The sequence below is a fragment of the Diadema setosum genome, chromosome 3, assembly GCF_964275005.1.
Source record: "Diadema setosum chromosome 3, eeDiaSeto1, whole genome shotgun sequence".
NCBI classification, from domain to species: domain Eukaryota; kingdom Metazoa; phylum Echinodermata; class Echinoidea; order Diadematoida; family Diadematidae; genus Diadema; species Diadema setosum.
The window spans coordinates 48231709-48292656 of NC_092687.1; the positions used below are offsets into that span (position 1 = coordinate 48231709).

General features: G+C 40.5%; 2 protein-coding genes across 2 annotated transcripts in view; both read right to left on the minus strand.

Annotated features, from left to right (window-relative positions):
- The window catches only part of LOC140226479 (polyunsaturated fatty acid 5-lipoxygenase-like), a 22282-nt gene extending 5480 nt beyond the window's left edge, over positions 1 to 16802 (minus strand). Inside the window, exons 1-8 of the mRNA XM_072306944.1 lie at positions 16196 to 16802; positions 15694 to 15738; positions 6934 to 7062; positions 5814 to 5911; positions 4566 to 4698; positions 3214 to 3309; positions 1778 to 1992; positions 1 to 174 (exon numbers count right to left, since the gene is read on the minus strand). The exon at positions 1 to 174 is cut by the window's left edge and continues 86 nt beyond it. Of these exons, the coding sequence (XP_072163045.1) occupies positions 1 to 174; positions 1778 to 1992; positions 3214 to 3309; positions 4566 to 4698; positions 5814 to 5911; positions 6934 to 7062; positions 15694 to 15738; positions 16196 to 16687 (1382 nt within the window). The 5' untranslated portion in view covers positions 16688 to 16802. The remainder of the gene's footprint in view (positions 175 to 1777; positions 1993 to 3213; positions 3310 to 4565; positions 4699 to 5813; positions 5912 to 6933; positions 7063 to 15693; positions 15739 to 16195) is intronic.
- Positions 16803 to 28073: 11271 nt separating this feature from the next.
- On the minus strand, positions 28074 to 59991 carry LOC140246946 (1,4-alpha-glucan-branching enzyme-like). Its single transcript, XM_072326262.1, has 14 exons — positions 59879 to 59991; positions 57599 to 57768; positions 57051 to 57166; positions 56010 to 56283; positions 54682 to 54772; positions 53653 to 53862; positions 50062 to 50177; positions 39139 to 39266; positions 38093 to 38191; positions 36627 to 36909; positions 33584 to 33768; positions 32629 to 32759; positions 29288 to 29405; positions 28074 to 28582 (listed from the first exon to the last, which is right to left on the minus strand). The coding sequence occupies exons 1-14, from the start codon at positions 59989 to 59991 to the stop codon at positions 28514 to 28516; spliced, it is 2103 nt and encodes a 700-aa protein (XP_072182363.1). The 3' UTR covers positions 28074 to 28513.
- Between the last annotated feature and the right edge of the window lie 957 nt (positions 59992 to 60948).

Genomic DNA, 60948 nt, shown 5'->3' on the forward strand with positions numbered 1-60948 from the left:
AGTACTTCCGGATCAGCCACTCCCCTGTCCTCAAGGTCAGCGAGGAGGGAGCCCTGCACGTCGAGCCGCCACTTCTGCCACATTCGTTTAATGATTTCGAACATACCGATACGTCCAATGGCCATGGTGGTGTCCACCCAGCCACCCTCAGCAACCAAAACGTTCACTGCACGACTGAAGGGTAAAATTAAAGAGTACAAGATTGCACCTACTTTTTATCAGCTTTACAACATTTCTCTCAACAACGTACAAGCTGGTTCACGAACTGCAAGACGTTAATCATTGATTTAACGAGTTGAGGTGACTCGTAATTGCGTCCTTTTGACAAATGGCACTGTAAAAACAAACATGTAAAACTATCGTTAGAACAAATAATACGTTTAGGCCTAGAATTTAACTTTTGCATTGCATCAGGACGTACAAGACAAAGTAAATGCAGAAGTCATTTGATTGTTTTTTGTGATGTTTGAAGGCTAACAGATAATCTATGTCTTTTTTTCATGAAATATTCCATTATCCCCTCACAAAGTGTCAAGATTGTATAATCAGGGCTTATTGTATGTAACACAATTCGTATTCGTTTTTGTTTTCATTCTGTTGTGATCACTAAGCCTATATCGCTGCATATTTTTCGAATGTCTAAATGTAACATGTTGACCAGCTTGCAAAAAGATTTATCCGTGAAAAAAAAACACGCTATATTAGGAGCCTACATGTAATTTTTTTCCATTGTCTGTTTTCTTATTTGTTTTGTTTTGTTTTGTCTTGTCTTGCAATGTGAAGAATTTCTGTTATGTCATTGTGTTAAAGTATCAGTATAGGGGCCTACCTCACTTATCTTTAGCCTATAAGAAATTTGACTCTATATTCTAGTTTGATAGTATTAACAGTTAATGCACTAATTGTTTTGTTGTTGTTATTGTTGTTGTTGTTTTGCTAACTAGAAATTCTTCTCGAGATATATCCCTGAATTAGACATTGTATTACAGTTATCACATCACATTTCACATAGCTTTGCAGTGTAACTGTTAGACGGTTTGATTTCTTGCAAGAGGGTGGATTTCTAGATCAATCGTTCTGCCCAATCTTGCGTGAATTTCGCGTTGTGTTGCCATTAGTTAGCTTGTTAGGTTGTGTATTGGCTGAAGGGCGTATCTAAGAAAACACTCAAGAATATAACAGGAAATGATAAAATAACACAAAGAAATATTCATTCAGCATAATCATCGAGCTGTTTTGCAGCGACTTGTGAAATACGTGTGTCTATTTGTATGTATGTAAATATAGATAAATAGAGAGAAAGATAGATAGGTTATAGATAGATGGACGGATGGACAGGTAGATAGATAGATGGATAGATAGATAGATAGATAGATAGTCGGATTAGATAGATAGCTGGACGGGTGGATAAATAGATGGATAGATGGGTGGATGGATAGATAGGCAGATATATGGATGGATGGACGGCTGGATAGAGAGATAGATAGATAGATGGATAGATAGATGGACAGACAAATGGATAGACATATATATATATATATATATATATATATATATATATATATATAATATGTGGATAGATAGATAGGTAGATAGATAGATGGATGGACGGCTGGATAGAGAGATAGATAGATAGATGGATAGATAGATGGACAGACAAATGGATAGACATATATATATATATATATATATATTATATATATAATATGTGGATAGATAGATAGGTAGATAGATAGATGTGTGATTGTATGTGTACTTGCGTTCAAATGGCACACACCTGTTGATAGCGAGGAGATAAAGGAAGTGAGGAGCGAGGAGACGGAAGACTGGATGTGATGGAGACAGACATCGATGCGTTGCTATGACGATGGATTCTCCTACCAAGTGAGTAAAACCCAGATGGACAGCCGACTCGTGGACCGAGGCATCAGCGTTGTTGAAGTAACACTTGGCCATGAGCCAGGTGTACTCCGGATCAGATGGGTAGAACACCTGTTGCATATAACATTGGTATCAATAACATGACTACCATCATCATCATCATCATCATCATCATCACAATCATCATCACCATCACCATCATCATCACCATCACCATCGTCATCACCATCATCATCATCACCATCACCATCATCATCATCACCATTATCATCGACCACATACTCGGGAGCCTTGACACTGGTCATCATTTGAACCTCTTCCTCAGCTGCTTAACGAGTAAATATTATTTGGATTGTTGCAGATATTACTCTTTAGCCTGCACGTACTAAAATTCATTACAAAATTTGGGACTATGAATGTCAGTAAGCGGAAAGCTGACGAGAGGCCGCACGTTAACATAAATAAGCAGTCAAAGCTTCAAACACGGTAGGACTTTTTTTTTTAATTATTTCTCGGAACACAAATGATGTAATAACCAACGTCTTGTGAGCATCCGGGTATCAAAACACGAATAAGAATCTCCAGAGCAGTGACCAAATTAAGATAGAATGACGGCAGGTGAAACTTAGATTAACATGAATCTATTAAAAATAGTAAGTTATCGTCTAAGGTGTCTCTAGGCAGGGAGGTCCCTGCTCTCAAGGTACCTGACTCCACCTCAGTATGTCAATACGACGACACCTTCATAGAAAATTCTCGATGTCGATAATGCAACCTTAATTTCACATTTTCTTTTGCGAAACTTAACTATATTAAGGGGATGGTTTAGTAACAGAGGATACCATTCTAAAAGGAATTCAAGGTTTATTTGATGAAAATCTGTTTTGGTATGGCTGAGGCACCCAAAAACAAAGTAAAACAAAGCAATCGTAACAAAAGGCGGGTCCCACCTTTCATTATGATTGCTCTTTTTTGGATATCTCAGCCATTTCAAAACCAACTTTCATCAAATAAAATAATGTTGAATTCTCTTACATGTTCTTTCATATTTCATAAAAAGGTTTCTCATTATTTCACCAAAAATGTTAGAAATCTGATGTTAGTTCTCAACCAAAACTGTACAATCCCTTTAACACATTTCAAATACATTCTGAAAAAAAAAATCGACAAAAGAGAGTACTATTCTAAAGAGTGCAACTACTAAGGGACATTAGGAGAAAGCATTGTCAACCAAAATCCACTTTTCCCACTTTGAATACCCACTGACCATTTGTGGGGAGTAGTATTGGTGATTGATATAATGTGATCCTCATTGATTCGGGATGAACGTACCGGATTGTCTGGGGCAGGGTCTTGGAAGAGCTGGATCGCTACAGGCATCAGGTGTTTGTCTTTATCAACGAAGAACAGGCCCATGGGAGCACAAATCTGAATTAAGAAGTGGTGGATGAGGTAGGTAGGTGTCATAATCGTTTATAACCACTCGTGCTTTATAATCATTACCCATTCATCTTGATTGCAATTACCCGTGTGGCTTTATAATACTTATTCATTTAATGTTATCACCATTACTCATCTGGCGTTATAGTCATTACCACCTTATGAGTTTACAATATTGTTGTCCCTTTTGCTTTGTACTCATCATTCCTCCAGGGGTGTTTCATAAAGCTGTTCTTAAAGTTACGAACGACTTAAGAATGACTGGAATACGTTCTGATGTGTTATACCTATCAGAATGTCAATAATGCAGCAGAAGAACTGATCACCACTCGTTCTTAAGTCGTTCGTAACTTTCAGAACATCTTTTTGAAACACTCCTGACTTACAATTATGAGCCATCATCACTCCTTTGGATTTATTAACACTACCCCCCTCCCCCCTTGCTTCACGGTGTCTTGTCTCGTTCTGTTTTAATGCGCTCTTCTTCACCATGCACCATCTCACTATTTATGAACTTGTTAAAAAGAATCTTACATCATCGTTAACGTAAGCTCGATAATTACTTTATTCAAGTTTAAAGGAATTTTCGCGTCGAGTTGTTTTTACTATGAATAAAATGTTTTGTTTTTTTTATTACGGCTACAACTAAAACATCTTTATAGGAACCTACAGTGCTTATTGACGTCAATATAGGACAAGTTGTCTATTATTTTGATTACAGTATCCTATACTTGAATCTTCTTTTTCATGCTATGACAATAATCATAATTATCCTAATTTTCATAATTTGGATCATTACAGAGAAAATAGGGAATTGTGTGTAGTTTTGACGAGTCGATCAGTTAGGATCTTTCTAAAGAAGTTCGTACACATCCAATGGGCCAATATTTTTGTGTTCTTGGCTGTGTAATACTGTATTATTCTGACGATGTGCATACGGCTTGATAGTACGGAAGATGTTCATCATCGTGGTAGCTAATCTTTTGTCTCACGAAGGGAGGTAAATATGAAAAAAAAAGGACAAGAGATTATCTTTATTCTTTCTGCATACGGCTTCTGTGGAATTTTCGCCATCCAAGATAAAGTCATCTCAGTGAATTATGGTAGGAAAAGAAATCAAACCAGTCAAGGGTGTAGCAACTAATATCGCAAATGGAATCTTCTTTTTATGATTTTTGTTATAAGCGATGTGGGTTTTTTTTCTCTCTCTCTCTTTATGAATCACATGAGGGCGCTGTGCTCACCGTCCGTCCGTCCGTACATGGGAGGTCCTTCAAGAAATCGTAGTTGGCGATGAAGAGTCGTCTACAGGCGATGGCTTCGTCTATGGTCCTGTTCTCGATGAGCGGCTCGATGTCCTTTTCGTTGACGGCAAAACTACATCGTGTGACAAGAAGGATTATTATGACTGGCCTGAGTTTGATAATTGTTCAAAAGTTTCTCGTTAAGCAATCCATCTGCACGTCACATCCTGTACATTCTTTTCTTTTACTTATTCATTCATTCATCTATCTTGGTCTATGTCAGACATAGAAATTTGATTTCCATTGATATTTTATTGTACCAAAATAATCATGACAATACATACACATATATCTCGCATTACAATTATTATATCTATGATAGGCACAATGAATAGAAACAATACCATATAAAGCTATTACACAGTCCTTTATAACCCTATGACAACGTATGATACAGCCCAAGCTACTCTGGTCCTTCCCAGACCCCAGAATTTTAAATTTACAAATGATGATGTGAGATGATGTCTCTTGTGTTTCATATCATATCATATCAATTCATATCAGGCCACCATTTACCTATGTGCAACATCTTCTCGACAAGCCTTCCTTTAACAGTTACCATTATACTTTCTATTAGGATGACTGTTATCAGAAACACTCATCTTTACAAAGATTTAGTTTCTTCCCATGAATGTTAGGAACAGTTTGATCAATTCACTATGTCTTGCTACACTGGTGTCTCCATTAATGAGACGTAAAATGGGACCGCCAGAAATCAAAGAATCTGATTGGTCGTTTCAAAGATAGTATATGAAATATCGTACATACAATCGTCGGAAGTTATACGCAGCGGAATTGGGATTAGGACAAAAGACTAGGAGAGTACCTTCTTAGTGTGTAGTTAAATAGAGCTTGACGCTTTTCTATTCTCTGTTGACAAATTCTTTTGATATTTCAATGGACAAAATAAAAGCAACAATGGCGCAATTGTCATAGTGTGGCATCAAAAAGGAAAAAAAAAAGTCCGATGTTGACAATGAATTGTGTGACTATAAACAGGGAGGACGTTCGTGCTAGGTGAATGCACTATCCAGCAACCTGTCTTGTTTACATTGGTTGACTTGAAAGCTTTATTGCTAATTTGTTTGATTGATTGTTATGGTTAATTCTCTTTCCAAACATTGAAGTAGACAAGTTAGAAATCTGAGTATCATAGTTTAGTATGGCAGAGGGAGGCAGTCTTGTTACTTGTCGGGAATCTCAGTGCACAGTCGAATCTGAGTTGGGTTACAGCCACTGAGCCGCTGGTTACCAAACTCCACATCAGATTTCCATTTGTCCAGCCCCTGGGGAGTTTGAGGGAAGGAAGATGGCGAGTAAGGTATCAATATCTTTTTGTGGGGACTGAGTATTGGTTGGTAAATATATCATAATTATTTATGTGATTAGTATAATGTTATCGGAGACGAAACGGGTGCACGTCACGAGACCGACACCCATGAGTCATACAGCCCACAAGTCATAGAGCCCACGAGTAATACAGCTCACGAGTCATACAGCCCATGAGTTCGACACTAAGCCAACAAGGCCCACGAGACCGAAACATTACGCGCCATGTTGTATCTGTCGAACTCGTGGGCTGTTTTTACCTAGTGTCGGACTCGTGGGCTTTATTTGCCTAGTGTCGAACTCATGGGCTGTATGACTCGTGAGCTGTATGACTCATGGACCTGTTTTCGATGTCGAACTCGTGGGCTGTAATGACTCGTGGGTGTCGGTCTAGTGGGATGACCTCGACGAAACAGCCTCTGTTCTATTTAGACGCACCGTGATACAGTGTCGTTATTTTCTACTTTACGTGGTATTACTTGCTACCTGCTGAATGACAATGAACTTTACAGCCTTGTCTGCGTTTCAATGGTACATAATAGTACCTAATTACATGTACAATTATAATTACATTTATGTACATCCCTTAGCTCCCGATGTTGGCAAAATAAGGAAAAGAATGTAATCTACAAAATTAATCACATGCAAACATTGTACGGTTAACGTGTATCTCTAATATCTGAAGAATACACGACCATAAATGAATGAAATCTGTATCAAAAGTATCATTCGGGTAACTGGGTAATTCTCTTTTTCCCATTTGAGTTTTTTTTTTTCTTCAGCAAATTACCTACAGTGTACATGGAATAATCTCATATTTTTTGTCACGAGGAAGAGGAAGAGGAGAAGGAGGAAGCAGAGAAGGAGCAGAAAGAAGAAGAGGGCCAAAAGATGAAGAAGGATAAAAAGATAGAGGGACGGCGGAGAAAGAAGAAGAAGAGAAGGGGGTGAGCAGAAAATATAATAAAATGCTACTTACGGCTGGTACAGGCAAGAGAGGAGGCCGGTAGATAGATTCTATGTCTTTAAGAGACTCCCACTTGTCCGTGGTGATACCAATGGTATTGGTCGCCAGCATCACCTTTACTGCATTACCCGCCAGGTCCCACTAGGATAGTGAGAGAAATCATTCCTGAGAGCTTCGGTCTTGATTTAATTTTCATTCCCATCTCTGTTTCAGCTGTTTGAGCTTCATTGATCAACTATGTCAATTGTGTGTCGAGAAGTCTAGCATATCAATGCAACACAGCAGAGGGAAATGTCAATCTACTCATCTTACCTGAAATTGACGTGAACACGAATCCACCTGTTGCCATTTTTCTAAATGACGTCTTCAGCCGTTGCCATGGCAACGAACTTTTTTCTCTAAAAGAACATGTATTCTTCGTTAAACATCATAAAAACATGCTGAAATTTCCAAAATATATCAGTATAAACATATTTCTTTAGTAAGATTAAAAATCAAAATTTCAGAATGTCACGGTTACCTCATAGCAATGACGGTTGCCATGGTAACAACTGTTTTAAAAAGAATATGACGATATTTTCATGAAAAGCATGAAAAAATGTGTTCTTCTTTAAATATCATAAAAACATGATGTGAACGCCAAAATATATCACTATAAACATACTTCTTGAATTGAATAAAAAAATCAAATTTTCTTTATGATATGATTGTCACTTGCTTCCTTTTGCCAGATTTTTCATGTTTGCTACAAATCTATAATACTTTGGCAAAAGGAAGCAAGTTACATAATAATGAGTTTCTATGGGAATATAAGAATTCTTCGAATTGTCATAAATGCATCACCATATGACTTGCATGAATACCGACATTATTTCTCATCACAAATCTATATGTTGAAGGGCCTTCCAAAAAAACAAATTTTCTTCATTTGTAGCATTTGTACTCGATGTCACTTGTTTCCCTTTGCAAAGTAGGGCAGCACAGTCTGCTCTGTCATACTTAGTCATCATGACACAAAGTGAATGGATGCTGTTTGTGTTTCTGTGGACTTTTACGTTAAGAGAACACGTCTTGCATCTCGTACTAAATAAACCAGAACGGAAATATGACAGAATAAATCTTGGTGAAGATTCTTTGGCAGAAAACTTCAAGATATCTTAGGCCGGGCTTGTAATGAGCAAAGCACAAAGTAATACGCACAGTCAATGACAGTAAACTCATGACGCATAGAGTTGCTTCCAACTACAGGGAGTCGAATGTTTGACTGCCTTCTTTGTTTTGTTTTGGGGTTGTTTTTTTTTTTTCTAATGAAAACTTTGTTGTTCGTCGGAAGTGATGCACAGACCAAAGTTCATGTTTTCGTAATTGTTGGTTTTGTTTGTTCATTTTCCATCTGTGAAGATGGCTGGATAGCCCATATTCAGCTATGTTAAGCTGGTCTTCCATGGGGTCCAGTTGGATGTGAGGTGGGACCACTTCACCGGGTTAAACACCCTGCTCTTTGCGATGAATGGATGAAGCGGGTTCTTTTACGTGCATGAGTTGTTACTCTCTCTTACCATGGACCTACAGTCCATGCTCATACACGGGACCTCCCTTTATGTCATATCCGAGGGACAGAGTGTTTTGCCACTTGCTAGAGGGGACGGTATGCTTACACATAACATTGCTCAGCCCAGACTCGGGTTCGAACCCGGGCCGCGTGATTGTGAGGCAGACGCGCTACCGACTGAGCCAACTCACCTCCCTATCATAATGATAGTCCATGGTTCGCTAGAGCCATTCAAATGGCATTTGAGCTATGGAACAGATGAGTGGTTTACAAGTATCACCGTGCAGCGCACGATGTGTGCGTATACTGTTTGTAATGTAATACTACATGTATCTATCATGATATCAAGACAGACAGAAATTCAGACACGGGGGACAATTTTTGTGCAGATGATTGTATGTAACAATCACGTTATTGCAGTCCTCACACCAGTATGTAAGAGAAAAGAAAATTACGATATTGTAGAGAATGATGTTTCATTATTTGTAGATTCGAATGCAATTAGTTTTCAGCTGGTAAATTGTAGGACAACGGACACAATGAAAAAATAGTATTGTTATACAGTCAATTATCTTTCTGACGGATCGACAATTCGACCACTTTGAGAGAATGTCATGTCACAGTTCTACTCTGAAATAAGATGTAGAATCGGCACTGATACACGACTGTCAAATTTAATCCTATACCATAACTATATCATAGACATAATATTCGGTTCAGGCGGGACATGGGGCGTGGAGGGGGGGGGGGGGGAGGGAGCGGGCTTCAGTATCCGAACAATAGTTCATTTTTGCACTGACATGTAAAAATGCACCTTACCCACTGCTTCACCTCGTGAGTCTTATTTTGGAAGCTCTTCATATTGTATATGTCCGATATAGTTCATAGTGTTTTAAAACTGAATAGGTCTATACGACAATACGGTTATATAGGGCCACAATGCTAAAATCAGCCTGCTCGCGAGATGACCGGTCGGAGAGTTGTTAACCAATTATTTTTGTCAGGAACCGAAAGGACACCACTGATTTCTGGGGCATCGCTGTGTCGCTTGCTGAAGTTTTAACGCAGAATTAAAATTTCGAAGGCGACCGCCCAGTTTTCACTCCGTCTGTAAATACGCTCGGTGTCCGAACGGCAACCGCCCAGGCACCGACCTATCAAGCGGTCGCCGTCAAGCGATTTTGGGAAACAAAATAATGAAAATTAAAATATGACAAAAGCGCAGAAGAGAACCAAGGGGCTAGGTGAGAAAGAGGAGTCAGAGCTCTACGGAAGAGGCAGGGGAAGGACGGAGGCAAGGAAACCCACCAACTTCTCAGCAGTTTAATTCTGTCTGCCCACTCAGAAGAGGACTCGGCTAGCAACATGGGGGACATGGAAGACAGGGACAACCACTTTGGGGAAAGAGAGATAAACGCGAAAGGGCGGGGTCGTTATGCAGACATAGTAATGTATGTTTTGTTAAATTTCCTTTTACATAGGCCTCTTGAATGAGAAAGTAATGAATGAGAAGAAATGGGGATAATGAAAAACGATGAAATTATTATACAATGAGAAATAGAAAATACTAATAGCAAAAATATAGTAGCAGTTAAGCAGAGATATAGAACATTTCAAATATGGGAGTAATTACGGATTTGGTTTTCTTCATCTTGGGTTCCCGTCCATTTCTATTTGACTTCCTAATTTCCACTTGTTATTGATTTTTATCTTTGGTTCGAATTCACATAGCTGAGAGGTTGACAGTTCGTAATCTAATTCTCGTTCGCCTCGTTGTCATGTTCGAGACGCTGGTAAAAATAGCTTTTTGTGTTCTCCTTTATATACACAGTGACGCATGAAGGCGAACACATTGTGGCTAGTATGGTTCATTCAGCCACGGACGGATATATAACAATTAGGTAAGGCTGCAAAATGATGGCATCATACACTTTATATGAATTCAAAGGCTCTTCGGCGGGTGTAAATTTATGCTATGGAGCCCATGGCCCAAACCTGTTAAAGAAAGTTCTATGGGTGTACATATTAAAAGATATTACAAAACTGACAAAATATATGGTTGGGAAAGGGGTTGCCAGACCGCTTGTTTGCAAGCACAAAACCTTGTTTGTTGTTCAGGAGTCTGTGCTAAGACTACACTGTCCCATAGTCCCTGTACTGTGAGTGTCGATCTCCTGACAGTCATGACAGGGACTAGGGAGGTGGAACTGCATTGACAGTCACTAGTTAGTGCATGTGGCAGTCTTATGTAGTAGGCATATGACGTGTTGTGCGATAAGATGAATCGACGACACGTAACCTTACAAGCCAACCATGGCATACCACCGCCATTTGTACTATTCCGGATGTTTGTGAGTTTGAATAAAATCACCCACTGTAACGCGCACTATTGAATAGTTCATTTAGTGGTGGTTCTATTACTGGAGGTATAAAACTAATGCATAACATGCTGCAAACAATAGATCAGTAAGGAAGTCAATTTCGAATTAAAGTGAAATTAGGTAACTTTAGATTTGCGACGCTGACGTTTAAGACGACAACTGCGTTGGCCGTTCTCTTCTCTTCCTGCGTCGTGTTGCTGTTGGTTTTAAATTACGCAAGGGCGCTGCCTATCAACGGCGTAAATCCGTGCTGAGGAGTGGGGGGGGGGGGGGATGATCGGCGATGATCACCATCACCATGATTAGAAGCCCATAACTGGACCGGCGCAGCCTTGGGAGGGGTGGGGTGGAGAAGCTTGGTGCCCCCACCCCCCCCCCCTCAACACGCACACACACACACACAGTGGCGTACCATGGGTCAAGACATTAGGGGGGCACCTCGTGGAAAAGTAATTTTGAGGGTGTGTATGCTTATGCGTGCTTGCGTGTGTATGTGTGTGTGAGCGTATGTGCGTGCGCTCAGTCTGCAAACTTAATGGGGACTACAGTACATAACGATATGTCATACATTCTACAGCGCAGTCATTGAGCAACATTTGTAAGTTTTTTAGAATGACGGCGTGAAACAACAAATTATTTGGAACAACATCAGGAGAATTGCATAAAAATTGAATGCGAGCGAGCGTTGAAAATTTTGACATTTCACAGTACAAAAACTGCCGTTTGTAGCTATATTTTTTCGCTTTCGAAAGGGGTTGCGCACCGGGCTCAAGCAGCAACATCAGGAGATTGGCATAACGATTAAATGCGAGCGAGCTTGAAAATTTTGACATTTTACAGTCCAAAAACTGCCGTTTGTAGCTATAATTATTTTTTCGCTTTGGATATTAAGGAGGGGAGGGAAGCATCGGGCGCAACTGCTGGCAATTACTGGCAGCAACAGCAGAAGACGCATAACGATTAACTGCGAGCGAGGGGAGCGAGCGAGCTTGAAATTTTGACATTTTACAGTCCCAAAACTGCCGTTTGTAGCTTTATTTTGGAAATTAAGGGGGGCGCAACGAGCGTAACTGCTGCCAGTTACTGGCAGCAACATCAGGAGAATAGCATAACGATTGCGGCGAGCGAGCGAAGCGAACGAGCTTGAAATTTTGACATTCTAAAACCACAAAACTGCCGTTTGTCGCTATACTTATTCGCCTTGGAAATTAAGGGGGGGGGGGCGCACCGGACCCAACTACTGGCGATTACTGGCAGCAACATCGGGAGAATAGCATAGCGATTGAATGCGAGCGAGCGGAGCGAGCGAGCTTGAAATTTTGACATTTTACAGTCCCAAAACTGCCGTTTGTAGCTATATCTTTTGCTTTGGAAATTAAGGGGGCGCAACGAGCGTAACTGCTGCCAGTTACTGGCAGGAAGGAGAATAGCATAACGATTAAATGCGAGCGAAGCGAAGCGAACGAGCTTGAAAATTTGGACATTCTAAAACCACAAAACTGCCGTTTGGTATAGCTATACTTATTCGCTTTGGAAAGTAAAGGGGGGCGCACCGGTCCCAACTGCTGGCGATTGCTGGCAGCAACATCAGGAGAATAGCATAGCGATTAAATGAGAGCGAGCTTGAAAATTTTGACATTTTATTTTTACAGTCCCAAAACTGCCGTTTGTAGCTATATTTTTCATCGCTTTGGATATTAAGAGGGGGGCGCACCGGGCGCAACTGCTGGCAATCACTGGCATCAACATCAGGAGAATAGCATAACGATTAAATGCGAGCGAGCGAAGCGAGCGATCTTGAAAATTTTGACATTTTACAGTCGCAAAACTACCGTTTGTAGCTTTATTTTTTCGCCTTGGAAATTAAAGGGGGGGGGGGGCGCACCGGGCGCAACTGCTGGCAGTTACCGGCAGCAACATCAGGAGAATGGCATAACGATTAAATACGAGCGAGCAAAGCGAGCGAGCTTGAAAATTTAGACAATTTAAAGTCCAAAATCTACCGTTTGTAGCTATACATTTTCGCTTTGGAAATTAAGGGGGCGCACCGGGTGCAACTGTGGGCAAAAACTTTCAGCAACATCGGGAGAATAGCATTGCGATTAAATGCGAGCGAGCGAGCTTGGAAATTTTGACATTTTACGGTCCAAAAACACCATTTGTAGCTATTTTTTCGCTTTGGAAATTAAGAGGGGCGCAACGGGCGCAACTGCTGGCATTTACTGGCAGCAACATCAGGTTGTTTTTTTTTTTTTTTGGGGGGGGGGGAACCCTCCGTTGGTATCTATAGATATCTCCACCCACGGAACTTTTGCATTTTTTTCTAAACTGAAGTAACAGACCTGGTGCACACTTTAGATGAAACATTTTAAAATATGTTAATCTAAAGTGTATTAAGTAGAAAGGACTGAACAGGGAGGGTATAGGAGGCATGGGGTAGGCCTAACCCCTCTTACACGAGGGAGATTTTGTATTATTTTGCAGAATTGAAATTCAGCAATCTTTGGATGAAATATTTAGACAGTTTTCTATCAAAAAAGTAAGAACATTTCCACATCTCGGGAGTTACGAGGAGCAAAATGATATGTTTGTCCCCAATACTTTTATGGGGTACCATCCCCCCCCCCCCCATCGACGCCTCTGCATATGAGGGAGCTTTTGTAAGTGAAAGATCTGCTGCACGCTCTTTGATAAAATACTAGGAAATACGTCAATCTCAAAAGTGTTCAAAATCTATCGAAAGGGATCCAGTAGCGGAGCTTTTGCATGCTTATGATTGCAATTCAACGAAATCTGGTGCATAGTTCTGGCGGTATTTGGACAATTTTCCACAAAGAAAGTTCGAGATTTGTCCTTATCTCGGGAATTGCTTGGGGGACAAAATAAAAATGACTTTTCTGCCCCAACACTTCCGCAGGGGTGGGGCAAATGCCTCTTTGCCTCCCCCCTCCCCGAGATAGATTCGACGCCCCTGATCATCCGCCCTGGGTATGCCCACAGATGTATCAGAGTCGTCATCGTTTCAGGAATAATTCAGGAAATGGACGGGGGTTCAATTGTGGCGGTATGGTTTTAGTTATTGTTTGTTTGTTTGTTTTCGTACATAATTTGCAGATGGTCCCGAGTTGCTCGCGTCATAGCATGTTTACATGATGTAAGCCTGTGCTATTTGACGTTGTCAACGTCTGGACCATAAAATGTCGATAATACTTTCTTCGCGAGCGAGCGAAGCGAGCGAGCGCTTGAGAAACGTTATGTATACATTATCCTACAAGATGGAATACTGTTCAGCTCTGTTACCTCTCTGAAGGCGGGCCTTTCAATAAAAATATGTCAATATTGATAAAAGCACATTTCTGCTTCCTCCATTTTTTCCTCAAATTTCAGGGGGGGGGGATGATTGTACAGGCCATCCCCCCCTCCTCCATTTCAGGGGGGATATATCCCCCCATCCCCCCCCCCCCCCGGGATTTACGCCCATGCTGCCTATACAAAGTGAAATGACGCCCCATAAATGATCATTACCTCAAGTAGCTCTCTGCGTCGTGACTTGAGCGGACGCAAATTAATAGCCAGACACGACCGCGCCAACTCAAACGACGCGAGGTCGATTTTTATAACCAAATGTGCACACGCACATTTCTTTTCCTCTAAACGTCGCGAAAATCTTACGGTTTCTGTTATTACCTTGAAGTGGAGGACATGTCTCTGACAGGAGATCAAAATGAATCATTAATGAAGAAGTTTGGACTGGATAGAAAACCACACAGATTATCAAAGCTTGCATTCTTTAAATACGTCAAAATTGGTCTGATCGAAAGAAATGGTGATAATGTAATATATCATATCAATTTGTTGAGTTTATCATTAAGATTATGCATCTCTTTTTTTTTTTTTTCTTATAAGTGGTTAACTCTGTATTAAACATCAATGCTGTGTAAAAGCAGCTGACGGCGCATTCTGCATAACAGGGTTACAATGTGCTTCGGTAACATCTCAGTGGGGGAGATTTTGTCTCCGCAGCCGCTAACAAAGACAGTCGCTTTGACTCATACGACTCCGATTTAAACGCCAAATTTAGCTTGTGTTCTCACAACGAAAGTGAATCCAAGAAGACGTCCGAGACGTCTCAAAACAAGGTGACAACTTATTCGCCTGTAAGTCCTTGGGACGTAGCGGGGACGTCTCCGAAACGTCTTCTCTGTCGCGGAAATGTCTCTGTGATGTCTCCACATCGTCACCGATAGGCTGCCAAGTGTCCCCATAAGGTTGCGGAGACGTCTCGAAGATTTCCAGCAACAATATTAAAGAGGAGGCGTCATTGAGACGTCACAGAGACGTGTCAAAGTCTCCAGGAGACGTCGAGGAGACGCGACCAGCGAAGCTCGAGTCGCCAACAGGTCGTACACCTTGTCGCTATAAAGTCCAGGAGACATTCGTGGTCATCGATTCGACCGTGATGTTGATAATGTTTATGATTCAATGGCACATCAATTAATTCGAGAATACTAAAGTGCTAAAAGTTTTGATTGTGAACATTTGGGGAAACGTCATCTGTCTTTTATAGACACTTCAGTTAAAAAAAAAAAATGAAGGATTGTAACAGCTAGTGTGACAAATGAAAAGCATTATTATTGTGATTTATGTGAGACATCGTGCGTTCAGAATAATCATTTTGAATAGACATGTCCTGTATTTATTGTATCGTGTAAAGGTAAAAAGAGATTGTGGGTCGGGCAATTGTATAACACATGCCTTCGAAACTGTCTGAGTTGGGAAGCCGAATCTCGATGATAATTTAATGACAAAATTTGATGAGATGAAAGAGAAGATACTCACCATGTGATCGTTGGAGAAGGATTCATCAGATGGTAGATTCCTACACTGAAATCAAACAAGACATCAACGAAAACAGGTTTTATTCATTGTTTGTTTTCCCATTGCAAATTAAGAATACATATACGCACAGATTGTCTTATAAACTTTAGACCTAATTTGCCTAAGAAAAATAAGTAAATAAACATTTTAGATATAAAACAGCATACTACATGGTATCGCTTGGATAAAATTCTAGTTGTAAACCTGATAAACGAACTTTCAGTAGTAGTCAAGTCCACCATTAGAATGATATCTAACAAGTTGGTGATAACAGACTAATCCCATTACAATATTTCTACGATCCCTTCAAAAAGTAATTTGCTGAATCTCTGTCAATTTTCATTTCTGAACAATACGTTTCATTTGACAGAGATTCGGCAAGTGAATTTATGAGGATAGATGGCACCAATTTGTTCTTCCTGCTTTTACCATATAATATAACGACAAATTTATGCAAATTTACCATTAACATGGTAGTTTGTTGGTGCTTAAGGACATTGTAAAGTTTGTCTTTCCTCTGCAACTCTCTCTGTCTCTGGAAGAAGGTCTTATCTTCCTGAGGTAGGACCATGTCGAACTCACAAAGTCGCAGTTTTGTGTCCGCTGGTACCCACCGATGGACGGGGAACTTGTGGACCACCTTGGTACTCAAAGCCTTGACTTCGATGTACTCACAGTACCACTTGTCGAACAATCCCCGTTCATCGAGCCAAATCTCGATGAAGGCGAGGGGTCCGAAGTTTTTGTCGTCAATACAGATATCGAAGTCGTCTAATTTTCCCATCTCAAAGTCGTTGCGGAAGGCCTTGTCGAGTTTGAAATCACGAGTTCGAAGACCATCCGCGTTGTAGAAGGCGAGATAGACGTCGGCATCCGTTCCCATGCCAACTCGATCACCAGTCTTGACGAAGACTCTGTAGTGAAGTCCTCGCTGACCATGTACCGCGTTACCCATGATCGTCCACGGTATCACCGTCTGTACCCTGTCTAGAAATACGCTCGATTGAGGACAGCCGAACACCTGGGAGCTCCGGTAATTGGGGTATATATTGTTGCGAGTACGTGGCTGTGAGATTATATACGCAAGTCGATCTGTGGGAAGTGTTAAATATGAAATCTTTTCAAAGAATACTGACGTCCACTCAACCGTGCGTGCATGGTTCAATGCCAATGGCATGCCCCTGCTTTTGTGTGTGTGTGTGTGTGTGTTTGTGCGTTGGTGGTGAAGTACTGGTTGCTAACAGAGGAATATCTTATTGTGTGTGTGTGTGTGTGTGTGTGTGTGTGTGTTTGTGCGTTGGTGGTGAAGTACTGGTTGCTAACAAAGGAATATCTTATTCGTATCACGGGGGGAAATCATCGACAACTGACGAGGAACGACAGAAAGAAACATGTAAAGAAAGTAGGAAAAAGACGCGTTGCATACAGTATTGTCTTAAACAAAAACATAACAGTGTTACAAAAGGAGGATAAACAAGGCCTGCAAGTTCTTTAAGGGTCTGAACTGAAAGTCACCTCAGTTATAGAGCACTGAGACGGAAAAACTCGATCAGCGACTAAAAAACAAACAAACTAGAAATGTCGCTATTGCGACTGATATGCCTCCGCCATCGAATGCATGGTTCTCCTAATAGGTCTATAGTACAATGTCTTGACAATGTGTGATGACAGTTTCACATAACTGGCAAAATATTCAAATGATAGGTTTGCCACAAATGTGGTTAATGTTCACTTTCCTTGAACTAGGTTCAATTGGATAAATGATTACAATGTCAGAGTGCAGGTATTTGGGGAATTGAATATTTTTACTTGACTTTTGTCCCTTTTATTAGTGTATGCATTGAATAATTTTCAAGGTATGGAGAAAAAGAGTAATTTTAGTAGGGCCTATCAAATAGTAAAATATTATCATCTAAACCTGACCTTTGACCTTTGACCTCAAAGTTCCAAAGAGAATCACTGTTAGGTAGAACTTGCATAAATATGTAAGTTTCATGATGATACCTTGAGTTACTTTCGAGATATGGAGGAAAAAGTGCAATCTAGCACTTTCACGTGACCTTTGACCTTTTGACCTTTGACCTTTTGGCAAGCAACTTCCCACAGAATATATATTGGGTAATACATACATATATCAAGTTTCAAAAAAAAATCCTTTAGGCATTGCATAGATATGAGGGAAGTAGTGGCATTTTGAGGAGTTGGACTTGGCCTTTGACCTTTGACCCATGACGCCAACTTCCCTAGATAATCACTGCCCGTCGGTACATGCATATTTTCTAAGTTCCACGAAGATACCTTGAAACATTTGCGAAATATGGAGAAAAACATGAAATTTCAACCTTTTGACTTGACCTTTGACCCTTGGCCATTGACGTCGTGACCCGGAACTCTCTCTGGAGAATCTTTATTTGGTAGTTCATATATACACTAAGTTTCAAGAAAATACCTTCAAGCATTGCATGGATATGGGGGAAAAAGTGAAATTTTGATCATTTGACCTTGACCTTTTGATCTTTGACCTTGATCATGTGCACCTTAAAGTTGATAGGCACAACTTCACCCACTCATACATATACATGCCAAGTTTCATTAAGATACCTCAAACTTTTTCTTAGTTACGCTGTCCACAAAATTGATTACGGACGGACGGAAGCTACGCCGAGGTCTGTTGGCTGTCTTTGATTCTACAAAGAAGCAAAGGACTTAAATGTAAAGAAAATGTCCTGCAGAGCCTCTTGTGATGCCAAGACTGACATGTTGAAAATACAACATCCCCCTCCCAGCAAAATGCGGGTCTGAAGTTTATGAATGCGACTGTAAAGGCGTTTTGTGTCTGACCTACCAATGGTCAGCTGGTGTTGACCAGAGTTTGGATGCCGTGTCTATGACAAGACCAATGTCCCTTTTCTGGTCTGTTCGTTAATCATGTAATCGTTAATATTATCTATCAATTAATTTATCTACACATCTATGTATCTAATTACTCATTTGACTGATTAATTCTTTCATTCATTTATTCATTCAGTCTTTCATATAGCCATTCATTCATTCATGTATTCATTCATACAATCATTCATTAATTCATTCATTCTTTCATTCATTCACTAATCCATTCATTCATTCATTCGTTCGTTCGTTCATTCATTCTTTCGTACAGTCATTCACGTGCTTATTCTTCTTCTTTTTTCCGTGTATCTACTCTCCTCTTGGCTTCTACATGAATTACGTTACTGACTGAAGAAAATAACCAATCTGATACTGCTGACGCATAAAGGAAATAAAAAAGGAAATAAAAAGATGATAAGAAATAAACTAGTGGTTTACATACAGTAATAAGAACAATGATGCTATCAGGGATATTAGCTACCAGTTGATGTCAAGAATGTCATCGCCAATAAGTCTTCCCTCAGACTTTCTGGACCTAAAATGTAATGTCTCCTGGACCCCGTTTCATATAACTTGTTATCAGAGACAAGTTGTCATAGTTGTTGCAAGCTACTGAAATCCTTGCATCTGATTGACTGAGAGTAAATTTGTCATAGAAACATGGCAGTTGTTACCGATAACAAGTTTTATGAAACGAGGCCCTGATATGATGCTATATCCATGACAACATCCGTAGAAGTTTTCCTCTAACGTTTGGCACAAGACTATAACGATCTAGGTGAACCTCCATCATAATTTTGATCAACTGCACCTAATTCATTGGTAGTACTGCACTGATGCACCTTACCTATACATGATCACATTATGCATGTATAGTTGTCTGATCCTTACAATTATGTTAGAAGTGAAGGACGTGCAGGCAAAACCACAACATTATGCATGTATAGTTGTCTGATCCTTACAATTATGTTAGAAGTGAAGGACGTACAGGCAAAACCACAACAGCAAATTGGAGGGGAGGAGTGTGATATCAGTGCGACCATGCGACCCCCGCATAACTCATAAGGCCCCCATCTCACTAGGAAGGCGACCATGGCGATCTGTGACGATTTAACATATCGTGGCGCGATCGCCGTCCGTCTCCATTTTTGGCCTCCGAGGCGATTACACTACGGTTTCTCTACGCTCAACCTGCGCTGTAGGCGATAGTACAACGATATGCTACGACGCTGTCTGTCAAACCGACATGGCTTTGCAGAATATAGTTTTACTCTCACATCTTAGCATTCTACAACACACCAATTAGAACCTGATGTGAAATTCCACTATTAGTTAAGTCCTCCATTCAGTTAAAATGGTAAAATGTGTATATAATATTAAAGAACCGGCTTACGAGCAACTACAAATCGTATCCTACCACGAGACAATTTTATGAAGATATATTTGAAAAAATTACAACTTAATTTACTTTCCTTGACTTGCAGTGGTATATGACAAACAAACAATTTAATAAACAGAGTAGATTCGCACTGAGTGTACGTGGAAAAATGAATTTTACACGCTTTTCTCCATGTCCACCTTGCTGCTCTGTTCATTACTTTCTTTCGTTCATTGTTGGTTCCTGCTGTAAAAGTGGTAATTTTCATGGGCGATGGGGGCCGCTGTCGATGCGCTTGAGTTACGCCTAACGCGTTGCTACCCCGTCAGAGTTACGAATGTGGCGCTTTTAATGTGCTCGTGAGGCGATTGTGATACGCTCTAAAACCACGGCGACCTCGCTACGGAAGTTTTGGACATGTTCAAAACTTCAGTAGCGAGGTCGCCGACCATGGCGATGGTGGCGACCCTCCGCGCTTCTGAACCGCTCAAGATACGATGGAGAAGATTTAAAGCGATGAAGCCACTATCACCTGCGCTTTGTCGATTTTTGATGATCGTAGAGGAATCGCCGCGCGTCTAGTGAGATGGGGGTATAAATAGATGAAATCTTTAAAGGTTTCCATGGCGGCAGAAAGTTGGATGGTACAAGGATTCACGGCGCACCACGTATTCTTTCTATATACTATTTGGGTATGTGTTTGGTCCTGGAAAGGGCCTACCTAGTCCCGACGTTTTGGCAAGCATGTGCTCGCTGTTCTCACGGGAATGTGAGGACATTATTTTCCTTGAGAACGCCGAGAACATGTTTGCAGAACATGCTTCTCATTCCCTTGAGATAGATGATACATAACACAGGACAGGGAAGGGAAAGAAGAGGGGGAGGGTCGAGGAGGAAGGAGGGGAGGGGGGGGGGATGAGGACAACTTCCTGGACAAAAGTTGAGAAAAATACCATGAAGATCACGTATCTTTATTCTATCTTATACAGTGTATTTATCCATATTCCGTGGGACAGGGATACACATTGTGTTCGTAAACTCCGCACAATCCAATCCACTTGATAACTTCAATAGAAAAGTACCCTTGACCTCTGAACATAACCTTCATGGGATTGAGGGTCTCTGTTATGTTCGGGGGAATAGGAGACCTCATGCGGAAGGAATAAACACACCATGGTCACTACAAAATCCACAAGATTGGCTTGGAAAAAGCGCCGCGGAATGACCCCCAATAGTGAGAAGAATAAACGAGAATAACCTCTATTCATCACGTGAACAATTATATTTACTTGCAGTTGATAACTCCCCCCCCCCTTTGAATTTCTTCGCACAATAATTCCCATTTCAATTGAAATTTCGTGGGTACTGGAAATACAGTGCATGTACAACAGGATGATGCTAACTTTGAAATCACCGAGGTGGGTCAGACTCGATTCCATCCCATTCAAATTGTACGAGGAATTTTGCGGTTTGTACGCAAGACTGGTGATTTTCAAAAAAAAAAAAAAATGAAAAAAATGAGGCCCTCCCGTCGACACGTATTGTTTGCGTTTTGTTCCGCATCCCAAAACTCTGCTTTATGTACATGTAAGTTCTTTTACTTTGCAGGTTATATACTTTTCTCTCTTTTTTTTGGCATAGATTTTAGGTCTTTCGATTATAATTGTAGAGCTTGCTTACAACTGGAAAGTTTCGTCTCACCTCCTTGCTCAGAACCTCTGTAAATATAATAGTCTGCCAAATAATTTCTTTGGTCCCCATTTTGTGAGACAACAAGCATCGTGGATATCTCCGTTTGAATGAAAAGATGGTAGATAACAACCCGGACAACGCACCCTCTTTTGTTGTGACGTATCAGATGGCAATACAAAATGTACTTTTTTCCACTCTGCCTGCGAGGCATTTTGTTACATTCAATACACCAGCATTATAACCAATACAGCAACATCACGTTAACAAAGTCAAACAAACCTGACTGTGTTGACTCATGTTAATGACGTCACAAAGCATACAAGGATGTGCACCTTCACAGGACACCACCACGTACTCAGTAACAAAACCTTCAGGCAACGAGGCATTTGCAAGAGCAAAACAGATTACTTTGCTCAAAGTTTATTTCATCTTCTTTCAACATGACTTTAATCATCTCTTCTAAAAATATAACAATGCATCTTTTTCAGCATCATAAATCAAACATGTTTATATCTTTACTTAAAGATTTGTTATTTGAAGGAGATAAAATACGAACCACATTCTACCCGTTATACACCTACAGCATCACACCCCCAGAGTTATATCCCCACTGCTGGCTGTATACAGTGTAATGTCCAGCAGACAAAAAGCTTATCAACCATCAGAATGATATCTCTTTCAGAGTTAACTCTGATACACAGCTCTTTAAACAACCATTGCCAAACCCACTGCACAGAGAATGGTGCGGTAGAGCATGAATCCATTATGCACGGGTCATTAGAAGTACACAGCACACAATAACACGCTATGAATGGGACGATGGCTTTGGCACTCCACTGTAATAACGCTTCATGTGTCTCAATAAATTTGGCAGCAACCTATAAACGAGTGTATAAAGAGACTTCAAGAATGAAGTCATATCAATTCAACTGGCACTCTACTACATTCTCATGGTAACACAATCATGATTAATAAACATTAAAACGTTTGTTGTTGGTATGCTTGAACATAGCAAACAACATGTTTGTTTAACTTTTTATACCAGTAAATCAATTTTGGCATTTCTTACTTGGCAGCTTCCCTGTAGGTGGATGTACTTGGCATATGTTCTACAAGACTTAGCATTAAATTATATGCATACAGATATTAAGAGATATGATGAAATCCGACCAAGATATCATCTCACAGGCTAAAGTTAGAGAGGTAAATTTGAGTCTTGCCAGTGATATATCCTTCTAGCTTATATGCTGTCATTACAACTATTACAATATTCTACACTGACGAACGGCAACCTCACAAACCCTTGTTTGATAATGGATATACCAGAAAATTTGTCCAAGCAAGAACATGACTTCAAATCTTCATATCAAGTGGGCTGCATTCACAGGTATTTTTAGCAACTGAACAGAAAAAAGTCTTGGACCAAAAATACATGATAAAGCCTCTTTTTTGGCTCCGTATAATGAATTTTATACTGGTGGTGAATTAAGTACTGTTTATCTTCTATAATCTTTATCATCAGAGAATCCTATAAAACAATATATCACAAGGAAAAGATGAACACAGTAAGGGAAGAAAACATAGGGTAGCTCATAAGGGAGAAATATCTTTTGGCTAGCGAGTAAAAGATCTTGTAGCTAGCTAGAGTGAGTGAAAAGCATCATGAAGCTAGAGAGAGAAAAAGTAAAATATTTAGTTAAAGAGAAGTAGTAAAACATCTTACAGCTACAAGGAGAAATAGCAAAATATCTTGAAGCAAGAAAGGATTACACTTGTAGAATGGTATCATCTGGGTTAGGACAGATATAGTTAAGACTATCTGTAGCTAGAAGGATATTAAAATAATCTAATACAATGTAGATATAGAAAGATAGTAAAACATGTTGCAGCTACAGACATGTCATAAAATATCTTGTAGCTAGAGAAGTAGTAAAATATCTTGTAGCTATGGAGATAATTATTAAAACATTTTGCGGCTAGAGAGGGAGTATTCTTGTACAAACGTAACTATAAAGATAGTGAACTACCTCTCAATAGCTATAAGGATAACTATCTTGACAGCTAGAGAGATAGTAACATAATCTTGAAGACAGAGAGTTGGAAAAGGAGCTTGTTTTAGTAGCTACAGAAAGAGGGAACACAAAGAAACAAGATGAAATGGAGAGAAAGAATAGCTTCTCAGAAACTCCTACAGCAGTGCTTCCACTTGATTAGATAAAAGATTCAAACCAGGGGATAGTTCCACTATCAACTAAACTTCATTTTATCTCCATATATTGATTAAAACATTCAGTAAGAATGTATTTCATTTATTTTGAAATGTCGTATACAATTTTACACAAGGAGGCTATTCAATATCAAAGTAACAAAATAAATTTGTCAAAGTCAATAGTATTCTAAATTTGAATTCCATGATAGATGTGGCATAATGAACAACATATTAAAAATGGAATTATTCTCCCCTTATAAGAAATAATATTTCAGTATATGAATCTAATACAAAATATACATTTTGATCTCATTTTAATGACCAAGTTTAAAATAGAGTGAAATGAAAAAAAAAAAAAAAACTCACAGAGTGAAAAAAAAAAATGCCCAAAATTAAGAGTTAATACCGAACTGTACACATAATTTCCTCACTGTAGGGGACAAAATTAACACATGGTAGTCTTCCTGCAAGGACACCATTGTTGTTTTTCTCTTTTTAACGCAGTCAGTAAACATCATCGTTTATAAATGCACACAATAGTATTTGATTTTGTACAAGGGATCACATTCTTTCCAGGAGAAAAAAAAAGAAAAGAAAGAAGAATGCATCTGTTTCCAGGCAAAGCCACTTTTTTCTTTCTTTTTTTGCTTTAGAAAAGATGAAGGGTGATTGATTAATATCACTTCATTTTTGGTAGCTGGGAAAGGGTGAATAGTCAGGAAAGAGACAAGTGCAAACATAGTGTACTATGATGGTGTTAATATGCTTTGACCTATCTAGTTTTAGAAATCATATTTCTGTGGTTAAAGTCTGTGTCATGTCATCATAATCTTTATCATATATTGAGCCAGCATTTCATAAGGAAGAAGAAAAGCTTCTTCCATTTTTGAGTGTTATTTTGGTCTGATACAACACCAGCATTCAGAATTCAAAAGCCACAATTCTAAAATCACTTAGTATAAAACTAATACTCAAATTGGCAACCCATTTTACAAAGACACTATATTTGAACTGAGTTTCTGTAACTTTATTCAGCGGTTTTAAATATTCAATGAATTTCATCAGTTCCATCAGCTTATAATGATTAAGTGCAAGAGTGTGGAGTATGTATACGCCCTGTCCTATTGTTTTGTGAGCACATGACCACATGGATTAGCAGTTGGAACATATTAACCCGCTGAGGACAGGCTGATTCACTACAATGCACATTTCCCATAGACACTTGTCCAAGTATACACATGATTTGTATTCAATGGGTCAAGCACAAGGTCTGCTATATAACAATTTCCAAACACACAAAGCTGATTTAAATACAAATTCAGGTGAAATATATGTCACAGTTAACACATGAAATATTAGGCAGAAAATAAAGCAAGATGTGTCTGATCACATAATATAATCATGGTGCAGAACTGGGCTGAATTTCACCTACTACAGTTCAGCCTTCCATGTGGCCCATTACATAATACACATCTAAACTTACGGCACAACATTCCATACTTCTTCTATGGCTAGAGGGAAATAATTTATTTTGATAACAGGTCTCGTATCATTTTATAAAAATAAAACTGTAAAATGCGTCAAACACATGATTAATCCACTGAAGCATAATTTTATATGTGACCCTGCACCACAAAACAAACAAAAAGTCACCAGACATGGATTTTTAGTTAAGGGCAGATTCTAAAAGAGCAGTCTCTAAGTTTTAAAATGATGTATAACTCGATTCAAATGGACTCCCTTAAAGTGAAAACAAAGTTCTGGTAAGGGCTTGAGAACCGTCTGGCTCCATTTCATATTTGCTTGCAATATATCGAAAGAGTCTACAAAGAAACTTACCTGGCTGACGCTGTTTGCCGGAATGATGAGTCGTTTTGGAGTATTTTGAGCAAAATAATAAAAGTCGGTAGACCGACTTTTATTCCAGAAAGCTCCAGACTAACTCGGTCTCAGGGAAAACTCGACCCTATTTCAGACAATTTACACACAGTTCGTGATCGCCATGTTCATCAATACTCTATAATACTACGGGTACCAAACGAGGCCTTGATGAGCAGACAGGAAAGTGCGTGCTAATCCTGTACAAAACAATGGACAGCGCGCGGTCCTCAAGCCATACGCACATCACCTCAGTTGCTGAGACGCGCTGTCTTTGAAGTTTTTGTTGTTGTTTATCAAGCGTCTTTGATTGTTTTTAGAGGTGCTTGAGAGGCGCACACTAATTTTGCATGCGCGCCAAAGAGGTTTTTGATGCGCGCGTTGTAACAACTCGGACCATTACTGCGAGTATCCAGAACGCTACAATGTAGTTTATACAGGCCGCTCCCATATTATATATGCATAGTACAACCAATACAATCCAGAGGGACAACCATTACAACTCATCCCGCCGTCAAGCAAAGCGAGGCCGAGTTATCCCCGAGTCCGAGTCAAGCCTGACCCCGTTCGGGTAAGTTCTGAGACTGAACGTTTTTGGTTAATATTTCCCATTTTCGTCGTTACCCATCGAATATCTTGTTATTACAGCGTTATTCCGCACATTTCCTAGGCATATGTTCACATTTTGGAGCAAAATTTGACAACTTTTGCAGGCGTACCAGAACTTTGTTTGGGCTTTAACCTATCTAGATACTGGAAAGAAAGCACACACTCTGGAAAAGTGTGAACTGAGAAAAGAGGCTCTGAAGTAATGAGTCTAATCAAGCGTTTAATCTTTTCCAAGCAATGCTACCTGTGCCATGAATGGGACAAAAAACAGGGTGTTAACCACCAGAGCGATGACAATGAAGGGATTACCAGATTAAGCTTAAATTAGGCATGCTTTATCAAAACATTCTGTCCATGATTAATGACAACTTTCAAAGCAGCAGAAGTTATTAGAGTTGAAAGTGAAGAGTGTGTACAGGATTTTTAAGAAAGTAAAAGTATACTCTATTAGAAACATCTAATCACACTGTTCTACAATAAAGTGTTTGAGAAAAACTGCTAAAAACACAGTTTCCTGTTTGTTTTATGATCCCAAACTTTAACATAATGTAGAAGAAGACTTTCTCATTCCAAAAATATGAAAAACTCAAGATTGGCTAGGTTGACCCATTTCACATAATATTTTCAGTCCTCACACAAATTCACTGTGCGCGACTTTATGTTCGTTTTGTGATGCACGGTCACATATGTGACTCGCTACAACAAAAGGATCCGAAAGTCGGGGGAGGACAATTTTCTGAGAACAACATTACAAGTGTACATTATTCCCTTGCTCTTCCACTTTAATTTCATATATAACATGACTCGTGAAAGTACTCTGTTGCGGAGATATCGAAGATTTTATTTGCGCATGTCGAGGGGTTCAGGAAATCAACGTTTCGAGAAGATCGCCTTCAAAGTATTCCTTCCGACGCTATCATGATCACAGGCAAGACAGTCTTCACCGCTTGACAATAGAAGGTATGCTCTTAGCAACCTCCACAATGTTCATTCAGGCTTAGCGCCAGCAATCTACGCACGACCAATCAGTAACCAAGATGCCACGCACTGACCAATAAGATCACTCCCTCGTTGCTAGGGGCGGAGTCTAGCTGCGGCGCTAAATTCATATCTTCGGACACGTTTCTGTTCCGTTGAACATGTTGAAAGTCGGAAAATCACGGCCCAGAAAAACGCTATTTTCTTGCCTTTCCTTTGACCACTTAGCTTCGAAATTTCTGCAGATGACAGATGATACATTAGACTACAAAATTATGCAAAAAACAGGAAACCGATAGTTTTGCCCGATTTTGATGATCCGACTTCAAACTCGGTTTTCTCGGCTCAGCCGTCAGCGACTTTAGGATCCTTTTGTTGTAGTAGGTCACATATGTTATGCCTTTCTTTGCAGCTTTATGGTAGAGGTATAGAGTATATAAGTTACTTAATGTTTGTGCATGGAACAGTTCACAAATATTTCTCCCATAAAATACTTCCTCTGAAATTCCCACTGTTATTCTTATTACATTGCGCACACAGAGCTTATGGGACATCTGTGATAAGAGAACAGCTGTGCGTAACTATTTATGCACAAAACAATAGACAAAAACAAAACAATCACAATGCCTACTCTTACTACATTGTGCACACAGTGGTAATAAGAAGTTATGATATATGAATAGATACACTCAAGATTAGTTTTCTTTATATGTATTCCTGAATTGAACTTGGTCATTAGAGATAAAATAAGAGTTCTCAAGATTTTTGGATCATGTCTGGTTCACAACCAATAAGACTGACATCAAAATGTTGATTAAAATTCATACTCATTGCTACAATGCCTTGATGACTACAGGACAAAGTCTATGGATGACTGAGAATATTATGGACAGTGAATTAAGAGGCAATCTATCAACACAGTAACACAGTCAAAATATTGGTGACAATCTTGAAAGTTGTTCCATGCATTTCTTCTAATTCCATGATCTGCACTCAACAGAATCTGACTGAGAAAATTTCAGCGAAAAAATTCATTGTGTTGTTGTCCATAAATATCGTGATTACCAAGGTTGACTATAGACAATTCTATCCCAGCAGTCCAGCCTGCTACTATCTCACCATTCAACACTAGAGGGCAGCAGACAATCTCACACTCCCAGCCTGACGATGTCTTCTTCCAGTGCCAAGACAAGAGCTACACGGCTTGGGATGTACACCTGTGGGTTAACAAGGGTGTAGTCTCATTTCAGACCAGCACAAGAATATCTTACTATCAGAACTCTGCGAGTGTCAATTTGCTTTCTCATTATAACATTCCACTGTTTTTTGTAGACATGCAAAAATATTCACTTAAATAATCCCAGGATATTATTAGCATATAAAGCCCTCACTTATCGTGGACCTGGCATATGTATTTCACTTTCTCTAATTGTGTGTTCAGTGTTTGCAATTATATTTATATATTTCACATTACTAGCCAATACATCCCACATATTGGTTTGCAATTTCGCTGTGAAATTATGTACACAGAAAAAGTTGCAAAAACTGATAAATAAAATTAAATATAACCTGTAGGCCTATAATACAATAACACTTGTTTATTTATTCTCCGTTTCACATAAAAAACTAAACAAAACACTACATAAATCATGCATGAATTACAGAAAGATTACAAAATAGATGGATTGCCCATTTCAGATTAATTAACAAAATATCATGATTCTGTTCTTCCATGGGGTCCGAGAATAAAGTCATGACAGAAAGGGAGCTACAGTATCATGTCTACCTACAATGTACAGTCAAATGAAACATTCCTTGAGGAAAATACAGGCTGGCTTCAAGCTATCATCATTTGGGAGTTCTTCATCCTTAGTACCTAGACAGACTTCACAAGGTACACTTGAGTGTAAGTTGAACCTTACCTGTAGTGAATGTTCCCTGTTTGCAAAGCCTTGGTCTGACGTGAAATAATCCGTTGATTGGTCCAGTCTATTGTGGCCCCCAAACTCCTCTGAGTCTGAATTCAAGACTAGCTTGTATCTGGTGATGATTGTTAAAGGAATGAAACGTCCTTTCCACTCAAAGATATCATTCTTAATGGCTCTATTACTACAAACCCCTATAAAGAGTAAGTCAGTAACAAGAATATTTTGTGAGAAAAAAAGAAAGTTAGACATCAGGGATCTACTGAAATTGAAGTCCATCTTTTTTTTTCCCAGTTCTTTTTCCCTCTCATCAGAACTGTAAGTCATCACTGTTTAGGTGAAAAAGAATCCGAATGTACGTCTGAGTTTCTAAGCACTGTAATACGAAATGAACAGTACACTGAAAGTCCCATTTTAATCTAGCAATCAAACAGACTGTTCACGGACGTCAACAGTTTTCCCAGGCTAATGATATCACTTTCAGTCATATGCAAATTAGACAAAGTGTTGATGTCATGACCTGTAACTTGGTCTCCTTCTTACATGCATACTAATCTACACGTAATTCTCTTCTGTGATATACACTCAAGAAGAACTTACTTCACATTTAATTGTTCCGGAGTTCAAGTGACTAAACATTAATGCTTTATCATGGTAAAAATTTAAGTTGTTGAATTGATGGAGACTAGAATTGTTTATATAGGACTGCTCTCACAGCCTTGGTCTCGATCATCTTGGTGATTTTGATTAATCCTGCATCTTCCATGAATCCAATGAAACTTCAGAAGTTAATTTCTCTTCTTCTTTTTTTTTTTTGGTCCAAATGTAATGAATCTTTTACTATTTGGTGTGCACAATTTTACTCTTCCAATCAAAGTCCATTCAAAACAGGGAAGAGAATCTGAAATCGGTTCTGAACTTTTGATTTCGATAAAAAATATGTGACCTGCTACAACATAAGGATCCAAAAGTCGGGGGAGGACAATTTTCTGAAAATGACATCACGTTATTCCTCAACTCTTCTACTTTAATTCCATATAACACAACTCATAAAAAAGTACTCGGTTGCGGAGATATCGATGATTTTATTAGCACAGGTGAAGTGGTTGAGGAAATCAGAGATACAAGAAAAACGCCTTCAAAGCTTTCCTTCCGACGCTATCATGATCAAGGGGAGGTGAGACAGTTTTCACCACTTGACAATAGAAGGCAGGCTCCTAGCGACCTCCGCAATGTTCATTCAAGATTAGCACCAGCGGTCTGCGCACAATCAATCAGTAATCAGGATGCCACACACTGACCAATAAGATCACTCCCTCATTGCTAGGGGCGGAGTCACGTTGCGGTGCTAAATCCAAATCTTCGGACACGTTTCCGTTAGGCGAAAAGTCAAAAAATCGTGGCCCAGAAAAACACTAATTTCTTGCCTTTTGTTTGATCATTTAGCTTCGAAATTTCGGCAGATGATAGACAAAACATTAGACTACAAAATTATGCAAAAAATAGAAATCCGATTGTTTTGACCAATTTTGATCATGTGACTTCAAACTTGATTTTTCTCGGCTCAGCCGTCAGCGACTTTAAGATCCTTTTGTTGTAGCCGGTCACATATACATCTGGAGTTTTCAGTTGTCAATGCTGCAGCATGCATCAGGAAAATATGGGTCATCTTGCTGATGAAGCTGTAGTGTTGACGGCTGAAAATTCCAAAGGTAAATATTTTGTATTGTGATCAAAAGTTCAACATTAATTTTACATAAAGTTCCAATGCAGCTAAGCTTCTACTCTAGCATAGAGATTCAATTATCATGGACATTCATTTAAATGAATCATCAATAAATACAGCCGGAGAAATAAAAAAATCAATCCCATCTAAAGCTGAATCATTTATTGCATCCCAGTATGCTGGTTAATGCTGCCAAACCATGAATATTACAGCAGTCACCAAGGTCATAAAGGTCAGAGTTGTCAAAGGTTACAAAGGTCAGAAAGGCCAGAAATGATTATCTTTGGAATGACTGAAACATCCAAAAACAAAGTAAAAAAAAAAACGATCGTAATAAAAGGTGGGTCCCACACTCAATTAGAATCGCTGTTTTGGATATCTCAGCCATTTCAAAACCAATCTTCATCAAATAGATGTTGAATTCCTCATGGAATTACAAGCTCTTTCATATTTCATTAAAAGTTCCTCATTATCTCACGAAAAAAATGTTTGAAACCTGAAATTAGGTCTCAACCAAAACTATACGATCCCTTTAACCCTATTCTAACTGGGCTATTTGAGACCAAGTTTTTACTGGGGGGGGGGGGGGGTCAATTTGACCCCCCCTTCAGATCTCGGCCGCTGATCGCGCGATCGCCGCAAAATTTTGCCTGAACATAGAGCCGGATGTCAACTACAAGATTACATGGTTTTACAATAGAAAAATGTTGATTTCATATTTTTTAATAAATTAATTATGCAAATTAATGCATGAAATCATATTTTCACCTATAACTCCATCAAAAAGACTGAAGGATTATTAAATTTTTGTGTCAGAGTTCCTCAAGACACATCAAACAATTTTCTTGTAAAAAAATAGCGCAATCAAAATCATTTTCTTTTGTTTTTTATTGTTTTGTTAATTTCTTATGTATTTTATTGTTTTTTCGATCTTTTGTTTTCTATCGTTTTTTTGCCAAAATTTGTTGGAGGCACTTTTTCAAACTTATCTACATTAGAATTGATTCATTTCAATGGTTAAAAGTTGAAATAATCTAATTTATATCAATTAAACAAAAAAACACAGTTTGCATTGGATTTGCACACGAAATCATGAATTTGAGCGGTTTTGGGGTTGACATGCATATGCAAAACATTGCATAACTTCAGAACGGTGTACCCGGACGTCGCAAATTTGGTCTCAAAATATGCGGGAGACTTCAATGAAAAAAGTCATGAAACGACGCGGCAAAATCTTTGCGCGTTGCGGAATCATGGCGCGAAACGTCGAGGGGGGGGGTCAATTTGACCCCCCCCCCCAGTTAGAATAGGGTTAAGGTCACAAAAGTCGGAAAAGTCTCAAAGGTCACATAAGTCACAAAAGTCAAAGAGGTCTCAATGGTTTAAGGGTCTCAAAGGTCACAAAGGTCAAAAACATCTGAAAGGTCAGAGGTCATAAAGTCTCAAGCTTACAAATGTCACAGATTGTCACAGATATCTCAAGGTCTCAAGGTCTCAAATATCACAAGGGTCAAAAGTGTCACAAGGTCAAATATGTTTCAAAGGTCAGAGAGGTCAAAGCAGTCAAAAGGGTCACAAAGGTCTTTAAAGTCACAGAGGTGACAAAGGATACTTTCCAGGCAAACCCACGCCCACCCGGTAGTCAGGGAAACTCTTGGTGTAATGGAAGTTGAAGAGGAAGAGAAGTCTGGCTCTCTCAAAGACTACCACCTTGTCATCCTCGTGTTTACAGCTGATGTAGGCCTGGACAGAAACACAACACACATTAACGATTTACATGGATGATAATTATCATAGGGGGCCCAATGATCATAATACTGATAGTAATAGTGGTAATCGTAATAATGATAATAATAATGATAATAATAATGATAATAACAATGACAGTTATTATACTACAACTAACACTTCTTCTTGTTCTTCTCAAAACAATAATAATAATAATAATAATAATAATAATAATAATAATAATAAAAATGATAACGATAATAACGATAATTTCTTATACAGTTATCTCTTGAGAAATGTTCAAAGCATAAGAAAATTCTTGAAGAATGTGTACTTTCTTTCTATTATTTAGAGAGGTTAGTGAATTCCATTATTATTGAGGGTTACATAATTTTGAAGCTTCAAGTCTGCTCTTTCAAAATCTGCCCTTACCTCAAATGGCAACTTTTTAAAAGTTTTGTCATGCAGGGTTATATGTGTATGTGATATTCTTTGCTAATATGTTTCAGTTGCACACGCATCCTGTGATACGTATGTTTTTGGCATACTTCTAACATATTTGCTGTTTATTTCCTTGTAATATCCAATGTTTGAGTAATATCCATTGAGGACTAAATCATTCATCAGTGGTCAATCATCATCAGTGGTCAATCATCATCAGTGGTCAATCATCAGTGGTCAATCATCATCAGTGGTCAGTCATCATCAGTGGTCAATACTACCATATCAAGACAAGAGGGAGTTATAAAGACAATACCTGCTTTATATAAAAGCCTCAGGCACATAAGGAGTAGAGGTAGAAACAGAAAAAGCTGTAGAGGTCCGAGTTGGAGACTCACCTGAGGACTCGACAACCAGTGGAACTTGTCATCCAGACTGTTCATAGCTCGGTCAAAGTTGTTCAGGAATCGATACCTCAAGAGATTGTCATCAGCAAGATGCCACTGTCTCCTGGCATAGTGGTAGCTGTTGTTATTTCCTGGCCGAGGAAAGTCCAGCCACTCAGGGTGACCAAACTCATTCCCTATTAAAAATATCAGCGATACAATTTAGGCTGCATTTACACCATGTTCCTGGCAGTTAGGGCAGCCCCATTTGCCCAAAACGTAGTGCGCCGTGGGTAGATGAGACATTCTCCTGTTTTCCCCTCTTCTCATTCTAGTCTTGTTCATTCCAGTCCGTACCCTAGTGAACATATAGAGCTATCAAACGCTGTTCTCATGGCATCTGGTCAGGCTAGACTATCAATGTTTTCAGTTGCGTCCCGCTACAGACAGCCTCCCAGTTTTGTTACGGCCTATTATGTGCCGCTCCATTTCGTTACGTTCACCCTATTTTATCACTGCATACCAGATTCCTGATTAGCACCTGGACTGCCAGAAAAATTTGTTTACAATCTAAAAATCTGACATGGCATCCATGGCAATCATGGCCTGTCGCGTTTGCCTATCCCGTCTCACCGCGTTGTTTCAAGTTCATCCTTTTTTGTCCATGGTGGCCTGAAATGGGGTTGCAGTGATTGCCGGGAACATGGTTTTAACGCGGCTTAACATGAGAGCAGCCTTCTACATCTGAGAAATATCAGGGCCGAATTTACAAAGGTGGTTTAGATTTAGAACATGGTCTATGCAAATCTTTTTTGTGTAAATGTGACTTACATACTGCGTACGGCAACAGACGTCCACAAACAAACACATGTGATATGCGCATGTCAAAGGTACACCTATTTCATGTTTATTTCAGACCACAGTCTAAGCTTAACCCTAAAAATTTTGCATGCGAGAGACCCACGTCATAATCTACAAGATTGTGTCATAAGATTTTTTGAAACAATCAATTTCTAATTTTAATTAATTAATCAAATTAAGCTCAAGATCATATTTTAGCCTAATTAAAGCATTGAGAGTCTAATTTTTGATCTGTAAATCTGTTTTAAGCATATTCAACAATTGTACATCACAAAAACTTCCAAAACTCATTTCAATTCTTATGTATTTTTATTGTTTTCAAAATTTCGTATGTATTTTTTTGTTTTTCAACTTTTGTTTTTTCTTTTTTTTATTGGAAATTGTCACTGACCACTTTTCTACCATAATTAACATAAAATTAATCGACGAAAGTGATTAATTGTAAAGATAATCAGGTTTCTATGACTTTCATGACAGAGCACTGTTTTCCATAGGAAATATACACAAAATCACAAAATTGTGCCCTTTTTGGGGCGACATTCCGTTACAAAAATGGGTGTGGCTTCGCAAAAGTATGCGCGGACGTTGCAAATTTGGTCTCAAAAGTTGCGCGAGACTTGAACAGACTACTAGTAAGTCAAGAAGCCTCGCGACGAGGCCTTCTCGTGCTACAGAATTACGTGTATAGCGCGAAACATTGAGGGGGATTCTGCCCCTCCCCCCCCCCCCCCCAGCCCTTTTAGGGTTAAACTACATTTGTGACTTTGGGCCAGCATATTCAAAGACAGTGGTCTGAAGTTATCACTTATTGAGGACGAGCTATTTTTTTTTTTTCAATGACACCCATTTCCAATAGGCACCTGTTGCCTCTAACATTCAATGTACAGTAGTGTAAACGAAATATCTAGCATGCATTTTAATTCTGCGAATCTCAGCTCTCGCCAAATTTGCTAAATTAAAATGCAAGGAAACATTCCTTATGAAGTGGGCTAGACAGTGGGCTAGACAGTGATGGGCAAAATAAACTTGCGCAAACAAAAACTGACCTTACTTTTGAATCATATTGGCAACAACAATTCATGTACTGTAAGTACATGAATTGTTGTTGCCAATATGTGACCCGCTACAACAAAATGATCCTAAAGTCGGGTGCGGTCGATTATTTGAAAATTGCATGACAAAATTCCCTAATCTTTCTGCTTTAAATTGATATATAACACGTCTTATGAAAATAATCGGGTGCGGAGATATCGATGTTTAAAAGAGAGCATGTCGAGACGTATGGGAAATCACTGTTTCGAGAAAAGCGCCCTAAAAGTTTTCTTTGCGACGCAATCGCGATCAAAGGGCACGTAGTCAGTTTTCACCTCCGGAAGGTAAACCCTAGCAACCCCGGAAATGCTCATTCAAGCACAGCGTCGGCGGTCTCCTCACCGACCAATCAGTGACCAGGATGCCAGGAGAAGCGGCTGGGCATAGCGCACCCCGCCTGCACGCACCAGTCGACTTAGCAGTGTGCGAGCTTCACGCTTCGGTTAGCGGCAAGCAGCAAACTGACCAATGAGATCACTCCGGTCGTTGTTAGGGGCGGAGCCTGTATGTGGCGCTCAATCCAAATTTTCGAACCGGTTTCTGCTTGGTTGAAACGCCAAAAACATGGCCCAGAAAAACGCTATTTTTTGGACTTTCCTGTCATCATTTTGCTTCAAAATTTCAACAGATGATAGAAGACATGTCAGACTCAAATAATATGTCAAAATCAGAAAATCGTACATTTTGACCAATTATGATGCTCTGACTTCAAACTCGATTTTCACGGCTTCGACCGTGCGCGACTTTAGGACCTTTTTGTTGTAGCGGGTCACATATGATTCAAAAGTAAGGTCAGTTTTTGTTTGCGCAAGTTAATTTTGCCCATCACTGTCTAGCCCACTTCATGAAGTTTGAAGCAAGAAATATTGCTGGAGGTTCTCATGAGAGACAGAGTACTGTAAAAGTTGAAATTTTCACCTATTTCACGCAAACCAGAAACTAGTGTGAAAATATAAGCATGCGAATATTTTTGCTTGCCTTATGTTCCAGATGCTGATGTCTTACTTCAACGGAATTAAAAACACACAAAACCCTTTTTACTTGACCAAGTGCAAAAAATTAGTCGCATGAAACTATCTACTTTTACAGTAATTCCACTCACCCATAAAGTTTAGCCATGCTTCCCCTCCTAGGGCATGAGTGATGAGTCGAATACATTTATGTAGAGCAATGCCTCTATCGATGATGTCTGTCTGTGGAGTAAGAACCGACATGTTGGTATACATCTCTTTGTCCATTAGCCAGAAAGCGATGGTCTTATCTCCAACTAAAGCTTGGTCATGACTCTCAGCATAGGCTATCGTCCTCTCGCTATGGCGACGGTTGATGAGGGTCCAGACGATGTTTCCTATGTTCCAGTCTTCATCTTTGTACTCCTTGAGTAACTACACGAGCAGCGAGAATGAGAGGAGAGATGTGATAACACTCAATGACCTACCGTGTTGAATGGAATGTGATAACACTCGATGACCTACCGTGTTGAATGGAATGTGATAACACTCGATGACCTACCGTGTTGAATGGAATGTGATAACACTCGATGACCTACCGTGTTGAATGGAATGTGATAACACTCGATGACCTACCGTGTTGAATGGAATGTGATAACACTCGATGACCTACCGTGTTGAATGGAATGTGATAACACTCAATGATCTACCGTGTTGAATGGAATGTGATAACACTCAATGACCTACCGTGTTGAATGGAATGTGATAACACTCAATGACCTACTGTGTTGAATGTAATTATGAGCTTAAATAGAGCTTTGTCATCATATATAATCATTGATTTAAGAATAAGATTTGAAAATTTGAGAAAGTCTGTTATTTTATCTTGACTAGATGCTCAGTGAGCATGTTTTCTCTTCATCAAAATTACAGTCAGTTTTGTCAATGATAAAATCACTGAACTGGATCAAATTTTGCGAATTTAGTACTCTCAAAAACTCACTTGCAATATTGTCAGTACTTATTTCTGGTTTTACACATGATTTCACAATAAAAATTCTCTTTGAAGGTCCTTGGTTGCTTTGTCATATTTTTACCTTGAGTAAGGGGGAGAAATAATTTTCGGGAATTTGAGCCTTTTTCTTTCTAACATTCAATGCATACAGTGTAGACCAAAAAGAATTGTCCTCTGGTCTCTTACAACAATATCAAACAAAAACTTATCTACACAAATAAATGACTCGTTATCTCAGTAAAAGTGCCTATGATTTGATAATTGCCGCACTTTTCATGTATGTTTAACCCGTTGAGGACGAGTCCCCAGTATACTCGGGCAGGTGTCTATGGGAAATGCGTGTTGTAGCAAAATCAAACCGTCCTCAACGGGTTAAGAAATAGTTATTGTAGAGTAATATATTGTGTTTGTTAAATAGTAATTTTTGTTGTTATATTTTGTATTGTAGAATAATTTGTTTGTTTCTAAGGCACACTGAAATTCTTTTCATGTCTGAAATGCGCTACATAAGAAATTGTTTATTTTATTATATTATCATTATTATTATTATTATTATTATTATTATATGCACATGGTCACCAGTAGAGGGCAGTCTTGACAAACCTTGATCCACTTGTCAGGAATAGCCATACCAAGCCTGAAGTCAAATCCATTTCCTCCTTCTTCCACTGGCCTACAGAGGGCTGGCATCCCAGACACTTCCTACACACAGGCACAGACAGACCTCAGGGTGAGAGTGCATTGACCTTTCCTATACATCAATTTACGGGCATTTCGCAAACCTCTTGTCATATCTTTTTTTCTTTTTTTCCCCTTTTTTTTTCCCGACAAATTTGCTCTCGGCCAATCAGATTCAAGGATTGCAGTAGCTTATAATAGTTTGCGAGAAAGAAAAATATATATATGTACATATAATCTATGTGACAAATGCTTCCTGAAATGCCCCCACTTTTCCAACACTGTAACCAAAATCAGCCATAGTGTCTAACTTGAGGGACCTCCAAAATATTAAAGGAGGAAGAGATGCTTGTGTGGGATTCAATGAGGCAGGTGCATTCCTATGTCCATGCCTGAATCAAAACTTACATGGCCCTCCAGTTATGGTTAAAATAGACATTACTTTACCAAACAAGACCTAAATCAAACAGGTTGATACTAACTGGTGCTTCTGATAACAGTATCAGCTTTACAGAGAGTAAATATTTCAGATGAGCATTTGGTTTATGGTCTCCACTGAGCTCAGAGTTATTGGAGGCAGTCTCCAAGCCATACAACTTGGCAGGAATGATTGTCTTTGGCTCAAATGTATGCAGAGTATTATACCATCGGTATATATAAGGTTTGGACGGGTTTGAGCATTTGAGCAGAATCCCTATATGCTTAGTTGGCACGCCGTCAACTGAGTCGGACATGTGAATGTGGCACATAAAGAGTTTAACCAGTAGGCAAATATTTTCAAGGCAAAGCCTGCAATATATTTGATGTAAGAGCAGAATTTGAATCTAGGATGAGCAAGCCAAACCCACTAAGCACAGGACCACTTTAACCCATTGAAGACTTGTCCCCCCGAGTATACTCAGACAGGTATCTATGGGAAATGCATGTTATAGAGAAAGCAGCCTGTCCCCAAAGGGTTAACCTCTACTTACCTCTGCTATAGTGACAATGCCTGGGTAGAAAGAGTGTAGCATGTGATTGGCTAGAGTCAGGTAGGTGAGGGCCTCAGTGTCTACTGCCAGCCCAAAGTAATCACTGTAGTCTCCACTAAAACCAGTACCTACAGGAAACATTGATGAAACAAGAGAGAGATAGATAGATGGTAAGATAAATAGATTGACACCACCAGGTAGATACATAGATGAATGGATAGACAGAATGATTATCTGATAGACAGATGTATACAGTAGATTGATGTTTTAACAGATATATAGACAGATGAATTGATAAATAGATTTTAGATATACAGTTCAGCCAGAGATCAAGTTCCCACCTTATCGCGAGCAAATGATCGTGTTTACTTGCAAGCACCGGATCGCAATAAGTCGCGATCAGAATGTTAGTCAATGCTCGTTACGAATGCAATTCGGCATACAATCAATTGATTGCGACTTATCGCGTATGCGATCACCGATCGTCCGTGATCGCGATCTAGGGGGAACTTGATCGCTGGCTGAACTGTACATTCACATTAATTGATTGATCAATTGATTGACTAATTGACTGAAAGACTGATTGACAAATATATAGATAGGTAGACATATGGTAGTCAGAATGAATGAATTGTTATCAATTTATGAAAAAGACTGCATAAAAAAAAAGACATGAAGAATTTGTATCGATTTTTAATCAATCTGTGGTCGTATTCAAAGGTAAAAATCATTGGGAGTCTTTCTATGTATATGTAAGGGGGGTGTTAGTGTATGTGTGTAGAATAAAGTCACTTGTCAGGATGGCTTATTCTTACCCCGAATACATAATTTCATCCAAATGGATATATCTCTCAGAAACATTAAACAAACCAAATATGTGGGCGTCAAAGCAGTGACAAAGACAATGTGGTACACATTGGATTACATTAATCACCTTGTTGGTGTTGAGATTTATTCAAAGTCAGGCATCAGAGCAACCAGTTTGATCTCTTTTAACCATGAAAAATAAAAAGAGTTATTACACATATACAAATGACCGAGATAAGAATTTACTCACATATAAGTCCACTCTGATATTCAATGAAGGGGATTGGGTCATGCACTACCATTCAATTTTCGCGCAAAATGCTCACAAATACAGTTCTCGCGTTCGACTTAACATGCTAACTGATGGCGAATCTCGTTGGAGCGCTCAGTTCATGAAGTGAAGAGGAGCCGCGAATGATGACTTGAAGACATCTCTGCGTTGAGTTGACTCACACATACAGTTGGGGGGGGGGGGGTCCATGTCCAAATGAAAGTTACTTCGGGATTGCTGCACATTCCGAAAGCTGCATGTCTGGTCCTCAAGACACTAAGTAGTCATTTGACTCTTCCTTAGGTCGACCAACATATAACAGACCGTTTCGAATGTCCAGTAAAGCGTCGATAAAATATCATTCGAAACATCTATACAGTTGGGGGGGGGGGGGTCCTTGTCCAAATGAAAGTTACTTCGGGATTGCTGCACATTCTAAAAGCTGCATGTCTGGTCCTCAAAACATTAAGTGGTCATTTGACTCCTCCTTAGATCGACCAACATAATTATAACAGACCGTTTCGAATGTACAACAAAGCGTCCATAAAATATCATTCGAAACATCTTAACAACTTTGAACTGATGTACAATAGACATGACTTAGTTATGTCAGGACGGAATTTGGTGCATAGATGCAAAAGGTTGAGTTTCTCCAGTGAAGCATTTAAGTATAACAGCTCGGTTTCGGAGAGACTGGAACACGTCCTTCCACTTCACAGGGCTTGGGGAGGAGAGTAGGGAGGTGGGAATCCACCTCCCTGGGGAGGGAGACTGACCAGTATCAACTCCAATATATACTATATATACTTTCCTGTTCCTACTATCCCATAATACTTATCTCTAGTATCGTACCCAAGCTTTCCTGACTAACCCTTCTCAAAGAAACTTTATACAAAAACTTTATACAAAAACTGACCATGAATGCTAAGGGAGAGAGAGAGAGAGAGACAAAGAGGCAGAGGGAGAGATAGGGGAGAGAGAGAGGGAGGTTGAGAAAGAAACTTAATACAAAGAATTCTACATGCATGCTGTACTCTGGTTCTTTGTACGGCATCACAAGGTGGCAAACTTCAAAGTAACATAGAACAATACCAGCCACTTTTATGTGGTTTTCTATCTCTAAGTCACTGTCCAGTCATTGCCACTGTCCAGTCATTGCCACTAAATCCACTATTCAAGTAGGGTGGCAGTACCTGTACCTCTTTTGTTTCATAAACTCATTCAACCTTTAGGTTGCGTGGTGGCACTATATAATAAACTGTGTACCAAGCAGCTATTGTATCGTGGTAATGAATAGATTCCAGCTTTCTGGTTCTACAAACTCTATGTACACTAAAATGGGCAAGTTGCTCCATAAACTTATATTACATGTCTTGGTATGAAAGCTACTATATTCCAGCTTTCCGCCAGTACTATCTATACAGTAAAGTGGGCATGTTACTCCACCACTTTACATACCTCCCTGCTTTAAAGGAATCATGACTTCCACGTCATGATGATAATGCATACCATGCATCTTCTTTACATTGCTATTTACATATATACAAAATGTACACAATACACAGAATATATTATTTACAATATTCATTTCAATACAGTGAGAGAGAGGAGGGTTACCAAAAACCTATCCCATCACAGTCAGATGGGTCAATTTGAAAAGACATCATGTATACAGGTAATGATGTACATATGAATTAAATCCAAAGTTACTCTCTCCTCCTTTTGCATTTAGAATTCAACAAACAAATCAGTGTTGTTGCATCTTTCACACTGAATGTGTAATGCGTGTAGCATGTAAACCACAACTATAGTTTTCATCATTTATGTTAATCATGATAGTCGGTATACAATCATATCTCCTGCTATCTACCTCATCAGTATACACTTGTATATTCCGGTATCAAAATACTAATATGTTAGTACTTCGTGCCATCCTTAAAGATGACAGTAATAAACTCTATTCTTGTGAGTTCGAAAACTTCAAACGTACACATAACAATTTAAGCACAATAATATACATGGTATTACAACCTCAACTTTAACTTGGCTAGGCTTTTAGACCAAGCTTCAGTTGTGTCACTCTCAAAACATCCTTCTTTCTGCGCTCTTGCGACACCAGAGGCAAGCCACTCCACACCTAAAACAATGGGTCTTTCCTCTGTTTCTACAATGTAGTCAGAAGCTGTATATCGCATGGGTGGTACCCCTAAAGTAGACCTGCCTGATCTCCGTACTTCTGGCTGTGGGCTTTGCTCTAATGGCGGCAAGAGTTGGGAAGAGGGTACTTCTATAGACCTATCAGGGGACTGTGGCATTGGGGGAGAGGGTGGATGCAAGGCAGCGTCTGCATTTTGGGTTAGACCACTAGATGATGGAGGCTGCCAGACCGCCAGAAGAGGGGGATTGGGTAGTGTGTTATCCGCGGGAACAGGGTGATGAGGGTGATGTGGGGGACGTGGTGTGTCTTTCCGATTTGGAGCCATTTCACTTGTTTCATCCTGCTCCTCCGTCAGAAATTGGCATGGCTTTATCTCGTTTCGATGTACCGTCCGCTCCGGACCTGAACCAGTTTCTGGCACTATTTTGTACACAGGCTGATCTGGATTTGGCCTCCCTATGATGATAAATGGGCTCTGTCTCCACTTGTCGTTGATCTTTTTCGGCCGTTTGGGATCATGGTTTTTCAGCAGAACTCGCTCTCCCACGAGCAATGGGCTATCCCTCACCTTCTTGTTGTACTGCTGCTGCCTGACTTCTGCCGTCTTCGACAGATGCTCTCTTGCGAGTTTGTGGGCAGCTAGTAGCTCCTTATGGTGAGCATCTACCCAGTCTGATACATCACCGCCTCGGTTGCTATTTCTATCGATACCAAGGAAGACATCTAGTGGGAGGCGAGCATGCCTTCCGAAGAGGAGGTAGAAAGGTGTGAAACCAGAGGATGAGTGAGCGGTGTTATTGTACGAATACACTAGTGAGTGGAGATATTGTGGCCATCTTCTACGCTTCTCACTCTCCAGAGTCTGGATCAGGGAGATGAATGTTCGGTTGAACCTCTCGCATTGCCCATTTCCGGCAGGGTGGTATGGAGTGGTTCTCCTCTTCTCTGCTCCATACAACTCACACAGCTCCTTGATCAGCTTGGATTCGAAGTTTGCTCCCTGGTCGGTGAGTATGCTTTGCGGGAAGCCATAGCAAAGGACAAAATTCCTCCACAGAGCACGAGCAGTCGTTGTTGCAGTTTGGTCTCGAGTGGGAACAGCTACGCAGAATTTGGTGAAATGGTCTGTTATTACCAAAACATTCTTATATCCATCAACTGAACGTTCTAGTGTGAGGAAGTCGAGGGCAACGAGTTCCAGAGGTGCTGAAACTTTGATTGGAACGAGTGGAGCCATCATACTCGGCTGTGGACGACGGAGGGCGCATTCTCGGCATCGCAAACACCACTGACTGATGGTTTCTCTCATTTGCGGCCAAAAGAACCGCTCTTCTGCCAGTTTTACCGTTCTTTCCACCCCAAAATGACCCATCTCATTATGTAATGCTTGTAGAGCCATATCATGCAGATCGTTCGGTAGGAGGATTTGCAGCTCTTCTTTCCCTAGTTGGTGGTTATAGCGTCGCCGATACAGGACACCAGCTTCTAATGAGAGTCTGTCCCACTGGTCAAGGAGTTTGCGAGTGGTGTTGCTGTACTCCCTCCTTTGTGCTGGTGTGGGCTTCATTCCTCGTCGGAAGTGTTCCAACACTCGAGAGATGTCTGGGTCTTCTGCCTGATGCTTCATCATCTCCTCTGCAGACACAGCTGGTAAAACAAACGTTCCCTCGTCTCCAGCGCTGGCCACAGTCTGAAACACTTCAACGTCCTCCATGACATCGTCTTCGTGCACTGTGTTCTCTTGAGGGTGAAGTCGTGATAGAACATCTGCATTCGCATTGACTCTGCCTGGTCTGTAGTGGATCTTGAAGTCGAAGTTTGACAGTTTTGCTAACCATCGCTGCTCAGTAGCTCCCAGGCCCGCTGTGTCAAGATGTACTAGGGGGTTGTGGTCTGTGTAGATGTCAACGTACGAGCCGAGAAGATAGTCCTTAAACTTGTCTGTGACTGCCCACTTTAGTGCCAGCAATTCAAGTTTGAAGGCACTGTAGTTGGCATCATTGTGCTCAGCTTTCCGTAAGCCCCGGCTGGCATAGGCGACTACCTTTTCCTCTCCATCTATCTCCTGAGAAAGTACGGCTCCCAGACCAAGATTGCTTGCGTCGGTGTACAGCTTGAATGGCCGGCGAAAGTCTGGATAGGCAAGTACTGGGGAGGACATGAGACATTGTCGAAGTGTGTCAAATGCTGCCTGGCACTCATCTGTCCATATGAATTGCTGGGGTGCTGCATGTTTCTTTTTCTTTCCCTTCTTCGGCTGGCCAGTCAGGGCAAAGAGAGGCTTTGCAATCCTCGCGAAGTCTTTCACGAATCGTCTGTAGTAGCCAGCAAAGCCGAGAAACATGCGGACTTCCTTGGCGTTCTGAGGTTGGGGCCAGTCTTCTAGCGTTTTGCATTTGTCGGGGTCTGTGGAGATACCATCAGCAGAGATGACATGCCCGAGGTATCTCACCTCTTTCTGGAACAGATGACACTTGGACGGTTTTACCTTTAGTCCAGCCTCCCACAGTCTAGTCAGAACTCTGTCCAGGTTGGCCAGGTGGGTGTCGAAGTCACGTGAAAAAATTATGACGTCATCCAGATAGATGAGGAGAGTATCATAATTTTGGTCTCCCAGGCAGCGTTGCATCAAACGTTGGAATGTGGCCGGGGCATTGGAGAGGCCAAATGGCATACGGTTGAACTCAAATAACCCCATAGGCGTGGTAAAAGCTGTCTTCTCTTTGTCCTCCTCCTTCATCTCCACCTGCCAGTACCCACTGGCGAGATCCAGCGTGGAAAAATACTGGGCACCACCGAGAGCATCCAATGATTCATCAATGCGGGGCAAGGGGAACGCATCCTTTCTTGTCTTCGCATTCAATTTGCGATAATCCACACACAGACGTAGACTACCATCCCGCTTTTTCACTAGGACGATGGGTGATGCCCAGGGACTCGAGCTTTCTCGGATGATCTCATTCTCCAGAAGGTTGTTGAGATGATCTTTCACCTCCTTGAGGAGCTGGGGAGGAATACGCCGGAATGGTTCCTTGTGTGGTGGGGCACTGCCAGTGGGTACAGAGTGGGTGCTGAGATTGGTTCGCCCGTAATCACCCTCTCCATGGGAGAACACTCGATGGTGTTTAGCCAACAGATGTCCTGTCTGCTCCAGTTGTGTATCCGTCAGGCCATCTGTGCACACATCAATGCTGGATACCACATCATCGGGGAAGGGCGGCTGCGAGACTGACACCTGGAGTGTTTCTCCATCAATCTGTTCAAGCTGCACCTGGTGGCTCCCCATCACTGCGTCAGGTCCGATAGTGTGTAGCACTGCAAGCTGAGTGCTGCGGTCTATGAAAATATCACTGTGGCTGTGGTTAATAACTCGAACCGGCACGACTCCCTTTCTTGCTGTCACCACCGCACGACCTGTAAGTATATCGTTCGGTAAGTTGCCTGAGTGGCATGCCTCCACTAATCCGACAAGCTCATCCTTTTGTTGAACTGCCCGGCATACCCCCATCACAATCTGTTCACATCCAGCCTTCAGTCGCACACGCTTCGATGCAGGATGTACCATATACCCGCCGCTGGGACTGTCCAACTCTTCTTTTACCGATAGCACCTGTTTCCACGCTGCATTGCTGGCCGTTGACCTAGACTGGAGATGTTTCCTGCCATCTGAACTGAAAAGTTGCATGCTACACAAACGAATCACATTCATCCCTAGCAAACATGGCGATGACGATGAAGGAGCTTTTTCAACCACTAACATGCTCACCTTTCCCAAGTCTTGGCCAAGAACTTCCATTTGCAGTTCGACACACCCAGTGTATGGCACTTCTAAACCGTTTGCACCCCTCAGGCGTAACCATGGCAACGGCTCCGGTTTGTTTTGGTGAATTTGCAGCGACTCCAAACAGCTCTTAGAGATGGTAGATACCTGACTACCAGTGTCAAGAATGCAGGAAATATTGACGCCTTCAATCTTGGCAGTGGCTAAAAGGTGCTCTCCAACGATGTGATTAGTTGTTTCTGTTGATGTGGGGCCTTGGTGTTGGGTCTCCGCCGCTTGGCCCTTGGCGCCGGAGAGTTCTAGTTTCCCTGGTGGAAAAACTGGTTGATGCTGTGTGATGTAGGAGGTGGTGTTTGGGCATTGGTGCTGGGTTGTTGGGATGGTGGGCCGGGCCTTGGTTGGCAGTCTCGAGCCATGTGACCAAACTGGCCACAACAAAAGCATCTGGGTCGGCCACTTTCATCCCAGTTGGGGTTTGGGGTTCTTCTTCCTCTCCCTCTTCCTCTTCCTCTGGCCCCTTGTGAGTTGGTATTTCCATGACCCATCTGCTGGCGAAGTTGGGTAACAACCAGGCGAAGAGTTTTCATTTCCTCTGCGAGTTACAACACCAACGCATCGCTGCTCCTTGCTCCTCCTGAGGCACCGCCATGCACAGCGTAGACGGATGCATGTGTACTGGTATCTCCTCCGCCACTTCCTTCCTCCTCCTCCTCGATACGTCTGGCCTCCTCCTTCAATGCTGCGAAGCTTGCTGCTCCGTCCCGGCGATAGTACCGTGTTACGGCCACTTTCGCCGCTCCCTGCCTCAAGCCCTCGAGAAAACAACCACACAAAATGTCGTCCATCTTCGGGAGGTAGGCTGGGTATTTACGCTTTATTCTTTGGGCCAGCTCCTGTAGCGCCAGTGCGAATGTACGTGTGTTCTCTCCCCTCCTCTGAACCCTTGAGTGGAGCCTGTTAAGTAACGATGCAGCGGTTTCCCTGTCCCCATAGATTTCCCGTAGAGCTGTAAATACTTTTTCGGCATCGTCCCGCACAGACTCCTCTAGGACTAGCACCTCCCGCCGAGCCTCTCCAGCCAAGTGATGAATGACTATCTGTGCTCTCTGATCAGCTGGAGTGTTCCATACCCTAAATGCAGCCTTTACCCGCGCAATCCACTCTTCTACCCCTAAAGAGGAATCTAGATCACTCCCAGAAAAGATTGGAATTGTAATGTGCATGGGAATATACGGGAGGGTCAATACAGGTGTAGCCCCTTGACTAGATGAAGGTGTGGAGTGTGATGCCCCTTCAGACACCGGAGTTACCTCACTCATATTCATTGTATTGCAGTGTATGTATACTACCACCAAAAAGCCCTAAAAACACTTTGAAATTAAATTGTCAGCAAAAGATCTAAATTTGAGAAGGACCAATAACATGCATCCAATCTATTGCTCAAACTATCAATCGAACTCAAGCATGTAAAATCACGAAATCAAAGCATGGACATAAAAGTAATATACAACCCGTGTAGATGCATGTGTCACTATAAAGCCAATACATCAAGCAGGTAAACCCTCATTCAACCTTGTCGCCTGTCGGTAGCGGGCTTACTACTGCTTCGACCACAAAACAATCTTTCTATGTTTGAATTTGGTAATTCAATGTACGCTTGACATATTAACTCTAAAACAACCTTGCGAGATGTAGTACTTCACAATAAGTGTGGCAGAATAAATGTACAAAAATACCATGACTTAATTGCAGACTCATGAAATAGATCTCAACACCTACTTTGACAATCCCACTCCTGACACCAATTTATGTAAGGGGGGTGTTAGTGTATGTGTGTAGAATAAAGTCACTTGTCAGGATGGCTTATTCTTACCCCGAATACATAATTTCATCCAAATGGATATATCTCTCAGAAACATTAAACAAACCAAATATGTGGGCGTCAAAGCAGTGACAAAGACAATGTGGTACACATTGGATTACATTAATCACCTTGTTGGTGTTGAGATTTATTCAAAGTCAGGCATCAGAGCAACCAGTTTGATCTCTTTTAACCATGAAAAATAAAAAGAGTTATTACACATATACAAATGACCGAGATAAGAATTTACTCACATATAAGTCCACTCTGATATTCAATGAAGGGGATTGGGTCATGCACTACCATTCAATTTTCGCGCAAAATGCTCACAAATACAGTTCTCGCGTTCGACTTAACATGCTAACTGATGGCGAATCTCGTTGGAGCGCTCAGTTCATGAAGTGAAGAGGAGCCGCGAATGATGACTTGAAGACATCTCTGCGTTGAGTTGACTCACACATACAGTTGGGGGGGGGGGGGTCCATGTCCAAATGAAAGTTACTTCGGGATTGCTGCACATTCCGAAAGCTGCATGTCTGGTCCTCAAGACACTAAGTAGTCATTTGACTCTTCCTTAGGTCGACCAACATATAACAGACCGTTTCGAATGTCCAGTAAAGCGTCGATAAAATATCATTCGAAACATCTATACAGTTGGGGGGGGGGGTCCTTGTCCAAATGAAAGTTACTTCGGGATTGCTGCACATTCTAAAAGCTGCATGTCTGGTCCTCAAAACACTAAGTGGTCATTTGACTCCTCCTTAGATCGACCAACATAATTATAACAGACCGTTTCGAATGTACAACAAAGCGTCCATAAAATATCATTCGAAACATCTTAACAACTTTGAACTGATGTACAATAGACATGACTTAGTTATGTCAGGACGGAATTTGGTGCATAGATGCAAAAGGTTGAGTTTCTCCAGTGAAGCATTTAAGTATAACAGCTCGGTTTCGGAGAGACTGGAACACGTCCTTCCACTTCACAGGGCTTGGGGAGGAGAGTAGGGAGGTGGGAATCCACCTCCCTGGGGAGGGAGACTGACCAGTATCAACTCCAATATATACTATATATACTTTCCTGTTCCTACTATCCCATAATACTTATCTCTAGTATCGTACCCAAGCTTTCCTGACTAACCCTTCTCAAAGAAACTTTATACAAAAACTTTATACAAAAACTGACCATGAATGCTAAGGGAGAGAGAGAGAGAGAGACAAAGAGGCAGAGGGAGAGATAGGGGAGAGAGAGAGGGAGGTTGAGAAAGAAACTTAATACAAAGAATTCTTCATGCATGCTGTACTCTGGTTCTTTGTACGGCATCACAAGGTGGCAAACTTCAAAGTAACATAGAACAATACCAGCCACTTTTATGTGGTTTTCTATCTCTAAGTCACTGTCCAGTCATTGCCACTGTCCAGTCATTGCCACTAAATCCACTATTCAAGTAGGGTGGCAGTACCTCTTTTGTTTCATAAACTCATTCAACCTTTAGGTTGCGTGGTGGCACGATATAATAAACTGTGTACCAAGCAGCTATTGTATCGTGGTAATGAATAGATTCCAGCTTTCTGGTTCTACAAACTCTATGTACACTAAAATGGGCAAGTTGCTCCATAAACTTATATTACATGTCTTGGTATGAAAGCTACTATATTCCAGCTTTCCGCCAGTACTATCTATACAGTAAAGTGGGCATGTTACTCCACCACTTTACATATACACAAGACACCTAAAATGTTTCACACTTATGTGTCAAAAACTTGGAAACAACAGCAACAACAGAACTTTGAATACTTGATGGAAACAGACACTATAACAATGTGCCACCTTGACACCATGTTTTAATATTTCTAAAAGGTTCAAACAATTAGACAAAATATTGACATATGTTTGCTATCCAACCCAGTGTCAGAAAAAAAAAAAATAGCTGAAAGAAGTTCCTGCCCTTTTGGATAAAAAAAAACAAGATGATCAACGTGGCTTCATAATGAATCTTGAGATGCAGTGGAAACAAACAGACTGGTCAACACAAACTGACCTACACCATGATGATGGTAGATCATAGAGCTCACTCCATCAAACCTGAATCCATCGAAGCCAAACTCTTCAACCCACCATCTGAGGTTAGATAGGAGAAAGCGTAGCACCTCCCAGCTGCAGGAAAAATCAAACAGTAAAGCTGCATTGAAGGGATGGTATGATATTGATGGAGATGAGAATTGGACTTTAAAAAAACTTTTAGCGAGATACCACGAAAACACTTTATGAAATAGTACAGAACATATGTGACTCTGCACCTCAAAACAAACAAAAAGTCGCCACACATGAATTTTTAGTTAAGACCATATTCTGAAAGAGCAGACTTTAAGCTTTAAAATGATGTATGACTCAAATCAAATGGACTCTCCTAACCCATTTAAATATTGGAAAGAAAGCAAAAACTCAGGAAAGTGTGAACTGAGAAAAGAGGCTCTGAAGTACAGTGTCTATTCAAGCACTTAATCTTTACCAAAGCGTGCTGGCTGTGCGATGAATGGGACAAAAAACAGGAAGTAATCCACCAGAGTAACAACAATGAAGGGATTATCAGATTAAACTGAAATTAAGCATGCCTCATTAACACATTCTGTCCACAATTAATGCCAACTTTCAAAGCAGTAGCACTATCCTTTCAAAAGTTATTAGAGTTGAAAGTGAAGAGTGTGGACAAGGTTTTTCAGAAATGAAAAAGGGATTCTAAAGTCACACCTAATCACACTATTCTACCAAAAATGTTCGAGATAAACTGCTAAAAAAACACACTTTCCTGCCCGTTTTATGATACCAAATTTTAGCATAATGTAGAAGAAGACCTGCTCTTTCAGAAAATATGAAAAAGTCAAGTTCGGCTAGTTGACCCATTTCACTTATTTTTAGTCCTCACGCAAAATCAGTGTGTGCGACTTTATATTCGTTTTGAGGTGCACGGTCACATATCATCTTACGAGGAATTCAAACTTTATTTGATAAAAATCGGGTTTGGCATGACTGAAACCTCCAAAAACAGAGTAAAACAAAGCGATCGTAATAAAAGGTGGATCCCACACTTTATTAGAATCGCTCTGTTTTGAATAACTCAGCCATTTCAAACCCAATTTTCATCAAATAAACGTTGAATTCCTTATGGAAATTCAAGCTTTGTCACATTCCATATGAGGTTTTTCATTATCTCACCAAAAATGTTAGAAGCCTGAAATTAGGTCTCAACCAAAACTATACGGTCCCTTTAACACCATGTTCCCAGCGGCCACGGCAGCTCCATTTGCCAAAGCGTAGTGCGACGTGGGTATTATGAAACATTTGCCTGTTTTCCTCCCTTCACATTCTAGTCTTGTTTGTCCCAGTCCTCACCCCGGTGAACATATAGGTATCAGACGCTGTTCTCATGGCGTCTGGTCAGGCTAGACTATCAATATTTTCTGTCGCTTCCCGCTACAGGCCACGTCCAAGTTTTGTTAAGGTCTATTACGTGACGTTGTGTTCTGTGGCGTTCACCCTGTTTAATCATGGCATACAAGATTCCTCGTTACCACCAGGACTGCCGTGGCAAGTTTTTTGTAAATTTAAAAATCTGACACGACATCCCCAGCAATCACGGCCTGGCACGTTTGCCTATCCCGTCTCACCGCGTTGTCTCCCGTCCATCCCGTTTTGTCTAACAGTGGCCTGAGACGGGACTGCTGTGATTGCCGGGAACATGTGAAACACAGCATAAACAGGAAAAGTATTGTAAAACCAGAAATTTTCCCACGCACGAAACTTTTGCAAATTTAACAATAACGAGCCAAGGTTCGCAAAAATAAAATGCATGAAAAAGTTTTGTATACACAATGCATTGAATACCAGTGCCGATTTGCGAAAGTTTGATGCTGCAAAGAAGTCCATCATTTCTTAATTTACAAAAGTTTTATGAAGAAACTGTTTCTGGTTTTACATTGACCAGTGGAAGATGAGTCCCAAGTAGACTCAGGTGTCTTTGGGAAATGTGTGTTGTAGCAAAATCAGCTCAGCCTAAATGGGTTAGGAAGAAATTCTAGCAAAGCAGAGTGTCATACTACAAGATGGATTTCTTGGGAGAAACTGAAATTAAAAACAAATCAAACTGAAGTACGCTGTACATGACTTTGTAAACTTTTCAGAGTGACATAATTCCCACCAGAGTTGTCTCAGAGAAAGAGGAAAAAGAGAACAAAACAATCAAGAATGTAAAATTCATGTCATTGCAACTGATTAACAAATTGCTTGTCATCGACGTAAATAAACACCAATCTTTCAGTGTTTAGAGTACGTTACTGATACTAGCCATGGTAAAAATCATGGGCTAATATACTGTATATGCCATAATGCATATCGTCGCTGGGGTGACAAGACCTTGTATCTCAAATTTTGGTGAAAATGACTTTTTTGCATTAGTGGTCAAATAATCGGTTAAGTGATGTCCTGTCCAAATCCCAGCTGTCTTACCCCCAAAATGAAGCCACCGCGGCATGTCAAAGGAACGGCTATCCCATTCAGTATAGTGCTTTGGCCGCCATGTTTTTTGGCTCTCCTGAACATTTGACATTTTTGAGATACGAGGTCTTGTCGCCCCAGCGACGATATCTAGCGAGTCTAAATTTTTTACCAATATAGACTTCTTGACGATTTTGTGAGCATTTTAATTTGGGATCGTGGAGCACAGTACTGCACAGAGTGTTGTATCTGTGCATGTCAAATTCACATCGATATCAGAGTCAATATTTTTTCCATGTCTTCATTTGCACCACTGACCAGTGAACCAGTGACCTCCTGACTGCCAGACATGCATCATACCCACCAGACTACCAAGCAACCACCCGATAGGCAGTCATGGTTCTTATCCCTCATGTGTTCATGATTGCCATTTTGTGACCCACTGCAACAAAAGGATCTAAAAGTCGAGGGAGCTTGATTTTCTGAAAATGATATGACATTATTCCCCTACTCTTCTGCTTTAATTTCATATATCACATGACTCAGAAAAGTACTTGTCTGCGGAGATATTGATGATTCTATAAGACCATGCCGAGTGGTCTAGGAAATCAGCATTTTGAGAAAACTGCCTTCAAAGTTTTTTCTCTGACTCAATCATAACCATGGAGAGGTAAGACAGTTTCACCTCTTGGCAATAGAAGGTCTGCACATAGCAACTTCTGTGATGTTTATTCAAGAGTAGCGCCAGTGGTCTATGCATGACCAATCAGTAACCGAGATGCCACAAACTGACCAATAAGATCACTCCCTCCTTGCTAGGAGCAGAGTCTTTCTGCGGTTCATCCAAATCTTCGCACACATTGATTTCTTTTTCGTTGAGAATTTGGAAAAACGTTGCCCAGAAAAATGCTAATTTTCTACCTTTCCTTTGATCATTTAGCTTCGAAATTTCAGCAGATGATAGACAAATCATTAGACTACAACATTTTGCCAAAAACAGAAATCAGATGCTTTTGACTGATTTTGGTGACTTGACTACAAACTTGATTTTCTCTGCTCAGCCGTCAGCAACTTTTGGATCCTTTTGTCATGGCAGATCACATTTATTTACTACAGGTATAAAGAAAATGGATCTTACTTGTTGTAGTCAAAGAGCCTGCTATCCCACAGGAGATGAGTTCCTCTGGACCCAGAGTGGAAGTAACAGCTCTCCGTGCCATCAAACTGATTCAAACCATCCAACACGTTTTTAGCCGCATGGCTGTGAACCACATCCAAGAAGACGTAGATTCCCATACCGTGGGCTGTGTCCACCAATCGCTTTAGAGCCTCCGGGTTACCATAGCGACTGTAAGAAAACAAGATACCAAAGAGAAATGAATATCCACAAGGTGCAAATCAATATGAGACTTGAGTCACATTCATGAATGGACAAGAACAGAATGAGTGAAATATTGTTGAGAGCTTTACAGTAGAGATTAGGGACACCTGAAATCTCTTCAAAATATTGAGGGACATGACAGGAAAAAAAAAAATTGAATTGAATTGACATCCATCATAAACCCCAAAACAGTTACTGACATGAAATCTCATATAAACTCAACAGCAGTATAGTTATTTCTGAATGTGCAAAATGGACAGGTCTAAACTTTACCAGAGCTACATTTCACAAAATTGCAATGATTTTGAACGTACCACAGAACCATCAAAAATAGTGCGTGTAGAACAGTCACTTAACCAGTTGAGGACCAGTCCCAAGTATACTAAGGCAAGTGTCTATGGGAAATGTGTGTTGTAGCAAAATCAGTCCGTCCTCAATGGTTTAAACAGATATATTACGAGATGCGATATATTTAACAAGTCTATTTTTTCATGAATCAGGACTTCCCAATGATTTTGAGAATAGTTAGATTCATGATCACAGAGTACAGTAGTGAATGGAGTTCTAAATGTACACATCCAGGTATGCACACGTCATATTCATGTTGGGATCAGAGTTGATATTTTCAGAGATCTTTAGATTTACAAACAGCAGCCAATTTGCAAAATTCACAAAAATAGAAACCTTGTGAAATAAACAGTGAACAAGGGTTGTCAGCCACTTGACTTGCCTCTGTGTGTGAATGCGGTAGACAAGAGAGAGAGAGAGAGAGGAGTAGATATTTACCTTGAAGATGCAAAGAAACTGGTAACCTGGTAACCAAAGCTAGCATAGAATGCATGTTCCATGACAGCCATCAACTGCACAGCATTGTAGCCTGACATGAGATTAGAGACAGACAGACAAACAAACAATCTAGTAAGTAAAAGAAATGTTGGTGAATTTGTTACAATATTTGATCTCATATAGATAATTGACTACGTTGCTTACAACATGAAAACTTACCTCCCATACACAATATTTCTGTAATATTTTTCGTACAAATAAATATTAGGTGGAAGAAGACTTGGAATTTTCAAAGGGATAAAATGGACACGCTTCAAAGAAACTTGAATTGGGATATTCTAATGATGACTGGTGTTTACATCAAACCCAAATGAAAGGACTAACTCCAGACAGTCTGTACAAATGTATTTCATCAGTAAATCTGGACTAGCCAGCTAACTTCCTACTGGTCAGTGCTATCCACATTGCCCTCCAAAGTCCTAGTGTGGATGCACATCAGGGTCCCATTTCATAAAACTTGTTATGAATGACAACTACCACATTTCTGTGACAAATTTGCTCCTAGCCAATCAGATTCAAGGATTTCAGTAGTTTATAACAAATATGACAACTTATCACTGATAACAAGTTTTATGGGGCCCTGGACCCTTCCTGGTATCCTTGCAGACTTGTTGGGTCCTGGAACAAAATTTGGAGGGGGTGATCTTGGGCTCGTATTGATAGTGCCCACCTGGAGCCACCACCAAAGGTACGCATACACATAACCTCTGGTTTCAAACAGTAGGGCTTGCCGCAAACCCTCAGTGTCCCCACAGCTCAGATAGTAGTGTGAATGGTCAGTTGTAAAAACAGATTAACCTGCAAAGCCCAACGTGAGGCCCATTTCATAAAACTTGTTATCAGTGACAACTTGTCATTGTTTTTATAAGCTACTGAAAACCCTGCATCTGATTGTCTAAGAGCATATTTGTCACAGAAATGTGGCAGTTGTCAGTGAAAATAAGTTTTATGAAATGGGACTGGTGTGACGTGGCCTGGGCAAACCCTCTGAGAGGTCCCCCCACCAAGGCCTTCTGATACTCTGGATGCAGAAATTTTTGCACTACATTAATTTTCTTGCTAGTGCAAATTCTAAAACCCACAAGAATATTTTCACAGTTTTCTCTGCACATTGTGAATGGGTTTGACAATTGCAAAGAGCAAATTCAACAACCTGCAAATATGTTTTGGAGCTGCTCAGCACAAAAAAAAAAAAAATTAAAAATTAATCGCGCGAAAAATATTGACGTTTACAGTAGGTCTCCCAACAAGGCCTATTCTAGGCTCACCTTGTCCTTTGATCCTGGGTAAGACGTTATCAGTGAAGTGGTCATAAGATGCTACCTTGCCTTCCCACGACGAGATTCCAACATGAGCCTCGTAGATCCTCAGACCAAGCTGACCATCCCATTGAGGTTTGGGATTTTTGGGCTGGTAAATAGCCTCCTTGGGTGGGTCCCAAAACACACTCTGGAACAAAGTGGTCTGTGGGTCCTGGACTGTGTACCTGGCCCAGGGTAGGACCCGGTCTACCATTTCACCAGACTTGGTCTTGATACCAAGCTACATGGACAGGGAGCGAGACAAACAAAGCCAAAAGTTCAGGTGTGAGTTTCTTCACTTTTTCTCCCTCTACAAATTAAATTTGTTAAGATCGCAACTGCTGATCTGTAAATTCACAAACATGTCGGAAAAAAGGAACCAGTGGGACTACTGCTTTCCGGGCAGTGACACTAGAGGGAGACAAAGTGAAGAAACTCGCACCTGAACCTTCATCTACAAACAATGGACATGTGTGACTTGCTACAAATCAGACAAATTGAGTCAATGATGTAAGGAGAAAAGCACAAAGCAAGGCACTGCATAGGAAAGAAAATCTATCTGTTAGCACTTTATACATTGAACATGGCTGCTGACTAAATGACCACTGGTAAAATAATTGCATGCCTTAATTTGTAAAATTTAACCCAGGAACGTCTGTTTGACCATGGACCTACAACCGTAGGCCCATGGTTTGACAGAGAGCCATAATTTCTTATGTTAGTCAAGTAAAATTTCACTTGACCCACAACTTATTATGACTTACTAGAGATCTTCAGGAATTTCAGAATCTTGCTGTAAATGGCAAAAATTTACTAAAATACAAAGACAAGAAAACTGAAGTTTACTTCTGCTGTATAACAAATGACCAGCAATTCACATCATATGAGCAGCTCACATTTTTATATTTGGAGGTAATAGGAGTAAGAGAGCTTGTGAAGCAGAAACCAAACAAATCAAATCATTTCAGCAAATGACAATCCTGTAACAAAATCTAACAGATTACTTACTTTGATGACAGAGTTATGTGGAACCGGTGAACTTCCATCTTCTTTTGGAGGCAAAGTAATTTCCCATTTTCCAAAGCCAGAGTTCTGCAGAGGATTTTGGGTTGGATTCCAGCCATCTATAGAAGAAATAAAAATAAAGAAAAATAATTAGAAGTTGTGACTCTGCTACACTTCAACTGCCATCAGAATTCTAAACACACACATTACATGTCTATGAATAGAAGACCTTCATTTATAAGAGCTGTATCAAGAGATCTTACAAAATACATACATCTTTGTGATAGAATACCAGCAAACACTGAACCCATATCAAGATTCCAGATTTTCCTCTATTCCAATCCCCCCCCCCCCCAAAAAAAAAGGGGGGGGGGAAAGGGGGGTTGGCTTTGCAGCCAAAACCCATGTAAATGTTAGATTAGGTTCAACAGGATCAGGATTAGTGTCAGGATCATGAGAAGGGTCTGGGGTAATTGTTCAGGGGGTAACTGTCCGGCCCTAGAACCCTAAATGTGAACCTCAGCTCCAGGTAAACAAAGCAGGTTACTCACTGAAGTCCCCTTTCAAGTAGACAGCCTCAGCCCCAGGAACCCATTCCTTGCACACAACGCCCCCGTCAGCTGTCCTGTGGATGCCGTAAGTCTGGTAGGCCTTGGTGAAAGCATCAAGCCCGCCCTCGTTGGTCTCAATCGATTTCAAGATTTGCTCAAAACATCCATACCTGTCACAACAAAGACAAGATCATGAATGTTTTTTTGTTTGTTTTTTACAACTCAGATGCTATTATGTTATTTACATCATTTTTCCTCATCAGTGGTACTAAAACGGAGTAGGCATAGCTCAGTCACCACCATTTCAGTCACAATTATCCCTATTACAGTTGAAATAGTTCAACAGGGCACAATTAGACTATAATAATTAATTTTCCCTAGCTAGGCAAGAGTTGTACCAGGGCAGTATGGTAGGGTTGAGGGTACCACCTATTGTCACCCTAAGGATCTGTAGCTTTTTTATTCTAAAAATATTTACAAATTTGCCTAATTCTGCATATACTGCAAATACTGAATGTTGTGATCATCTCGTTGATTATGAATCTCCGTTTTAAAATAGCACAATTTTAGTGCGTGCGTTCCGTTTTCTTCGCGCAGCTAAAAAGGGTACCTTGCGATCGGCACCCCCTCCCCTCCATAGGTAATACATGTGAATTTCACAGCCATGCGTCGTTAATGAGCGGATGTGTAATAGAAACGTTTTTAGCTTGGTTTGTTAGTTTGTTTTTGAGTTTCATTTTCGTTTCGTCGTTTTTATTGTCTTTATAGCTAATGACACTTTAATCCCGCGCGTACCTTTTCGTCAGAGATATGCAAACAGCCATGATACGCAGGGTGCCGATGGGAAGGTACCCTGCCGATAGGTGGTACCCCTACCATACACAGTCTAGCATGCACATGACACAAAGCAAAGTGGTTACCGATCTGCCACCCATGCAGTCCCAGGGGGGTGTTTCACAAAGGGATTTAGTTAAACAGCAAACTGGACTCCTCGTTTGGTTCCAGACGGAACACTGATAAGTATTGAATCTAGGCCTAACTTGACTTGAAGAAGAACCTGCACGTTCAAAGTTAAGATTAACAAGGACTTAAGCACAACTGGTGATCACTTCTTGTGCTGAATTATTGAGATTCTGATAAAGTACTAGAGGTCTATAGCTGCATTATCGTGAAATAGGTCTCCACTCAATTCAGGGTCAAGCACCATTCATTTAATTCATAATTTTAATACACAAAAATACCCGGGGACTTCTTTATAGACTTTGACATAGTCTAGTTGAGAGACGCACACGCAGAACAAGAGGGGACCGAAATCACGCTTTGGCCAGTAGGATAGCACATGTCATAGGCTACTCAGTTGACAAGAGCCTCGCAACCACACTCCTATCAGGTACTATATTCGAGAACTGAATCGCATCGCCATTCGTTCTTCCCAAGAACTGTAAGGAACTGGAATTCCCTGTCGTCAGAAATTGTTTCAGCGCCATCTGTGGGATCATTTCGAAACCGTCTAACAGTTGATCACAGTGGCTAGTTATTTTCGTCATATTTTCTATGTGCTTGTAAATATCTGTAAATAAATTGTATTATAATGTAAATAGCACCAGTCTGCAAGAATCTTCAGTTTATTGAAGGAGGCAGACTTAATCAGAAGAAGAAGAAGAAGAACTGATTACCAGTGCAACCAGCCGTTCTAAAGTCCTTTTCAACTTTAAAAACAGCTTTGTGAAACATCCACCCCCTCCGTCTGTCTGCTAGACCTAACGAATAGTAGTACCTACTATCTTAACCAGTGGCAGTGTCACTGTCATCCCTCAGGCTCAGCTAGAGAGTGCAGTGACGTGAATTGAACACTGCACTGCACTTGTGTTGTGGTCTATTCTCCCGGCACGATGATCATTAAATTACTACTAACTAGACACTACTAGCTAAACTTTTACACTGCAAATATCTGTTCAATGTAAATATTTATTTTTGCTGCCTTAGATCTCGACATTAGACCTGTGTGGCCGATGTACCTGAAATGTAATGGACCGTGCATCTCAAAGGCAAAGCTCGACGCTAGATCACGAGCTACAGGCATGACAAGGCAGCAGAGCCCAGGCCAGGCGATTGCATCTAGCCGTGGACTGCCCTGCTCTGCCCGGCCGCCCCTGCCTGGCTGGCCTGGGATCTTGCGCAACACGAGATGGGAGCATGCATGGCGAGCGAGCTAGGGCTAGATTAAGGTTTGCAGAAAACAAGGTTGACTGATTAAATTGTGGTCATTCTACTACATACCTTCTCTTTAGCTCTCGCTGGTGGCCGGAGAGGTAGGGGTCAAGCTCCAGCAAGCGGTCAAGTTGAGGAATTACTACATCGTCCGCCTTGATTATCATCCCATTCACGGCCATCTTGATGTGATGTTTTTGCACGAAGTGCCAACGTGATCGACTCGCCCAAACGGGCGAGAATAACGCTTGAAACACGCAGCAAGACCAAAGCAGTCCGCATCGTTGCGCAGCCTCATAGACATGGGGGAATACCATAGAGCTGTATTATGGGGAATACCCTTTTCGGAAGAACAAACTACGTAGCATAAAATGAAACAACATCAACAACAACAACAATAATAATAATTATCTCATTGAATGCTTTCATCGAGTATGTAACTCGAATACAATAATAGTTAGAATCCACAGTGAGATCAAAGCAAAAGAAGACGACAATGGAGAGAATAAAGGAAAAAAAGACAAGTAGAGTAATTTATTTGAGGGCAAGCCTATTTTGACATGTTAGCTATACATTATCATGGGAGGGAGAGTCCATTGTTTGTTTGTTTGTTTTTCTTCAATCCTGGTTCAAACTGTCACTTTCAGCCTGCTTTTAGTTTTATTCCTCATTTTCTCACTTTTAACAACTGTTCTATTATACTGTCGGATGTATCAAGGTATGTTTATTTTATTTGTTATGATTATTATTTTGAATGTGTTTATTTACAAGGCCCTCTGGAAAACAGTATTACTGAGGGGGCCATCCTGGATAGATATAACAAAGTATATTATAGATAAACAAAAGTTCACAATACGTACACGGAAGTTCTCGTGTCAAAAGTAGATTTTCTTCGGGTAGTGCGAGTATATATGCAAAATGTCGTGATTGTTTTCTTTTGACAGTCTATAATAACTTTTTCCGATACCACTGAATTGATTTTCTTTCTTTGTTTTACATTTCTACCTCTCTCGGAATGATGTCACTTCATGCAGACTTCAAAGTTTCCTTTTCTTCATCTTTCCTTGCATCTCTATAATGAGCCTAAAATTTCAATACGAAACTTTTCAACCCACTGTAATAGACGCGTTTATTTGGGA

What these genes read in the sequence shown, in the direction of transcription:
- LOC140246946 (XM_072326262.1), bottom strand. Translation starts at nt 59,991, where the DNA reads ATGGCCGTGAATGGGATGATAATCAAGGCGGACGATGTAGTAATTCCT. An exon ending in TTCCTGACAAGTGGATCAAG is followed by an intron (nt 36,910 to 38,092) that starts GTTTGTCAAGAC and finishes CTGCTCGTGTAG; the next exon opens with TTACTCAAGGAGTACAAAGA. An exon ending in AGCATGGCTAAACTTTATGG is followed by an intron (nt 33,769 to 36,626) that starts GTGAGTGGAATT and finishes TATTTTTAATAG; the next exon opens with GGAATGAGTTTGGTCACCCT.